The 70,137-nt window shown below is 42.1% G+C and overlaps 4 protein-coding genes across 9 annotated transcripts in view; 2 read left to right on the top strand and 2 right to left on the bottom strand.

The window, feature by feature from the left end:
* LOC111960641 (fibroblast growth factor 12) overlaps positions 1–15,775 on the bottom strand; it is a 103,425-nt gene extending 87,650 nt beyond the window's left edge. The window contains exons 1-2 of one of the 2 annotated variants that reach the window (XM_023982745.2): positions 15,706–15,775; positions 15,381–15,535 (exon numbers count right to left, since the gene is read on the bottom strand). In XM_023982745.2, the coding sequence (XP_023838513.1) occupies positions 15,381–15,420 (40 nt within the window). In that variant the 5' untranslated portion in view covers positions 15,421–15,535; positions 15,706–15,775. Of the gene's footprint in view, positions 1–15,380 lie in introns of both variants that reach the window. The other variant, XM_023982744.2, reaches the window with a different exon arrangement.
* Positions 15,776–23,838: 8,063 nt separating this feature from the next.
* Positions 23,839–35,651, bottom strand: LOC111960636 (nucleotidyltransferase MB21D2). Its single transcript, XM_023982734.2, has 3 exons — positions 34,342–35,651; positions 26,646–27,070; positions 23,839–26,567 (listed from the first exon to the last, which is right to left on the bottom strand). The coding sequence occupies exons 1-3, from the start codon at positions 34,595–34,597 to the stop codon at positions 25,728–25,730; spliced, it is 1,521 nt and encodes a 506-aa protein (XP_023838502.1). The 5' UTR covers positions 34,598–35,651; the 3' UTR covers positions 23,839–25,727.
* An 8,014-nt stretch (positions 35,652–43,665) lies between these two features.
* LOC111960639 (presenilin-associated rhomboid-like protein, mitochondrial) lies at positions 43,666–54,193 on the top strand. Its single transcript, XM_023982738.2, has 10 exons — positions 43,666–43,775; positions 44,626–44,845; positions 45,006–45,146; positions 45,473–45,521; positions 45,865–45,960; positions 47,047–47,196; positions 47,291–47,361; positions 47,438–47,539; positions 48,968–49,065; positions 51,052–54,193. Exons 1-10 carry the CDS (start codon positions 43,705–43,707, stop codon positions 51,173–51,175), a joined length of 1,122 nt encoding a protein of 373 aa, XP_023838506.1. The 5' UTR covers positions 43,666–43,704; the 3' UTR covers positions 51,176–54,193.
* A 1,200-nt stretch (positions 54,194–55,393) lies between these two features.
* Positions 55,394–69,239, top strand: LOC111960642 (claudin-19). 5 transcript variants are annotated; one of them, XM_070438585.1, is made up of 6 exons: positions 55,394–55,662; positions 61,347–61,614; positions 64,602–64,766; positions 64,901–64,982; positions 65,203–65,315; positions 65,644–65,878. In XM_070438585.1, the coding sequence occupies exons 2-6, from the start codon at positions 61,398–61,400 to the stop codon at positions 65,769–65,771; spliced, it is 705 nt and encodes a 234-aa protein (XP_070294686.1). In that variant the 5' UTR covers positions 55,394–55,662; positions 61,347–61,397; the 3' UTR covers positions 65,772–65,878. The 5 variants fall into 5 exon arrangements, with proteins under 5 accessions (XP_070294686.1, XP_023838515.1, XP_023838514.1 ...); XM_023982747.2 differs by having other exon boundaries at positions 55,395–55,666; positions 61,372–61,614; XM_023982746.2 differs by having other exon boundaries at positions 55,407–55,662; positions 61,372–61,614.
* Positions 69,240–70,137: the final 898 nt, after the last annotated feature.

The following is a 70,137-nucleotide window of genomic DNA, read 5'->3' as shown; positions in this document are numbered from 1 at the left end:
TCGACAGATATATGAAAAAGCATCCCAAATTGGGTCCTTATCTTTGTTGATCTTCCATCAGAATGTTCTCCAAGGGGTCCTTTGTTCAGAAATGTCTTTATTTCGATCCAGAACGAACAATTTCCCTCTTGAATTAGCAAGCACACTGGCAGTGCGACGCTAACCTCTCCATCTTGAAAAAATTATTGCGTCGCATCACGTCTAAAGTCCAGAATACATTTCAATAATATAATTAAACTATATTGAAATAACATACTTTAGGATGATATTGTGACATGTATCAAATAAAATCGAAGCCAGAGATCATATTCACCTTTACAGAGTGTTTTCCAGGAGCCGAGTCCAGATCCTACTTCGTGCCCAGAAAGAAAAATAAACTGCGCAACACTCACTCCAAGAGGTTGTGTTCAAACCCAGGACGAGATAATCAAGTGATTTCTTCTCTCACTTCCGCATGACACCCAGAGGAAGGCGTATGACGTGTTTCTACAGTCCTAAGTGACATGCCCTTTTATAGACAAGGGCTTGAAGAGYGACATCGATTTTGGAAATCTCACTTCCGGATAGGAAATGGKCTGTAAAAATWGTTYTGTTCCACTTAGAGAAATAATTAAAACGGTTTTAGAAACTAGAGACTGTTTTCTATCCAATAGTAATAATAATATGCATATTGTAAGAGCAAAAATTGATTAAGAGGCCGTTTGAAAATTTGCRCATATTTTCCAGTTTTTCAATACGCCCCCTGCAGCCATAACAGGTTTTAACCCACTGTTCTTAGGCCATCATTGAAAATAAGAATTTGTTCTTATCTGACTTGCCTAGTTAAATAAAGGTAAAATAAATAATATCCTGAATACAAAGTGTTATATTTGGGGCTCCCGAGTGGCGCAGCTGTCTAAGGCACTGCATCTCAGTGCAGTGCCTGGCTGTACCACATCCAGCTGTGATTGGGAGTCCCATAGGGCGGCGCACAACTGGCCCAGCGTCGTCCGGGTTTGGCCGGGGTAGGCCGTCATTGTAAATAAGAATTTGTTCTTAACTGACTTGCCTAGTTAAATAAAGGTCACATTGTCATCGGCAAGGACTAGGGAGTTTTGTAGGATAAAAGGAAACAGAATAGCGCAAAGCACAGGCAAAATCCTAGACAAAAACCTGGTCCAGTCTGCTTTCCAACAGACACTGGGAGACAAATTCCCCTTTCAGCAGAACAATAACCTAAAACACAAGGCCAAATATACACTGGAGTTGCTTACCAAGACGACATTGCAGTTTTGACTTCAATCAGCATTGAAAATCTATGGCAAGACTTGAAAATGGATGTCAAGCAATGATCAACAACCAACTTGACAGAGCTTGAAGAATTGAAGAATAATAATAATAATAATAAAAGAATAATGTGCAAATATTGTACAATCCAGGTGTGCAAAGCTTGTAGAGAGTTACCCAGAAAGACTCACAGCTGTAATCGCTGCCAAAGGTGATTCTAACATGTATTGACTCAGGGCCAGATGGCTCGATCATCACAAAAACCACTGATATTGCCAACTACTTTAATTATTTTTTCATTGGCAAGATTAGCATACTTAGGCTTGACATCAACAAACGCTGACACTACACATTCAAGTATATCTGACCAAATTTTGAAAGACAAGAATTGTCATTTTTCATTCCGTAAAGTGAGTGTGGAAAAAGTGAAAAATTATTGTTGTCTATGAACAATGACAAGCTCTGACAACTTGGATGGAAAATTACTGAGGATAATAGCGGACGAAATTGATACTCATATTTACCATACCTTCAATTTAAGCCTATTAAAAGTGTGTGCCCTCAGGCCTGGAGGGAAGCTAAAGTCATTCCGCTATCCAGAATAGTAAAGGCCCCTTTACTGGTGCAAATAGTTGACCAATCAGCCTGTTACCGTTTAGTAAACTTTTGAAAAAAAATGTGTTTGACTAGATACAATGCTATTTTACAGTAAACAAATTGACAGACTTTCAGCATGCTTATAGGTAAAGACCTATAAGCAAGCACAGCACTTACACAAATTACTGTTGATTGGCTGAGATAAATTGATGATCAAAAGATTGTAGGAGCTGTTTTGTTAGACTTCAGTGCAGCTTTTGACATTATCGATCATAGTCTGCTGATGGAAAAATGTGTTATGGCTTTACACCCCCTGCAATATTGTGGGTAAAGAGTCACACTGTTGAGTGTGAAAAACCCAACAGCATTGCAGTTCTTGACATAAACACCTGGCACCTACTACCATACCCATTCAAAAGCACTTCACTTTTCAAATTTTGTCTTGCCCATTCACCCTCTGAATGGCACACATACACAATCCATGTCTCAACTGTCTCAAGGCTTAAAAGTCACTATTTAACCTGTCTCCTCCCATTCATCTACACTGATTGAAGTGGATTTAACAAGTGACATCAATAAGGGATTCTAACTTTCACCTGGATTCACCTGGTCAGTCTATTTCATGGAAAGAGGGGTCCTTAATGTTTTGTATACTCAGTGTATGGAAAGAAACTCTTCATAAACGCAGCAAAAAAAAGAAACAGCCCTTTTTCAGCACAATGTCTTTCAAAGATAATTCGTAAAAATCCAAATAACTTCACAGATCTTAATTGTAGAGGGTTTAAACACTGTTTCCCATGCTTGTTCAATGAACCATAAAAAAGTAATGAACATGCACCTGTGGAATGGTCGTTAAGACACTAACAGCTTACAAACGGTAGGCAATTAAGGTCACAGTTATGAAAACTTAGAACACTAGAGAGGCCTTTCTACTGACTCTGAAATACACCAAAAGAAAGATTCCCAGGGTCCCTGCTCATCTGCGTGAGCGTGCCTTAGGCATGCTGCAAGGAGGCATGAGGACTGCAGATGTGGCCAGGGCAATAAATTGCGACAGCTGATCATCCTCACAGTGGCAGACCACGTGTAACAACACCTGCACAGTGTCATGACATGGCCCTCTTTGGGTATAGCGAGTGGCTTCCCCCTCCCTCCCTCCTACACCCAGGTTCTGTTATCTCAGGTCGTAAGTTCCTGGAGGAGAGAGTTTCACAGTAGAACAAAGGAACTTCTTCTACATCACAGAACTTGAGAACTGAACAATATTCATGTTTTTGAGAATGTGTAAACTGTCGGTGGAGAAGCCAGCTACGACCCGGTCCGTTTTGTTTCATGTTTGTGACCTCATGAAAGACAATACAGCCATATTACCATAACTCTGTTTATACAGGTGCCTCCGTTATGAGGTTTGCGTCTAATTATTGTATAAAATGAATGATTAAAGATTAAACTATTTGTGAAATGATGTAAGATGATGTTAACCCTTATAATGAAAGATAATTGTATTCCCTTTAAAGTTTAACCAAGTCATTGACCCGCCCCCGTGAGCACAGACATGATCTGGCGTCATGGGACAGCCCTTTTCTACTTTTATGAATAAAACCCCACCTGAAGAAATCCTCTTTACACCACGCGTACCTCGGTCAGCTGAGGGGGCGAAGGTTTGAGTAGAGACAACAAAAACCTCAGTATAAGCTAAGGTTGTAATGGTTGTTGAATTCCTAACCATACCACGTGGAGCATTGGCTACATGGGTGGAAATGGTTTAACTCTGAGACTATCGATACCGACAGAATAAGAGCAAATCTTCAATACTAATTACTAGTCTGCAGCTAGAAATTATGTCAACCTGACATGCGAAGACCGACAACTGCCGAAACACCTATTCTATAAGAACATCTCTGAATGGTACTCTGAAGTATCCATTCCAACCACGAAATACTCCAGGGAAGCAGAGAGATGCTTGGATGTAACAATATTCGTCGTCTGAAGAAGAGGAATCATCGGACCAAAGCGCAGCGTGGTAAATGTTCATGCTTGTTTTATTAAAACTGAACACTATAACAAAAATAACAAGAGAATAACCGAAACAGTCCTGTAAGGTGAAAACACTAAACAGAAATGAACTACCCACAAAAACCATATGGTAAAAAGCTACCTAAGTATGGTTCCCAATCAGAGACAACGATAGACAGCTGTCCCTGATTGAGAACCGTACCCGGCCAAAACAAAGAAATACAAAACATAGAAAAAAGAACATAGAATGTCCACCCAAATCACACCCTGACCAAACCAAAATAGAGACATAAAAAGCTCTCTACGGTCAGGGCGTGACATTGGATGAACTTTCCCACAGAAAGACAGACGATTCCAACAGAGATCACGATGACACATTGAGCGTAAATATATATTGATTGCAATTATTCTCGAATGAGTGAGCGTTCATGCGCAAAGGATTAGCATTTCAATGAATATAATTATCAACTGTGTAGTGACTCTTTTGTCTTTTGCGCCCTTCTCAGTCCACACCCACTTCCCTTTGTCCACCAAGCCGTCATATCGGCTTAGCCCACTAGTGAACCTCCCCTATCATTTCCTTGGAACCATATCTACTGTTTGTTTGTTTATGCATTTCTGTGATTATTTAGTTAGTTAGTAAATAAATGATTAAGACAATTGGTGTATGGATGATTCATAGTAAAGGCTGAGTTCGTGCAGATAACCAACAAATTACGACGTTTGGAATGAGACTAACGTGAGGTAAATAATAATAAATTAATTAGAAGACTAATTGATCAGATATTAAAATATCTGAAGAGTTATATTAGGAAAATTATAACTTTGTAATCTGAAGATTTCCCTTGGTGCCCCAACTTCCTAGTTATTCTACATGATTAGTTTAATCACGTAATAATAATTACAGAGAAATGATTTGATAAAATAACAGTCTTCACTTTAAAACTTCTTATGGCTTGGGGGCAGTATTTCGACGTCTGGATGAGAAGCATGCCCAAAGTAAACTGCCTGTTACTCAGGCCCAGAAGCTAGGATATGCCTAGATTTGGATAGAAAACACTCTAAAGTTTCCAAAACTGTTAAAATAATGTCTGTGAGTATAACAGAACTGAAATGGCAGGTGAAAACCTGAGGAAAATCCATCCAGGAAGTGGGATTTTTTGATGTGGGTAGGTTTCAATTGAATGCCTATAGAGTATCTAATGGGTTAGGACCCAGATTGCAGTTCCTATGGCTTCCACTAGATGTCAACAGTCTTTAGACATTGTTTCAGGCTTGTTTTCTGAAAAATTAAGAAGAATGAGACCTTTCTGTCAGTGGACTGTAGAATCATGCAGTGCTGGTTTGCACGTGTGACCGAATGCGCGCCCTTCGTTGTTTTTCCTTTCTATTGAATACGCTATTGTCCAGTTGAAATATTATCGATTATTTAGACAATTGACAACCTGAGGATGAATTATAAACATCGTTTGACATGTTTCGACGAACTTTACCGGTACTATTAGGATGTATTCGTCTGCATGTTTTGACCTCCTTTGAGCCAGTGGATATAAAGGGGGGCTTTATTGAAGAAGAAAAAAACATTTATTCTGTAGCTGGGAGTCTTGTGACTGCAATCAGATGAAGATCTTCAAAGGTAAGTGATTCGTTTTATTGCTATTTCTGACTTTCATGACTCCTCTACTTGGTTGGAAAATGTTTGTATGCTTTTGTAAGCGGGGCGCTGTCCTCAGATAATCGCATGGTATGCTTTCGCCGTAAAGCCTTTTTGAAATCTGACAAAGCGGCTGGATTAACAAGAAGTTCATCTATAAGCCGATGTATAACACTTATATTTTTATGAATGTTTATTATGACTATTTCTGTATTTTGAATTTGGCGCTCTGCAATTCCACCAGATGTTGTCGAGGTGGGTCGCTAGCGCAACGCCTGCGCCAGAAAGGTTAAAGACACGACAACAGGATCGGTACATCTGAACACCACACCTGCGGGACAGGTACAGGATGGCAACTGCCCGAGTTACACCAGGAACGCACAATCCCTCCATCAGTGCTCAGACTGTCCGCAATAGGCTGAGAGAGGCTGGACTGAGGGCTTGTAGGCCTGTTGTAAGGCAGGTCCTCACCAGACATCACCGGCAACAACGTTGTCTATGGACACAAACCCACCTTCGCTGGACCAGACAGAACTGGCAAAAAGTGCTCCTCACTGACGAGTGGCAGTTTTGTGTCACAGCGTCATCGGACTGTGCTTGTTGTCATTGCAGGCAATCTCAACGCTGTGCGTTACAGGGAAGACATCCTCCTGCCTCATGTGGTACCCTTCCTGCAAGCTCATCCTGAAATGACCCTCCAGCATGACAATGCCACCAGCCATACTGCTCATTCTGTGCGTGATTTCTGACAAGACAGGAATGTCAGTGTTCTGCCATGGCCAGCGAAGAGCCCGGATCTCAATCCCATTGAGCACGTCTGGGACCTGTTGGATCGGAGGGTGAGGGCTAGGGCCATTCCCCCCAGAAATGTCCRGGAACTTGCAGGTGCCTTGGTGGAAGTGTGGGGTAACATCTCACAGCAAGAACTAGCAAATCTGGTGCAGTCCATGAGGAGGAGATGCACTGCAGTACTTAATGCAGCTGGTGGCCACACCAGATACTGACTGTTACTTTTGATTTTGAACCCCCCTTTGTTCAGGGAGACATTATTCAATTTCTGTTAGTCACAGGTCTGTGGAACTTGTTCAGTTTATGTCTCAGTTGTTGAATCTTGTTGTGTTCATACAAATATTTACACATGTTAATTCAGTTTGCTGAAAATAAACACAGTTGACAGTGAGGAGGACGTTTCTTTTTTGCTGAGTTTATATCTCATTATCTGAGTAGAACTAACAAGGACTCAATTAGGGGGGTTGTGGAGGGGGTATAGAGAGAAGCAGGGGAGAGTGTTTGTGTGCTTTACGAGAGTGAGAGAGAGTGTTTGTGTAATGGTCTATGGAAGAATTCAACATTCACCCTCTGTTCTGCGGCCCAGGACTGAAAGCATGACCCAGTTTGAGGTGTCACAGAAGCAAGCATGACAAGATGGGCCTTGCCCATCATCCACTCCAATCTGCTTACCTCTTTGTGGGCCTATTGTGAAGATATGGATGACACTAATACGCTAGTCATATTCTACCGATGTTTTCCTAAATGTGCATGCAGATTTTTTTATTGTGAAGAAAGTATGAATAACAGACCTGGGGCTCTATTTTAGAACCTGAAATCTAAGCGCAGGCGGTAGCCCTATAGGTTCAGGGATGTGTCAGAAATATTTTAGCTATTTTCACAATCACAATTATTGGCGCACTTGCTGGCATTGGTGCGAAACGGCCGGGTTTTGATGAATAAACAAGTTGTGGGTGTGTCGAGGCTTGGCCCCTCACTGGCCAATCAGAACATGCGCAGTGGCGAAATATGTGGTTGCTTAAGGTTATGTATTTAAAGTCTTTTATGTATCTCCTTTGGAATCAACTCCAATGTTAGTCCGTTATACAGTGACTTCGGAAGGTATTCAGACCCCTTGATTCATTCAACATTTTGTAACATGACAGACCTTATTCTAAAATGTACTAAATAAAAAAAATCCTCAGCAATCTACACACAATACCCCATAATGACAAAGCAAAAACAGGTTTAGAAATTTTTGCTAATTTATTTAAAAAAACAAACAGAAATACCTTATTTACCTAAGAATTCAGAACCTTTGCTATGAGACTCGATATTGAGCTCAGGTGCATCCTGTTTCCATTGATAATCCTTGAGATGTTTCTACAACTTGATTGGAGTCCACCTGTGGTAAATTCAATTGATATGACATGATTTGGAAAGGCATACACCTGTCTATATAAGGACTCACAGTTGACAGTGCATGTCAAAGGAAAAAACAAGCCATGAGGTCGAAGGAATTGTCCGTAGAGCTCCTGTGAGAAAGACCCGATCACATGACTGAGAGCCATGTGAGTGAGAGGCGCTTCGAAGTGCCCAGCCAGGAGAAGGGAATTATAATTATTTTATTCAGCCCAAGGGTACAACTGCCACTGGCCGCAAAAGGCATGGATTTTTTGAGGGGGCATTATGGCCACACAAAGGGAATGCCGCCAGGAAATTTGAGGCATTATCAAGTGCTTGTCAAATTGTGAATGAGACTGATGAAGTGTGTACAGCCTGCGCAAAAAAAAACAAATCAGAGCTTTTCAAATCATCATTAGAGTCACATCATGCAGCCTTAGAATGTATTAAAAAMCAAAACATATAGCCCAACACTTGTATCACAACTAAAGTTCCATAAATAACTCTAAATTAAGCATATAGGAGTACCTGTTTCTTTGTTAACCGCTCAACACAGAATAGCTTAATGTGCACACTCCTTCAAATCATTTGGAGAAAATATCCTTTCTATTTTATTCAGCCATGTTCAATTGTATTCTTCATACTGTACAATAATATGAAATAATGCCACGGAATTCTAAGCAAATTTTGTCTGCTAATTGAAGTAATGGAACACAGCCATACGGCATGGGCCAAACTCAGAGTATGCTATTCTGTTCTTCTGAAACAGACTTACATTTTCTTCATATCATGTTTCTTTAGACGTGTATAAAATAAATAATGGATTTTTATTGTGATGGATTTATTWGACTTTTTAAAATGTAGATGTTCCAAAGGTCTGCATCAGTGGCTTGTAGGTTATGCGTGGAAGCCAGGAGATACTAAATGTGTTTCTGTTAATTAACGGTCAATTACCGTGAGACCAGCAGTTATTTGTTTGACAATCACGGTTGACAAAATGTTATGACCTCCACAGCCATAACCAACTGCGTTACCTCGAAAACCAGCTTTTGGTTGGTCTTAAATATCCCTTTCAGTGCTGCCTGAAATTAGCACTCTGGATCATATTAAGGACACACCTCAAATATTTCCACCCCGCCCATCTGTGCACAAGTGAGCTGATATAAGACGGGTACATTTCAGAACATGGCGTTACGGCTGGAAAACGCCATTGCGCCAGTTTTTACAATACAAAATTGCACACTAACGTGCGTTTGACACTAGCACCTCCTTAACGCCAGCCAAAAATAGAGCCCCTGGTTTCCAACGGTATCTTTAAAATACTTAAGCTTTGCATGATTGAGCTTTTACTCATACTACGTAAACCCAGGCCTGATGAATAATAAAGGTTCCCTCCCAAGACAGGGTGGTAGAGGTGGTGAGGGAAAGGGAAAAAAACATAACATCAGTCTAACATTCAGCTGACAAAGCAGCCACAACACTACTCTGCTTTGGGGGCCTGGGGACTTCCCACCTTTGGCAACCAAGGTTGTTTGGATTTTCTCTCCACTACATCTGGGCAATGTAACAGACAGACATTGATTGTGTAACCCAGCACCTTGTTTGACTGTGTGTGTCTGGGTTTTCCTGGCCTCTTAGCTAGCCGGCCAGCTGGTGGAGAGAGAGRGGGCGAGAGGGAACCCCTTTTGGCCCATCATCAGGGCCTCAAGTTACACTCCCAGCAGCAGAGGAGAACCTAAACACCCTCTCACAGACAGGGCTTGCCCCTATGTAAAACTGTAGGTGAGGGAGGGAGAGGTACTGTTGTGTGGTGGGACTGGGTACTGTGACAACAAAACTAACCATTTCTGTTGTCTGTGTAATGGATCAATAAAGATTTTATTTTTGTATGGAATTGTATTGATACTGCCTCAATGAAAATTATGTATGTGTCTGGAAGTTCTGAATTCTGAATTTATGTTTGTGATGCTGAGCTGAAACAAATTAATTGAGTGAGTAGACTTTATAGGCTGTTTTCCCAGACACATATTAAGCCTAATCCTGGACCAAGAAGCACTTTCAATAGATTCTCCGTTGAGCTTTGGCTTAGTTTCTTAACACACCTAGTAACTGACTGACTAGACATACCAACCTAGTCTCAGAGCATTTTGTATTAATCTGTACGTTAATCCAAGAGGCTCCATTTAGTATGATATGTTACGTTTCGTATGGTATCTATTAATTTGTGAATGTCCATCACCCATTTCGTATGATATGTTATGAATTACAATATGCATAATATGTTTCAAAATTGCAAAACATACAATATGTTTCGTGGCTAAGTGGCTAACAGTTAACTAACTGTCTAACGTTATCTATGCTAGGGGTTAGGGGTTAAGGTAAAGTTTAGGAGTTAGGTCAAAGGGTTAAGGTTTGGGTTAGGGGAAGGGTTAAGCAAATAGTCCAGGTAGCCAATGTGCGGGGGCACCGGGTTAGTCGGGCTAATTGAGGTAATATGTACATGAATGTATAGTTAAAGTGACTATGCGCAGATGATAAACAGAGGGGTAAAAGCTGTTGAGAAGCCTTTTGGTCCTAGACTTGGCTCTCCGGTACCGCTTGCCATGCGGTAGTAGAGAGAACAGTCTATGACTGGGGTGGCTGGGGTCTTTGACAATTTTTATGGCCTTGGATGTGCTCTCTTCACGACTGTCTTGGTGTGTTTGGACCATTCTAGTTTGTTGGTGATGTGGACACCAAGGAACTTGAAGCTCTCAACCTGCTCCACTACAGCGCTGTCGATGAAAATGGGGGTGTGTTCGGTCCTCCTCTTCCTGTGGTCCACAAATCATCTCCTTTGTCTTGATTACGTTGAGGGATAGGTTGTTATTCTGGCACCAACCGGCCAGGTTTTAATCTTTACTAACGACATGCCACTAGCTTTGAGTAAAGCCAGTGTGTCTATCTGTGCGGATGACAAACACTATAGACGTCAACCAGTACAGCAACTGAAATGACAGCAACACTTAACAAAGAGCTGCAGTTAGTTTAAGAATGGGTAGCAAGGAATAAGTTAGTCCTAAATATTTCCAAAACTAATAGCATATTTGGGACAAATCATTCACTAAACCCTAAACCTCGACTAAATATTGTAATGAATAATGTGGAAATTGAGCAAGTTGAGGTGACTAAACTGCCTGGAGTAACTCTGGATTTTAAACTGTCACGGTTAAAACATATTGATACAATAGTAGCTACAATGGGGAGAAGTAGGTTCATAATAAAGCGTTGCTCTGCCTTCTTAATTAACAACACTATCAACAAGGCAAGTCCTACAGGCCCTAGTTTTGTCACTTCTAGACTACTGTTCAGTAATGTGGTCCGGTGCCACAAAGAGGGACTTAGGAAAATTGTAGTTGGCTCACGGCTGGCCCTTAAAAGTACACAGAGAGCTAACCTTAATGACATGCATGTCAATCTCTCATGGCTCAAAGTGGAAGAGAGATTGACTTCCTCCCTACTTGTTTTTGTAAGAGGTGTTGACAAGCTGAATGTACCGGGCTGTCTGTTTAAAATACTTACACACAAACACACACACACACACTCACACACCTGAAATTTCCCTTTCCTTGTCTATATTCAAGTTATTTTTGCAAAGCTGTGTATGGAAGCATTTAGCATTTAGCATATAATGCAATCAAGTACTGACAAAGTCATAGCCAAGATTTTCCAATTGAATCACAATATGAATTGCAATTAAAAAAGAGAATGGAGCAGTTGCTTGCCTGAAATGGCAGGTAGCCTAGTGTTTAAGACTGTTGGGAAAGTAACCAAAAGGTCGCTGGTTCAAATCCCTGTGCTGACTAGGTGAAAAATCTGTCGATATGCCCTTGAGCAGGGCACTTAACTCGAATTGCTCCTGTAAGTTACTCTGGATAAGAGCGTCTGCTAAATTATTAAAACATTTCTGAAATGAAACAGCATGTTAGAAAGGGCTTAGTTCACCATGTGTCCATGTATGCTTCCAAAATAGCACTCTATTAGTTATAAACTGCACTACCAATGGGTCTAACGTTAGGCTCCGTGTTTTTAGTTTGCTAATTAGCTATATAAATAGATAAGCTAGCCCAACATTTCCCAAACTCAGTTACATTCGTCTGTTTTTGTCCAAATTATTGAGTCATTGAATCTGAAACAGCGCATCCCGAATGGGTGGAGGCAGCAAACAATGTACCAGGCCAGCTGTGATTTACAACCTGATAGCTATATGTTTTGGACTACCAAGAAATGTATTGGTGAATTATATTAATCATGCATTGAACTGCATCCATCTATTCTATTCTGCCAACAATGCCTTGCTGTACGTCATGGAATTTTGATTCAAATAGAACGCATTTTTAAAACCTTATGAAGTTGGTTTTGTAGCATAAACTGGAAATTGTATATGTTTGACTGATATTGTGATTGTCTGTTTGTTTCATATCTGCAAAGTAGTTAAAAGGCAGTCAGTTCCACTTTAACAATATACTTTTACTGCAGTGGGCTAAATCAGGATCACACAGTGTTTGGTAGTTGTAGGCCGTCATTGTAAATAAGAATTTCATCTTAACTGACTTGCCTAGATAATTAAAGGTTAAATAAAAAATAAAAAATATTTATTTATTTAAACAAATCTACTTTGAAACAAAAGTATACACCTCACAAACATGGTTATGGGCTTAAAAGAATAAGACACCTGTACCATGTCAGATATAGAGTTGAAATGCTTTCAATTTTCAGTTTGCATCCCAATATTACAATTTATATACATCACAGAAGCCTGAAATATAACAAAACCGTTTGACATAGAAACACCGGATTTTCAGCGGGTTTAAAAAAAGAAATGTATTAAAATATTTATAACATTCCACCCATGAGCCTCTAGGTCATTTGACTGCAGGAAAGGGCTACTTATTAGTTAAAACTGTAATTACCTAATAATTGCATAGTCATTTATTTTTTTWWTTTTTTTTTACTTATCTATTTTTTACTTAACACTTGTTTTTCTTAAAACTGCATTGTTGGTTAAGGGCTTGTAAGTAAGCATTTCACTGTAAGGTCTACACCTGTTGGGCTCGCTCCCGAGTGGCGCAGCGTTCTAAGACATTGCATCTCAGTGCTAGAGGCATCACTACAGACCCTGGTTCGATTCCAGGCTGTATCCCAACTGGACGTGATTGGGAGTCCCATAGGGCGGCGTACAATTGGCCCAGCGTCGTCCGGGCTAGGGTTTGGCCGGGGTAGACTGTCATCGTAAATACGAATTTGTTCTTAACTGACTTGCCTAGTTAAATAAAGGTTAAAAAAATTATTATAATAATAATAATTTAGGTGATAGTGTCAAACCCAGAAGCACACACACACACATACACATATTCACACACACACAACTGCTGCTACCAGACTCATAATACTTTTGCTAAATACTGAGCTCCCGGGTGGCGCAGAAGTCTAAGGAACTGCATCTCAGTGCTAGAGGCATCACTTCAGACACCCTGGTTTGATTCCAGGCTGTATCACAACTGGCCGTGATTGAGAGTCCCATTTGGAGGTGCACAATTGTCCCAGTGTCGTCCGGGATTGGCCGGTATAGGCCGTCATTATAAATAAGAATTTGTTCTCAACTGACTTGCCTAGTTAAGTAAAGATTAAAAAAGATCCTACTTATGCTAAAATGTTTATTCTCTTCTACTCCGTTTTCTTATCTTTTATCGTATTATTATACTTTATTATTTATTATTTTTGTTGCATTGTCGAGAAGGAACCTGCAAGTAAGAATTTTGTTGTGCAGTGTATACCATGTGTATCCTGTACATAAAACTTGTAAAATTGTATTAATAACTATGAAACAATATGGTAGCAATGGACAATAATCTACCTGGTACTGACTGCTATATATATTGATGCTTGTGGAATTTAATTTCAAAGAAACCAAAGCGTAATTATCAAATTAAATCCAATTTTATTCGTCACATGCGCCAAATACAATAAATTTTTTATTTAACCTTTATTTAACTAAGCAAGTCAGTCAATAACAAATTCTTATTTAAAATTATGGCCTACCCCGGCCAAACCCTAACTCGGACGATGCTGGGCCAATTGTGCGCCACCCTACGGAATGTTCCTGTAGAAAAGTTACTGTCTTAGCCATAAATTGCTCCACCATCTGTAAAAAAATATATTTTTTATATAAGATTAGGGCAGCTCTGTAAGGGAATTCCCATCCTATAACCAGTGCAAGATGTACGTCATGCTGATTTTAATACATGGAGAGGACACTATATCTATAGCTGTCCCATTAGAATTTTCAGGTAATCTTTTATGTGTATGGGGCATCGGTCATATAAGTTGGCAGGTGTAGGCATTCTTTGACTGAACCTAATTTTAATCTGATTATAAAAGACAGGTAAACTCAAAACACCCGTTTTATCAACCAATCAACCGATTTTCATCTACCTATTAAATACATGTGTTTCACGGGCCTTGGCACATGTTACCTGTCAATAGCCAATTCATGATGTTGTCTATTTGTGTGTGTGTGTGTGTGTGTGTGTGTGTGTGTGTGTGTGTGTGTGTGTGTGTGTGTGTGTNGTTTGTGTGTGTGTGTGTGTGTGTTTGTGTGTGTGTGTGTGTCTATGTGTGTGTGTGTGTCTGTGTGTGTGTGTGTCTATGTGTGTGTGTCTATGTGTGTGTGTGTGTGTGTGTGTGTGTGTGTGTGTGTGTGTGTGTGTGTGTGTGTGTGTGTGTGTGTGTGTGTGTGTGTGTGTGACCGATGCCCCATACACATAGAAGGTTACCTGAAAATTCGAATGGGACACCTATGGATATTATATTATATATATATTGATACTATTATATATTAATAGATATTATATATATATATTGGTGTCAAAGTAGGCTAGAACACAGGCTGCTACATGTGGAAAGATAATGCGTGTGGGCCTTCAGCCTTGCCCATAGTCAGAGAATTGAGAGAACCCACCCTTCCCCTCTTCCAGAAACCCTACGCAGCTGTACATTTGGCAGGTTGACGATTATTGTCATGAATCTTGACCTGCAGGCAGAACTAAGTGATTTCCGCTAGATGGGAAAATCAAAATTGGCTACATTAAATACACGAAAATCAAAATAGCTTTTTGGTCTTAATTGAATACTAGGGTTAGGCATTAAAGTTAGCATTGTGGTTAAGGTTAGCGTTAGGTTTAAAATCCGATGTTATGACTTTGTGTTTGTGCCAGCTGCCTCCAGAACACGATTCATTACAAAAAACGCTAACCTGCGTAAATTTGCTGCATCAGGGTTCTGTCAGCCATTCACTGAAAACAAAAGCAACGACGTAGCCTACAAGGGCAAGTCGTAGTAGGCTACGGATGCTCTACGCCCGAGGCAGCAGGAGACAGACACAGATGTTCGTAGCCAAATAAACCACACCTTGTAAATCCGCCACTGCAATTCTCATGTAGGCTAAGCGGCAAGGCGCCTGTCAAGTGTAGACGAGCACCAAGTACCGCAGTCTACAGATACAGAGGCGTGGGCCGGGCACCCCCGCTGACACGCCACCAGACCCACTGATTCAATACACAGAACACACACACACACGCTGCGATTATTTCACACCCACACAGTCTGTTATTAAATAAGTAAAGAAGTTGCTTACCGGGTGCTTTGTCTGCTTTATCTACTTTAATGATCTCCATCTCCCGTTGTGATTAGGTTGATCAGGGAGGGAAGTTAGAGACGCTTCGTTTCTGGGAGATGTCAGAGCTGTTCTGGTCGGGATGTGGTTCTTCTTCCCCGCTGGTTTGTCTGCCTCTGTAATCAACAAGCGTGACCGGTGAGAACAGCTGTTTTACCAATAGCCGGACTGTCCGTGAGTCAACTGATATTGTGTAGGGAAAAATGGCTAACTCGGAGATTTTGGGGTGATTTCCGACCAAGCAAATTATACGCTGTGTCTGTCCACGCGTGTGCATTAAGCCTACCAGTGTCCGCGCGCTGCTTATCGGGAGCTGTCCTCTCGCCTTGGTGCTGAAGTCTATGCTGCAGCTCGGGCTCCTATGAAATACAGAAGTGACGTCACGACAGACTCMTCTGCTGGAGTTTTAAGGTCACATGTTACACTTCCACTATCGAATTTGTGCATCCGACAACAAACACCTGTTATTGTGCACTACCTGCTATATATTTTTCTCGTCATCAAATAAAGCTTTTTTGCTCTTTTACATGGTCAAAAGTTTTAGAACACCTACTCATTCAAGGGTTCTTATGTATTTTTTTACTATTTCCTACATTGTAGAATAATAGTGAAGACATCAAAACTTTAAAATAACACACATAGAATCATGTAGTAACCAAAAAAGTGTTAAATAAATCAAAATATATTTTATATTTGAGATTCTTCAAATAGCCACCCCAAATAGCCATGATGACATCTTTGCACACTCTTGGCAGCGTTGACTATCACAAGATAGGGTGCATCCGATTCAGCCGAATAACATTTTCCTTGTCTTAGCCTACTCTTTTGCGATTTTTACATTGACTCATTTATGTTCAAAACATTCAGACGTTTGGTTCTCACATAATTTAGCTGAGCTCAGAAGTCCCTTTGATCCCATTTATATAGGCCTAAGATTTCTGCTGTCGTATGAGGCTGAAGATGTCTGGATACACACTAAACTACAAGTCCTGTTCTTTTCCAGATATAGTCTCAAGTGATGACTCAAATGGGTGCAGGTGTAGGCTGGAGGAATTTAAACATGTTTGCAGGATTTTTATCAAACGGGTTTAGTGTGTGAGTTTCCATGGTAACACAGGTTGGTACCCAAGTACAGTGATGTTACTTTTGTGTGACCTGTAGGCAGTAGGGGCTGAAGGGCTGCCTGGCTGTAAGTTGCTATGGAGACTGTAAGTGATGACATATTACATTTTAGTGGCTCCAAAAAAGATTGAAATTGAAAATATTATGGTCTTTGTGCCTAGTAGGGCTAGATGTAATGTATTGCAGATAATATAGGCCTATATGGTACTGGTTTATGGTTCTCAATATTTCTAAGGGTGTGTCCTAAATGGCACTCTATTCCCTATGTAGTGCAGTACTTTTTACCAAGACCCATATGGCCCTAGACAAAAGTAGTGCACTATACAGTCTTAGAATTAGGGGTGACTCAAGGAACCCTGGCGATTCTCAAAGAACCCTGGAGTTCCTCAAGGAACCGTTGCAGTCAGTGGGTTCATATTTACACAATTGGTTAGTTGAGGGGTTCTTGGAGGAACTTTTAATGTTTCAATGTTGCAAAGGCTTCTGGAGGAACCTTTTTGCTGGGGCTTGCAGAGCATATTGAATTTATTTCACAGTTGGATTTGTTGCGCTGCCGGACTCAAAAGCAGAGCTGACATTATGGGCAGGCCTTAGGGGGCCTGGCCCGCCGTACTTCCTTGCCTGTCCAAATACCAAATAACAAATATTGATAATTTATTTGACCGAGACGTGTGCCGACAGAAAGACGSATCAATCTCAGCTAAAGCATCCGAACGAGCAAAACAGAGTCCCTCTGTCTAAATATGTGTAGCCAATTTATCTGATGCTGTCTGGCCAAGAAGAGCATAAGACAGATGCTGTTTTGCTTGCTCGGATGCTTTCTCCAGTGAGATAGTTTCAGCCACTTGCAAATTTGAAGGAAAGTTGGTGGGTACACAGTGAACTGTTCGATTGCTGGAATTATTTTGGACGAATGTGCGAAGTTAATTAACCTACTTTTTGAAGTGATTTGTTTGACAATCAGATTAAAAAATCATGACTGGTTGTGTTCTTGCCATATTAAAAGGTAATAATTTTTTCCAGTTAAATTACATGTCATTACTATAAAACCAAAATAAATGAATTCACACATACATAGGAGGTCCCGTAAATCAAATGCCCGTCCAACTGATTCGTTCTGGTGCCGGCCCTGCTCAGAAGAAGATTAAAACGTGCTGTTTTTGGCGATAGCTTTATGGGATATCTAGCGACTTATAAACAATTATCCATTCCTATATAAGTACTATTTAAATAGCAATGTTGAATAATACAACATTGGATGTCAAGCCAATTATATTATAACTGTAGCCTTCCTGTTTTAATTCCAAAAGGTTTCTTGTGATGATAATGACATTTGTTTACGATGATAACCTTGCTTAAACTTTGATAAATCATGTGACTAAACTGAATAAAAAGAAGAAGAAACTACTCTATGAAACAAAGATAAACGACATAACAATGGTGGTAAAAAGCTTTGGAGCACCGTAAATGAGATTTTGGGCAAAAAGGCAAACTCCACTCCATCATGCATTGAAAAAGATGGCTCATTCATCACAAAACCAACTGATATTGCCAAGTACTTTTATGATTTTTTTAATTGCCAAGATTAGCAAACTTAGGCAGGACATGCCAGTAACAAATGCTGACACTACACATCCAAGTATATCTGACAAAGTTATGAAAGATAAGCATTGTACTTTTGAAGTCAGTAAAGTGAGTGTCTATCAACAATGACAAGCCACTGGAGTCTGAMAACTTGGATTGAAATTTATTGAGGATAATAGCGGACGATGTTGCCAATCCTATTTGCCACATCTTCAATCTAAGCCTACTAGAAAGTATGTGCCCTCAGGCCTGGAGGGAATTAAAACTAATTTCCCCTACCTAAGAATAGTAAAGCACCCTTTATTGGCTCAAATAGCTGACCAATCAGCCTGTTACCAACCCTTAATAAAATTTTGGAAAAAATGATGTTGACCAGATAGAATGCTATTTAACAGTAAACAATTGATAGACTTTCAGCACGCTTATAGCGAAGGACATTCAACAGGCACAGCACTTATACAAATGACTGATGATTGGCTGAGGGAAATTGATGATAAAATGATTGTGGGGGCATATTTTGTTAGACTTCAGTGAGGCTTTTGACATTATCGATCAAAGTTGGCTGCTGGAAAAACGTATGTGTTATGGCTTTAGACCCCCTGCTATATTGTGGATGAAGAGTTGCCAGTCTAACAGAACACAGCGGGTGTTCATTAATGGAAGCCTATCCAACATAATCGACATAGAATCATGAATTCCCCAGGGTAGCTGTCTAGGCCCCTTACATTTTCAATCTTGATTAACGACATGCCACTGGCTTTGAGTAAGGTCAGTGTGTCTATGTATGCGGATGACTCAACACTATACACGTCAGCTACTACAGCGACTGAAATGACTGCAACACTTAACAAAGAGCTGCAGTTAGTTTCAAAATGGGTGGCAAGGAATAATTTACTCATAAATAGTTCAAAAACTAAAAGCATTGTATTTGGGACAAATCATTCACTAAACCCTAAACCTCAACTAAATATTGTAATGTCTAATGTGGAAATTGAGCAGGTGAGGTCATGGTGAAAACTGTCATGGTGAAAACATGTTGATACAACAGTAGCTAAGATGGGGAGAAGTTTGTCCATAATAAAGCGCTGCTCTGCCTTAACAGCACTATCAACAAGGCAGGTCCCAAAGACCCTAGTTTTGTCGCACCTGGACTACTGTTCAGTTGTGTGGTCTGGTGCCAAAAAGAGGGATTTAGGAAAATTTCAGTTGGCTCAGAACAGAGCAGCACAGCTGGCCTTTAGATGTAGTACACATAGGGCTAACATTAATAATATGCATGTCAATCTCTCCTGGCTCAAAGTGGAGGAGAGATTGACTTCATCACTATTTGTGAGAGGTATTGACATGTTGAATATACCGAGCTGTCTGTTTGAACTACTGGCACACAGCTCAGACACCCATATATACCACACAAGACATGCCACAAGAGGTTTCTTCACTGTCCCCAAGTCCAGAACAAACTATGGGAGACGCACAGTACTACATAGAGCTATGTACATCAAGTAACTCATGCAAGCAGTAAAATTWGATGTAAAAAACTGATAAAAATACACCATATGGAACAGCGGGACTGTGAAGCAATACAAACGTAGGCACAGACACATGCATACAAACACACGATAACATATGCACTATACACACACGTACACATGGATTTTGTGTTGTAGATATGTAGTAACAGAGTAGGAGCCTGAGGGCACACACTTAATGTGTTGTGAAATCTGTTGTGAATGTATTGTAATGTTTTTAAAATTGTATAACTGCCTTCATTTTGCTGGACCACCGGAAGAGTATTTTAGGGGATCCATAATAAATACAAATACACTCTTAAAAATGCTTCTAACTGCTGGGTTGCAGGCATTGGGTCACTTAGTTGGAATGTTTTCTTTAAAAAGGGCCAGGTTGGGTTGTTGACGCTGGGTTATTGATGCTGGGTAATTAAAATATAACCCAGCGGGTCAGATGAGAAGACTCGGGGCGTGGCTTAGTAAAGGTGTCGCTTTCAGATAGTTATTCTTGGCCACCCGTGAGAGTGAACATAATTCCTGTATTTCGGTTCTGTTGTATTGTCATCACATGTTAAGGTTAAACACTGACAGTTTTGTAGCTTTAATAGGCTTATACATGTGTATGAGTTGCTCAAGTGCCTTCACAAATCCCAATGTTGGAATAGTTACCAATTTATTACTATATAAAGTGGTCATTGCATTCGGATGACTGTCATGGTTCTATATGTAATCAGCAATGTTAATATTATATTATAATGTTGCTACAATATATTATTAAAAAGGTTTAACATTTAACCCCTCCCATCACAAACAGGTTCCTGTTTGAACTTTTACACAGGCAGCCCAGTATCAGCATATAAACGTCAATCTGTGACAATTTTTCACAAATCTAGCATCATGTGACAGGGGATCCTCAAAGAACATTTTCAGAGGTGTTCCTCGATGTACCTTTGTGACCTGGAACGGTTCCCTGTGTGGCAATTTTTAGAACCCCAAAAGGTTATTCCAGGCTCCTTTACTTCTTGTAATTATTTGTAGGGAATAAGGGGCTATTTGGGACGAACCCTAAAACCACTGAGGGAGAGAAATTAACATAGTGAGATATGGAAAACTGATTTTTTTATGGTCTTTCCATCTTGCTGTGGGCTGTACATCACTATGTATTAATGTCTGTTAATGTCTACAAGGCTACTTTCTAAGGTTAGGATTGGGAGGTGGGGGAGCTCATCCTAGATCTGTACCAAGGGGAAACTTCACCCTTGAGCGTGTGCTTGCAGAGGTTGGGGCTGGAAAGAGAGGGGTGCGGCAGCACGGTTGAAGTCTAGGCCGCAGGTGTCCTGGCAGGTGCTGAGACAACAGGAAGCAAAAATAACCTGGCAGAGGTAGAGAGGTAGAGAGGTAGAGAGGTAGAGAGGTAGGGAGGAGAGGAGGCTGGTGGGGGTGTTCACAAAATAGAAATAGATTATCCCAACACATTTGAATGTTTTAGGCCAGAGCTGCCAGACTGTGAGGACAAATTCAGAGAACACAAATATAATCAGTATGAATTCAGATTATATATCATATGTGCCCCTAAATAACTGTAAATTTCATCAACCCCACCTTTCATAAGTGCTTTTTATTATTCTACAAAAGAAATGGAGGACCTATAAAGTAGGCTACAATACAAAAAACAGAGACTCATTTTCAGTCACAGTAAGCAATACATGAAGCCCTTAGTCAGTATGAAGGTGGAGTCGAAATTGATTTCCAAAGTCTCTTCAGAAGGGTGCAACGTTACCAAACGTTCAGATAGAAATGCTTTTTGTAGAACAGATCAGATTTTATGGCATGCATAATTGAGCATCATGTATTATATACATTCCATTTCTATCTGCAATGTTTCACCTCACTAAATACACCCCATTCCTACATGTCAGTCTCTCAGGACAATTCATTGTTGCACCCCACCAAATCATATCAGTCCCTGCGACCTGACTCATCCAACCATATTCACCATGCCATGCCCTCCCTGTTGTTACATCACATCTGGGGCCTGTTGGAATACCTCATTTCCACCTTCCTTGAGGTAATTAGTGATCTGACAAGGTTGGGTTGGTGAAAGCAACAGGGTGGTAAAACTGGCTTTCCCTTTTCCAATGACTTACAGATCAGGGTTTACCTACCAAAAGGGAGGTAGGACGCATGTATAAGTGTGTGCGAACAGTGCTGTTGTCTGTCTCTACCTTAACTACCAACATTAGCCGTAAGAGCAGTCTGGGAGCAGAAGGTTGTCAATATTTGTGATCGTATCTCCTCTCCTCAAGAGGAAGAATCCCAGGCAAGGGACCTCTATTTCGTGCTTTGGCCAAGACACTGTGACGGGCTGAATCTCAAATCTTTCCCTGTGTACTCACTCCTTGCCTCTTTCTCTCCTTGCCTCCAAGTGTGTGCTGTAAAATGTATTGGAGGAATAGTTCTATATCTACTCAGCCAAGTGGCTATATGGAGAGGCAGGGCGTCTGAGATGGCGAGATGCTGAGGCTTCGGTTCTCTCCTTGTCTGACTGACTGAATCCCCTGGCTGCTACCGTGATGTTTCCTTCCCTATGAGACCAACGATGCTCCCTCCACTCCAGTCATCACGAACTGCTTCAATCAACCCTTCAGCCATCACTCTACATTTTACCCGATCTAAATCAACTTTTGTATTTCTTTTTTCTCTTTGTTTCCCTTTTTTTCCAGTATATGGGATTCAGCTTTTAGCTGTGAACGTGTACAATATCAAAAAACCTTACTATATGGATTGGAGGATATGATCCAAGGTTCTGGATTATCTCTGACTTTCTCTCCTTCAATGCACTTTGAGAAGGATGTGAGGAGAGAGGACGAGTGGAATCGAGGAAAGACAATTGCGAAAGAGCCAAGTACTCAAAGGACAGCAGCTACCACGGCTTAAGACGGGTGAACACTACACTAACATCGCTGAGCCTCTCACAATCAACTCCTGATGTTTATTTTGTCTGGCCAACCTAGTGGTGCACACACTTAATGCTATGGCACAGACCGTTGTCACGCGCTACAAGATTCTTCACTTGGTCGTGAGGATTCTCGATACCACGCTGTCTCACGGAAATTATGTGATTAGATTTAACTTAGCTACAATGAGCTGTGGCTCAAAGCAGCCTCAAACGTTTTCCGTCAGACATTCCCGCTTGCCATATAGAGTTGAAATATCTAGCCAAAATTTTGAATTTTGCTTGTGAACTTTAGAGCTGTAACGATTTGACACTTTGGCTTTAGTTATAGGCAAATACATACTAGTACTAGTCTACACATTCTGGGTGATGCAACGTCATCATCTCACTGGCTTCTTCTCTGGCAACCTCTCATTGGCTATTGCTGACCAGCGTTCTCAAAACGTGTTTTTGCAAATCTCACACTAAAAGAGCATTGCAGATTTTGTGCAGATAAAATCAAACATGTTTGTAAATATCGGGACGTCTGGGACTGCTCAAAGAGAAGATCGGTAGCCCTCAGACTAAATTGTAGCCAAAATCGAGTAGTGTACACCCGGCCTTACATATCTGTGTCTACATGCACCTTATTCGGTCACATAAAGAAGCCAAAACCTATGTAATTACATTGCAGTTGAATACATAGCTACAACTTGTTCTACAACTGTAATACCTGTTTGTGTCATGTACAATTGCAAGGATTTGTACAATAACTCACAACGGAGACAATTTGCATTCTTCATGCTGAGTGCCAAGCAGAAAGGCATCAGATCCCATTTTTTTGAGTCTTTGGTAATGACTCGATCTGGGATCGAACCCCCAGCCTTCCCGTTTAGGACAGACACCAAGGCAACCGAGTTGGTGTTTAAAAATGTCAATGAGTGCACAAACTACAAATAGTTATACTGTAATGGCAGAACCTAGAACCATGCAAAGTGGGACCCATTTTTCATATCACAGTGAGATCGTGTAATGCACATGTCAAAGTCATTCCACGGAGGACCGAGTCTCTGCGGGTTTTCGCTCCTCCCTTGTACTTGATTGATGAAGTAAGACCACTAGTTAGTAAGGAACTCCCCTCACCTGGTTGTCTAGGTCTTAATTGAAAGGAAACAATCAAAGTCCAGCTGACACTAGACCCTCCATGGAATAATTTTGTCACCCCTGATGTAACTGATATAATTCGGATACAAAGAGCCAGACAACAGTGTAGGATCCTGTACATCTTTATTCATCACACAAATTGATATTGTTTGCAACATACTGTATCATTAATGTGCATCAGACAAGCAACTGTTAAATGTTATACAACATCGTTTTGTCAACTATTTCCGAGCAGTTTCTCTTTAGAGTCGTTGTTAAATATGTTTAATTACATTTTAGCTTGATTATAGTGTTACCATCTACACACAATTTGATTTGATCATTGGGGGGACTTGCTCTCCCTCTCATACAGTATGGTCACGTTTCAGGCTAACTACATTGCCGATATTGCATTGCATCAACCCATGGTCAATCGATTTGTACAGACAGGCATCAGATTGCGATGTCATATGATGTGATATGACATCTCATATGACGTGATATGACAGCTATCCAGGCGTTGTGAGATTTCGCAGGCGTCTGCAACGTAGTCAGCCCGGAATGCGGCCAGTATGCCTTTGGTAAGGCATAGAACACATTCTTCAGGCCACTCCAGTGATTAGTCTGAATTGATGGTAAGGCAGTGTGTTTTTTTATTTTATTATTTAACTAGGCAAGTCAGTTAAGAACAAATTCTTATTTACAATGACGGCCTACCCCGGCCAAACCCAGACGACGCTTGGCCAATTGTGCGCCGCCCTATGGGACTCCCAATCACGGCCGGATGTGATGCAGCCTGGATTCGAACCAGGGAGTGATGCTTCTTACAATGAGATGCAGTGCCTTAGACCGCTGCGCCACTCGTGAGCAAATGATCCCTGCCGATGGTGAGGTTGCTCATTTTGGTCCATGACAGGTTTGACTCAACAGGATTTGAAGAACCTCAGGCCACGCGATTCGTTGGTGCTGACAATGCCGCTGACCGATTGGTCCATACAAATGATACAGCCAGGTTCCCACTGCTGTTTTACAATATTATGTACACAGTAGCTACGCCCATGTCCAATTAAAATACATCATTGTGTGTTTGTTCACTTAATTTGCATAACCAGTCAATCATAAAACATCTTCATAAGGTCAGCAGCAATATGGAAAATAAGAATCACAGCCAAATGTTTCCGAGTTCCATATAACACAAACAAACAAAAGGACAAGGTCCCAGAGTTCTGGAATATCACAAATACGTAACAAATACACCACTTCACTGATCAGGAGTGTGTATGATGAGTGTTAGCACTTATATGTGTGGTGTGGTGTGTGTGTGTGTGTTTTTGTTTACTAATTGCACTTGAGGATGAAGATATGTGTATCACATTGCCAGTCAGATATCTGCAGGTTTTTGGCATATTCTGGATACATCTGGAACTGTTCACTGTACACATAGGACATGGACATGAATGCACAGAGAATGTAAAGTTAGAAACATTTTGTCATTGCGATACAGCTTATTGGAATAACAGCTCTAAACCAATAGAGGAAAAAAAGACAGTTGAAATTGCCTTCCTAAAAGATATGCAACATTTCAGACTTCACATCACAACTTCCACCATAACTGTGTGCCTGTACATTCTGTCCAAAATAATACCAATGTCCACACACACACATCCACTGAACTCTCTTTATGCACAGTTATGGCGTTAGTACCATCAGTTCCCCAACAGGGACTAAGCCATTCCTTAACTTTCCGAGGAAAGACGCAGTACCTCTTCTTCCACCTGTTTCATGTAGTCCTGTAAAGGACTTCTCAAGGTGACACGGGCACTGTAGGGTTGGTGGGGTGTGGGGACAGGTAAACAAAATGGGAAGACACCATTGCTCAAAAGCACCTCACAATGCTCTGTGGCGACCGTTACTTGGGAAACCGACTAATTTGACGACTCGACCGATCGATCTAGTCAAAGGGAGAATGGGTGATGTGGGGGGAGGAGAAGAATAGCTTTTTTCTATTTTGAAGTCTCAGAAGAACTTGTCGTCGATGCGGAAGTGCGGCCGCGTCACGTCATCGGGGTTGATGAACACCGAGATGGACTTTCCGGGGTTCTCCGTCACCAGCTGCTGCAGCTTCTTAGCCAAGCGGTCATCCGGCTGGTGCTCGCCGCCCGCGTCCGACTGTGGCGACGGCAGGTTTGAGGCACTGCCGCGCCAATGCAGTTCCAGGGTCAGTCGGTTGGCCGCCTTGGCGTGCTCAATGGTGGTGCGCAGGTGCTCGGCCGGGTCGGAGCGCACCGAGCTGAGCTTGCGGGCATGGAGCATGGCCATCTCGTCCGACAGGTGCTCCAGCATGTTGCACTGTGGGATGAAGTAGTTGGGGCACATCTTGTTGACCAGGCAGTTCTGCAGGTCATCGATGAGGCCTAGCAGGAAGTGGGCTGAGAAGTCTTCCTGGGACAGGTAGGTGGCGGGGAGCCGATCGCAGGCCCACAGCATCATGCTGCGCAGGTGGTAGGGGCTGATGGCCTTGGGCCTTGACAGCAGCTTGATAATGATGGCCTTGCAYGCCTGGTAGGCCTGCATCAGGYTGGCCGAGATGCACTTCTTGAGCTGCACTTCRCTGCGGGCRAAMGACAGGCGCCACTCATTCTCCTTACGGCCCTTGTGGGAGCAGGCAGGCACCAGGTAGAAGCCGCTGATCACCTCCTCCTCTGTGATYTTGCCRTCCCAGAAGTGGTTCTCCATCAGCCAGCTCTGGGCCACCGCYGGCCATCCCTTGAAGGAGACCACAGGCAMGATGTCATAGAGCATRCGGCTGCTGCCCACGCCCAGGATGACGGAGATGATKGTGCCGTTCCGCTCCACCTTCTCCACGCGGGGCATGCCGCGCTGGGGCTTCTTCTGGATCTCCACCAGGACCACGCTGATGGACTCGTANTCCACCTTCTCCACGCGGGGCATGCCGCGCTGGGGCTTCTTCTGGATCTCCACCAGGACCACGCTGATGGACTCGTAGAACCAGTCAGCCACCAGTGTGGGTGAGAAGAAGTAGTTGGTGGCGCCATTGATGTGGTCTACCACTGTGCAGCAGTCCTTCCACTTGTTGATGGTGCCCTCGTCGAAGAGGCGCAGGCTCAGCCACGAGTGGCACAGGGCTGAGTGGCGCATGTCCAGAGTGACCGGCTGGTTGCGGTCGTGCAGCTTGAGCGCAGGCACGAGGAGGGTAAAGTCCATGTCATAGTCGGTGCCGCGGGCGTAAACACTCAGCTCGTCTAGGTCCATGTCGACCACGCCCTCCCGCACACCACCTGACAGCAGCAGGTACTCGTTGGCCACAGGGAGCTTCTGGTCCAGTTTCTGCACCATACCTGATGGGAGAAGAATAAAGGGGGATTAATAGTGGCCTGTGTGGTCCAGCGGTTAGAGTTGGCATGGGTTCGAATCCGGCCCACTGCCCTTTGACTCAACCTCCTACCTTTCCTGTCTTTCCTTGCCTGTCCTATCTGTTCAATAAAAAGGACAAAAATACAAAAGGAGTGAGACTGTCCCACTCCTTAAAAAATATGGGGATGAATAGACAGCATATAGCTAGCCTATGATTAGGTTTTCACAGTACAAATTCTCTGTAATAAGGTAGCCTATGCCATTCCAAAGGAATGAGCATTACACAGAGGCCTGTACTCTGGAGCGGGATCGATTTGGAGGTGGAGGGTCCGTCATGGTCTGGGGCGGTGTGTCACAGCATCATCGGACTGAGCTTGTTGTCCGTACAGGCAATCTCAACGCTGTGCGTTACAGGGAAGACATCCTCCTCCCTCATGTGGTACCCTTCCTGCAGGCTCATCCTGACATGACCTTCCAGCATGACAATGCCACCAGCCATACTGCTTGTTCTGTGTGTGATTTCCTGCAAGACAGGAATGTCAGTGTTCTGCCATGGTCAGTGAAGAGCCCTTATCTCAATCCCATTGAGCACGTCTGGGACCGATACTGACTGTTACTTTTGATTTTGACCCCCCCTTTGTTCAGGGACACATTATTCCATTTCTATTAGTCACTCAATTAGAGCAGATTGAGCAGCTTGTTGTGGAACGGGTAAGACAGCTGGTTACATTTTTGATTCATCAACTAAGTGCAGTCGCGAGATGTGACTGATATTTCACAGGTGGGGAGAGAGCGGTGGACATGGAGGGGGCTTGRCTTGAGTCATGACATTTGTATTTGTAACTAAACATAACATCATTAACCAGTTCTCAAGATTTGAAAAAAAAAGGTCCTGTCCCGGGAACACTAGAGATCACTTTTGTGTCCGGGTTTTGGTTTCGTTCTTCAAAATGTTTTGTTATTTTTCTGTTCTGTTCCCTGAACCGGTTCCAACCCGATACATTTACATGAAATAATATTAACACAGGCTAAATAAATCTCCCCTGTCATAGTCATCCTACCATCCCATAACATTTCAGATGTGAAAAAATGACTTGCCATTATCTTATGCATCGTTGGCTTCTGGGTTCTGTGTGCACTGCACTGGACTGAGCTAGCCTAGCATGCTCCGTTAGCATTGGCTGAGTTTATTTAAGTGGACTGCAGTGCTCTGTCTCTTTTTTCTCTCTTCCTCTTCAATGATTCCAGGCAGTGTCTGTTCCCTCTCAGCAGCCATAACCCCCAACATAAGAGACGGGCCCGAGTGGCTCAGCGCTGTGGTCTACTGTCACTGTTTGTTTGAGACACTGTGACTTTGAGACACTAAGCGCAAGAAGCTTAAGTGTGTAGGCCTACAGTGCAAGTGTGTGTGTGTGTGTGTGTGGGCTTGTATTACTGTCCTTGAGGGTACCGGAAATCCCTAAAAGTCCCCACAAGGATAGTAAAACCAGGAAAATTCTCCCTCGTGGGGGCCATTTCCCAGGTCTCCACGAGGACGAATACTATTTTAAGTTTAGGGGTTAGCTTTAGGTTTAAAGTTACAATTAGAGTGAGGGTTAAGAGTTTGGGTGAGGATTAAGTTTAGGGAAAATAGGATTTTGAATGGAAATAAATGTTAGGTCCTCACAAGGACAGTAAAACATATGCTGTGTGTGCGTGTGTGTGTGTGTGTGAGAGAGAGAGCGAGAGAGAGAAAGAGAGAGACAGTGCAAATGTGAGTCTGTGTGTGTGTGAGACTGTGTGTGTCGGTCTGCTACTCTTTTTGTATCTTTTGCACACGTCATCTGAGTGAGTTTTCATGGTGTCCAGTTTTCTGCACTGCTGCTGAACCAGTACACCACCACAACAGTTCGCCTAATATGCCAGTCAAATCAAAGTTATTCAAGTTAGTGCAGTGATATTCAAACTCTTTCAGCGGGGACCCTATTTCTTCCTGCAAAGATTTTGATTTTTATATCAACAAAAAAACTTAAATTCATTACATTTTACTGAAACCAATAAATACATTCTCAAAAAATATATATTTTTCATCTTTCTCTTTCATCTTTCATCTTTCCATACAATGATCTGTCATCTTAATTTTTTTAAATAAAAAAATGGTGACACCCCTGTAGTTCCCCCGCGACCCCACTAGGGGTCATGACCAGACTTTGAATGCCACCGAGTTAGTGGGCACGTTAGAGTGATAATGCCAAAGCAACCGACGAAACGAATGCCGAGGAGTGAAGTCAGGGGAGGTTCAACCGTGATAGCCGAACACTAACGTGGTTTTCCAACAGCAAGGCTCAGATCAACATGGCAGTGTTGACATTGTTTATAAAAGTTTTTCTTGTCGAAATAAATATGTCACCAACCACCATATCACACACTCACAAATGGAAATATGTGTGTGTTCATTGTACAATGAATTATTGAGAGAGAATCAAATATCACATTCATTTGTATATCCACTGCTATATATGAAACGCGGCAAAGTTAGTTCCTGTTTCAGCCATGTCATAGGGTGGCGCACAATTGGCCCAGCGTCGTCATGGTTAAGGGAGGGTTTGGCCGGGGGGGCTTTACTTGGCTCATCACGCTCTAGCACCTCCTTGTGGCGGGTCGGGCGACTGCAGGCTGACCCTGGTTGACAGTCGAAAGGTGTTTCCTCCGACACATTGGTGCGGCTGGCTTCGGGGTTAAGCGGGCAGGTGTTAAGAAGCGCGGTTTGGCAGGTCWTGTTTTGGAGGACACATGACTCGACCTTCGAGCCCATTGGGAAGTTGCAGCGCTGAGACAAGATCRAAATTGGGGAGAAAAGGGGGGTTAAAAAATATGACATCTTATTCTGGTACCTCTATCTGACCACCTCGTCATAATTCTGACCTCTAAATTGAATTATAAACGCAGCAAAAAAATAAAACGGCCCTTTTTCAGGACCCTGTCTTTCAAAGATAATTCGTAAAAATCAAAATAACTTCACAGATCTTCATTGTAAAGGGTTTAAACACTGTTTCCCATGCTTGTTCAATGAACCATAAACAATTAATGAACATGCACCTGTGGAACGGTCATTAAGACACTAACAGCTTACAGACGGTAGGCAATTATGGTCACAGTTATGAAAACTTAGGACACGACAGAGGCCTATCTACTGACTCTGAAAAACATAAAAAGAAAGATGCCCAGTGTCCCTGCTCATCTGCGTGAACGTGCCTTAGGCATGCTGCAAGGAGGCATGAGGACTGCAGATGTGGCCAGAGCAATAAATTGCAATGTCTGTACTGTGAGACGCCTAAAACAGCGCAACAAGGAGACAGAACGGACAACTGATCGTCCTCGCAGTGGCAGACCACGTGTAACAACACCTGCACAGGATCGGTACATCCGAACATCACACCTGCGGGACAGGTACAGGTTGGCAACAACAACTGCCCGAGTTACAACAGGAAAGCAAATCCCTCCATCAGCGCTCAGACTGTCCGCAATAGGCTGAGAGAGGATGGACTGAGGGCTTGTAGGCCTGTTGTAAGGCAGGTCCTCACCAGACATCACCGGCAACAATGTCACCTATGTCACAAACCCACCGTCGCTGGACCAGACAGGACTGGCAAAAAGTGCTCTTCACTGACGAGTCGCGGTTTTGTCTCACCAGTGGTGATGGTCGGATTCGCGTTTATCGTCGAATGAATGAGCATTACACAGAGGCCTGTACTCTGGAGCGGGATCAATTTGGAGGTGGAGGGTACGTCATTGTCTGGGGCGGTGTTTCACAGCATCATCGGACTGAGCTTGTTGTCATTGCAGGCAATCTCAACGCTGTGCGTTACAGGGAAGACATCCTCCTCCCTCATGGGGTTCTCTTCCTGCAGGCTCATCCTGACATGACCCTCCAGCATGACAATGCCACCAGCCATACTGCTTGTTCTGTGTGTGATTTACTGCAAGACAAGAATGTCAGTGTTCTGTCATGGTCAGTGAAGAGCCCTTATCTCAATCCTATTGAGCACATCTGGGACCTATTGGATTGGAGGGTGAGGGCTAGGGCCATTCCCCCCAGAAATGTCCGGGAACTTGCAGGTGCCTTGGTGGAAGTGTGGGGTAACATCTCACAGCAAGAACTAGCAAATCTGGTGCAGTCCAAGAGGAGGAGATGCACTGCAGTACTTAATGCAGCTGGTGGCCACAACAGATACTGACTGTTACTTTTGATTTTGACCCCCCTTTGTTCAGGGACACATTATTCAATTTTTGTTAGTCACATGTCTGTGGAACTTGTTCAGTTCATGTCTCAGTTGTTGAATCTTGTTATGTTCATACAMATATTTACACATGTTAAGTTTGCTGAAAATAAAAGCAGTTGACAGTGAGAGGACGTTTATTTTTTTGCTGAGTTTATTATGTAGGCTACAGGTCATAGTTAAGACCTCATCACAACCTGATAATAACCACCTGACTACAGCTTATTACCTACTGTAAAAAGGATTGCAAAGGATAAAGTTGGATATTGAAAACCTTGTTCATTACATTTCTATTTGTTTCCATAGGCACCATTTAAAGTTTCAATCTGCATATTCTTACATTTAAAATTGATCAAGCAATGGAAAAAAACTATCTACATCACAATTCTTTGCACATCTGCACAGTAATTGTTTCATAATTAACCCACAGACATTACATGCATAGAAAGACTGGGACAGAGTATATAAATGCACATTGGGATTTTTATTCATGCCTAATAAGAGTGGTGTAATCGGGTAGATCTTCATCGAGGACTGCAGAGCAGAGAAGGCGATTTGGAGCATAGTGGCCCTCTTGAATAGTGGTGTGATKGGTCAGATCTGCAGTGAAGAGAATCAGCGCATTACAACTTTATMMATTTGAGATTTTAAAAGAAAACTAGAAAAAGGATTTTCCTGAAAAAACTTTGTGGACTCAGCTGGCTAAAAGTATTTATGTGGTACTAGTTGAAGAAGTCTGTTACAGTTATAGCTTAGAGAGGTCTTCAAAAAAGAGCAACTTGCTCATATACATACTTTGCATCCTCCTCCACCACAGCGGTCTGGGACATATTTTAGGTCCAGGCTTTTCATGACACTTACTGTAAGCATTTTGCACACGTTTTCTAAAGTTATTGTGATCATCATCACTCTGTCCGTCTCTCCCACACACATACACAGACAGCAACACACACACATACACAGACAGAGAGAGACAGAGACAGACAGCAACACCATCATTAGCTAAACAGATTTAAAAATGTAAAAATGTTAGCTAGCTGCAGGAGGTAAAAATGTTAACTTACCATGTCCATAGAAGATTAGCTAGAGAGCTAATGTTAGCTAGCTAAAATTAGCCAGCTAGCAAAACTTTCCTTGAAGGTCTTCTCCCCAACAAACCGCCGCCTTACTTACAAAAGTAAAACAAGAATGCAGGAGAATGTTATCGAAGTTTTTGTGCACATTTCGAAGCCGTCATTGTTTTCCAGCTGTGTTGTTGGGTAACCTACAGGGCGCTCTGTCCCAATGACGCATGAGCAATGCGCTTGATCGCTCAAGCTGCCTGCACCGCGCACGGAGATCTATTGCTGCTAGCACCGATTCCAATACAAATTTTAGTTGGAACAGATATGCCTACCTCCTCATTTAGCTACTGACATTAAAATAACAATGCATGCAGTAATTTGAATTGCTCAAAAGCTTTAAGGGACAATATAATTGTCAGGGTCAAATTCAGGTGCAATAATGTTTGACTATTGAAATAAATTGAATAAATATAGGGGTTTGTAAATCCTGGTGGATTGTAGTAGGATATTGAAATAAAATACATAGGCCTACGTGTTTTTTTGTTAAATTCTGAAAACTAATTTAGTTACTCTATAAAATCGAAATTGCATTCAGTGGAACAGAAGAAAATGCACAGCACAATAAACAATCGGTTACCATTAAAAGCCACACACAGCAAGCTACCAGATATTATTCATTTAAAAAACATTATTTCATTGTACTGAAGTTTTACTGTATTTTAACGGCAGTACATTTTTGTAAGGGTAGGCATATACTATATTATAGTGCATGCTCATCTTACATGCTGGTAGCCTATAACAAATATTATGGAAGTGAATGTGCAGTTTTCAATTCGGTGGACTGCAACTACGAAAAGCATTGCCATAGCCTGTACTAAAATCAAAAGCATTTAAAGCATAGATCCTCTAAATTAGGAACCATCTCTGATAGCTATAGGGCCGCAGAGACTGTCACACATTTTAGCTTGCTAATGACCTAGCAAATTCGATGCATTGGAGGTGAAATATAACACATTTTTTAACTGGTATTTCATCACCTGCCGGATAAAAACGTAAAATGGCCCTACTCCTGAAAAAGTTAATCGGACCGGAAAAACTGATGAGGACTCCGCCCGAGTACCATTAGCCTTAGCCCAAGGTAATATGATTATATCGGAATCGGGAAGAGCTCCGCCCGCATGAAGCCCCCTGAGTCCGAGTCTCAAACGGAATAGGCCCAGCTCCTTGACTGGGTCCATGAGACCCTAACCCGCTTTGGTGCGCTCTGCCAGCTGTTATTTGCCAACTGTTCTAAACGGAATCATGCAAACCCTTCTGAAAAAGAACATTACTCCAATTTGTATAATTGTAATGGTTCCAATGTCATATATTCAATGGGTGCATGGCCCACAAACACTATGCACATGTTTATTAATTGAGTAGCATTTAAATAACTGGTCAGTAGTTCGATCAGATTAATACATATTTTTCATGACATCATGAAAAAAAACGTATTTTGCATGAAATCTGGTTGTCATATGGGTATAAAACCTCCCGACCAGATTTCAACCACGCCGTATGCCCTCGAGCAATGGCAATCACAGACAGTTTGCAGGCAGTGCAGCCCTATGAATGATGTAAGACTAAAATAATGAATTATTATATTGTTCAATTTATCTAGGACCGGACAATGATGGGTCAGAGATTAGATAGATATTCGGGATTTATAGTCAGCCTCTTGATTTGATCTCTTGATCTACACTGATAGATTTGAAAGATTTGAATGGATGCTTTTATTATCGCATCCATTCACCGCTGATCAAGCTAGCGGACTGTAGTTGTTATTGAGAATTGTCATAAATACGTTTCGCATAATATTTTTTTTTTATCTGCCTCATTCTAGGTTAAAATGTCAGCTAAACAGACGTGATTTTCCCACCCACAATCTCTTACCGAGCATGGAGAAAATGAAATCCTTGGCGGTGTGAATCTCGAGCGCTCGCTGGTCGTCATATTCTCGCTGATCGTGTTTACTAAATTCCAGAATCAATCGGTTCAAATCCTCGATTCTGGCCCCGGACCTGAAATCGAGCTCGGGGTAGTTTGGGATGATCTTGTTGTTATTGTTCGTGGAGCTGGGAGTCGCAGTGGGGCTGTTTCCCAAGCTATTTACGGACCCAGCCCGGCTGGTTAGCGCAGGGGCCGCCATGTTTGCAAGAAAAAAACAGAAATGTGAACGCAGGCGTCCCAAGGCCCCACACAGGCTACCTCGGCTTCAGTTCAGAACATCGGCCACTGCTTGCACCAAACAAATCGGAGGTCCTTTAAATTTTATGCGGGGTGTGCAAAGTGCTCTCATCAGCGTGGCTGTGGTTCAATGACTGTTGGGGATGGCTGTCGAATCGTAGGCAAAGTCATTGTCATAGCTAGTGTGAGAGTGATGAAGTCAAGTCGATGATGGTGCTGATGATGACGCTAGCCGAATCAGCTCCTCCAGAGCGACGAAGGAATTGCGCTGGCGCACGTATGTAGCTGATACGTTGCCCAACCTATTATCTGACATCTGTTTGGAAGACCTTCTTCTTTAAAATGTTATGGCAGACTACACCTTTTGGTGTATTGCCGCCAACTACTACACGGGGTATTGAAACAAAACAAAAATACTATTCCATTGATGGTTGTTTGAATACATAAAACTACCATCCCACTCCTTCAGTCACATTCAAATAACGTCCTTACAGAAGCTCAGGTGCCCGTGAGGACGGAGCATTAATCGAAAGGATTCCTTGTAACGCTCATCCGCACTCACAATGATGCCTATTTTCTCCGATTTCCTCTCCTTTTGCGCTGTGCAGTTCATAACCAAATTAAAAGTCCAGGTTCTTAACATGCAACATGTCACCGAGGTAAAGACAGTTTCAAGTTGGATATTCGCGCTTTCAAACCTCAATAGCTTTCAAATCACTTGAGCCACAGACTCCAAATAAGTGTCATGATGTTGGAAAAATTGCACACAACATTGCACAGGTCTTATTTTCACGATTTGGACATTCATTCGCTTTCCAAAGCTAATAAACATGTGGAAATGTAAGCAGCATTTTTTATTCCTAGTTGAAATAGTTAGGGAGCGTAAACATTTACATTTACATTTAAGTCATTTAGCAGACGCTCTTATCCAGAGCGACTTACAAATTGGAAAGTTCATACATATTCATCCTGGTCCCCCGTGGGGAATGAACCCACAACCCTGGCGTTGCAAGCGCCATGCTCTACCAACTGAGCCACACGGACCACAAAGTAAAAAACTTTTTTTACATTCGAATTTCAATAGCTCCTTGGTCATGTGACCTACTTGACTCAAACAAGGTTCAGAATGTCCACTGACTACCCTTCTATATTGCACACCCTTTAGTTGTCCATTTTCATCTCACATGATTTTACATACATTTTTCAAAATTATAAATGTCAATAGCTCCTTGGTCATGTGACCTAATGACTTCAAATAAGTTTCAGAATGTCCACTGACTACCCTTCTATATTTCACACCCTTTAGTTTGTGCATTTTCATCTCACATGATTTGACATACATTTTTACAATTTTTAAATTTCAATAGCTCCTTGGTCATGTGACCTAATGACTTCAAACAAGGTTCAAGAATGTACACTCAGTGGGCCTACACATTGCACACTCTTTAGTTTGTCCATTTTCATCTCACATGATTTTACATGATTTTTCTAAATTTAGAGTTTCAATAGCTCCTTGGCATGTGACCTAGTGACTTCAAAAAGGTTCAGAATGTCCACTCGTGGGCCTACACATTGCACACCCTTTAGTTTGTCCATTTTCATCTCACATGATTTTACATGATTTTTCTAAATTAAAAATTTCAATAGCTCCTTGGTAATGTGACCTAATGACTTCAAATCAAACAAATCAAATCAAATTTTATTTGTCACATTACACATGGTTAGCAGATGTTAATGCGAGTGTAGCGAATGCTTGTGCTTCTAGTTCGACAATGCAGTAATAACCAACAAGTAATCTAACCTAACAATTCCACAACTACTACCTTATACACACAAGTGTAAAGGGATAAAGAATATGTACATAAAGATATATGAATGAGTGATGGTACAGAACGGCTAGGCAAGATGTAGTAGATGGTATAGAGTACAGTATATACATATGAGATGAGTAATGTAGGGTATATAAACATAAAGTGGCATAGTTTAAAGTGGCTAGTGATACATGTATTACATAAAGATGGCAAGATGCAGTAGATGATATAGAGTACAGTATATACATATACATATTAGATGAGTAGTGTAGGGTATGTAAACATTATATTAAGTGGCATTGTTTAAAGTGGCTAGTGATACATTTTTACATAATTTCCATCAATTCCCATTATTAAGTGGCTGGAGTTGAGTCAGTATGTTGGCAGTGGCCACTAAATGTTAGTGGTGGCTGTTTAACAGTCTGATGGCCTTGAGATAGAAGCTGTTTTTCAGTCTCTCGGTCCCTGCTTTGATGCACCTGTACTGACCTCGCCTTCTGGATGATAGCGGGGTGAACAGGCAGTGGCTCGGGTGGTTGTTGTCCTTGATGATCTTTATGGCCTTCCTGTGACATCGGGTGGTGTAGGTGTCCTGGAGGGCAGGTAGTTTGCCCCCGGTGATGCGTTGTGCAGACCCTCACTACCCTCTGGAGAGCCTTACGGTTGTGGCGGAGCAGTTGCCGTACCAGGCGGTGATACAGCCCGACAGGATGCTCTCGATTGTGCATCTGTAGAAGTTGTGAGTGCTTTTGGTGACAAGCCAAATTTCTTCAGCTCCTGAGGTTGAAGAGGCGCTGCTGCGCCTTCTTCACAACGCTGTCTGTGTGGGTGGACCAATTCAGTTTGTCCGTGATGTGTACACCGAGGAACTTAAAACTTTCCACCTTCTCCACTACTGTCCCGTCGATGTGATAGGGGGGTGCTCCCTCTGCTGTTTCCTGAAGTTCACAATCATCTCCTTTGTTTTGTTGACGTTGAGTGTGAGGTTATTTTCCTGACACCACACTCCGAGGGCCTCACCTCCTCCCTGTAGGCCGTCTCGTCGTTGTTGGTAATCAAGCCTACCACTGTAGTGTCGTCCGCAAACTTGATGATTGAGTTGGAGGCGTGCATGGCCACGCAGTCGTGGGTGAACAGGAGTACAGGAGAGGGTCTAGAACGCACCCTTGTGGGGCCCCAGTGTTGAGGATCAGCGGGGTGGAGATGTTGTTACCTACCCTCACCACCTGGGGGCGGCCCGTCAGGAAGTCCAGGGACCCAGTTGCACAGGGCGGGGTCAAGACCCAGGGTCTCGAGCTTGATGACGAGTTTGGAGGGTACTATGGTGTTAAATGCTGAGCTGTAGTCGATGAACAGCATTCTCACATAGGTATTCCTCTTGTCCAGATGGGTTAGGGCAGTGTGCAGTGTGGTTGCGATTGCGTTGTCTGTGGACCTATTGGGTCGGTAAGCAAATTGGAGTGGGTCTAGTGTGTCAGGTAGGGTGGAGGTGATATGGTCCTTAACTAGTCTCTCAAAGTACTTCATGATGACGGAAGTGATTGCTACGGGGCGGATGTCCACTGACTACCCTTCTATATTGCACACCCTTTACTTTGTCAATTTTCATCTCACACGTTTTTACATAAAGTTTTCCAAATTTAGAATTTCAATAGCTACTTGGTCATGTGACGTAGTGACCTCAAACAAGGGTCAGAATGTCCACTGACAATGCCTTTGTCACGTTCTGACCTTAGTTCCTTTTTTATGTCTTTATTTTAGTTTGGTCAGGGCGTGAGTTGGGGTGGGCATTCTATGTTGTTTTTCTATGTTTTGTTCTATGGTTATATTTCTATGTGTTTGGCCTAGTATGGTTCCCAATCAGAGGCAGGTGTCAGTCGTTGTCTCTGATTGGGAGCCATATTTAGGTAGCCTGTTTTTCATTGTTTTTTGTGGGTGGTTGTATCCTGTGTTAGTGTTTTCACCATACGGGACTGTTTCGGTTGTTTGTATTTTTGTTATTTTGTTCAGTGTTCGGTTGGTTTATTAAATTATATCATTATGGACACTTACCACGCTGCACATTGGTCTGATCCTTGCTACTCCTCCTCAGAAGAAGAGGAATTCCGTTACAGCCTTCATATCTCACTCTGATGTTTGTTTGTCATTTTTCAAAATGTAGAATTTCAATAGCTCCTTGGTCATGTGACCTAGTGACCTCAAACAAGGTTCAGAATGTCCACTGACTATACCTTCATATTGCACACTCTGATGTTTGTCTACTTTCATCTCATGCTATTAGACTTAAATCTGTAAGCCTTGCAGGCCATCTACACCAAAAAATAAAATAGAGTTTTCGACCTAATTGTCACATAACAGCTAACCATTCATTATTGAAAATATAACTATCAAACCTGCATTACAAAGACCCCGCAGCTGAAGGTCTCCTGCTATATGGTGTGTTATTTCACCTCCTTTCCACTTTATTTTTTTATTTTTATTTTACCAGGTAAGTTGACTGAGAACACGTTCTCATTTGCAGCAACGACCTGGGGAATAGTTACAGGGGAGAGGAGGGGGATGAATGAGCCAATTGTAAACTGGGGAGTATTAGGTGACCGTGATGGTTGAGGGCCAGATTGGGAATTTAGCCAGGACACCGGGGTTAACACCCCTACTCTTACAATAAGTGCCATGGGATCTTTAATGGCCTCAGAGAGTCAGGACACCCGTTTAACGTCCCATCCGAAAGACAGCACCCTACACAGAGCAGTGTCCCCAATCACTGCCCTGGGGAATTGGGATCTTTGTTTAGACCAGAGGAAAGAGTGCCTCCTACTGGCCCTCCAACACCACTTCCAGCAGCACCTGGTCTCCCATCCAGGGACTGACCAGGACCAACCCTGCTTAGCTTCAGAAGCAAGCCAGCAGTGGTATGCAGGGTGGTATGTCCACCCAGTCATCTTTTCCATGGCAGGATCTTCTCATTTTGAAGTACTCTCTTTTTTTATGTAAACATAATTGAATTCTGATTAGTTATAGGCAAATGAATACACAGGCAAAATTGCTGTTTTCCTTATCACTATAATCTAGTAGTAATTTAGTAGTAGAGGTGATTTCCTTAATGCCCCATTCTACACACAGCCTAAATTATAGGCACTGAACCATTTACAGGACAATAATAAAAGTAGCATATAGGATCCAACCCTATCACAGAGTGAATAAATGTAGAGCGTTTGTAGACTTTAAGAAAAAAATATGAAGTGACAGTTTCATTAGTACGTGCTTAAAGAAAGTCATATCACAAAGATCACAGATGACAGTGCCCACCAAATCTATGACAATAGAGAATGAATTGTAAGCACCAAAGTGTGTTTGTCAAAATAATATCTGAAAATGTCAGTTGTTGAACATAATACTTCTATTTGCAATAGCAATTTATGATATATGCAGTTGAGTAATATTCCATGTACCAACACAACATGAAGGACGGACATAAGACATTCCCACCTATAGTATTGACAACTTGACAACAAGTTCTCATTTACAACTGCGAACTGGCCAAGATAAAGCAAAGCAGTGTGACACAAACAACAACACAGAGTTACACATGGAACAATTTCACAAATAAACACTGTAGTGATAGATGTGCAGAAGATGAATGTGCAAGTAGAGATACTGTGGTGCAAAGGAGCAAAAACAAAATATATATAAATAAAATAAATAACACTATGGGGATGAGGTGGATGGGCTATTTACAGATGGGCTGTGTACAGGTTCAATGATCTGTACGCTGCTCTGATAGCTGATTCTTTTTTTTAATTCTTTTTTTTTTACCCCCTTTTCTCCCCAATTTTCGTGGTATCCAATCACTAGTAATTACTATCTTATCTCATCGCTACAACTCCCGTACGGGCTCTGGAGAGACGAAGGTCGAAAGCCATGCGTCCTCCGAAGCACAACCCAACCAAGCCGCACTGCTTCTTAACACAGCGCGCCTCCAACCCGGAAGCCAGCCGCACCAATGTGTCGGAGGAAACACCGTGCACCTGGCCCCCTTGGTTAGCGCGCACTGCGCCCGGACCGCCACAGGAGTCGCTGGTGCGCGATGAGACAAGGATATCCCTACCGGCCAAACCCTCCCTAACCCGGACGACGCTAGGCCAATTGTGCGTCGCCCCACGGACCTCCCGGTCGGCTGCGACAGAGCCTGGGCGTGAACCCAGAGTCTCTGGTGGCACAACTAGCGCTGCGATGCAGTGCCCTGCGCCACCCGGGAGGCCCCGATAGCTGATTCTTAAAGATAGTGAGGGAGATATGAGTCTCCCGCTTCAGTGATTTTTGCAATTTGTTCTAGTCATTGGCAGCAGAGAACTGGAAGGAAAGGCGGCCAAAGGAGGAATTGGCTTTGGGGGTGACCAGTGAAATATACCTGCTGGAGCGCGTGCTACGGGTGGGTGCTGCTATGGTGACCAGTGAGCTGAGATAAGGCCTAGCAAGGACTTATATATGACCTGGAGCCAGTGGGTTTGGCGACGAATATGAAGCGAGGGCCAGCCAACGAGAGCATACAGGTCGCAGTGGTGGGTAGTATATGGGGCTTTGGTGACAAAACGGATGGCACTGTGATAGACTACATCCAATTTGCTGAGTAGAGTGTTGGAGGCTATTTTGTAAATGACATCGCCGAAGTCAAGGATCGGTAGAATAGTCAGTTTTACGAGGGTATGTTTGGCAGCATGAGTGAAGGATGCTTTGTTGCGAAATAGGAAGCCGATTCTAGATTTAATTTTGGATTGGAGATGCTTAAATGTGGGTCTGGAAGGAGAGTTTACAGTCTAACCAGACACCTAGGTATTTGTAGTTGTCCACATATTCTAAGTCAGAACCGTCCAGAGTAGTGATGCTGGACGGGCGGGCAGGTGCGGTCAGCGATCGGTTGAAGCGCTTGCATTTAGTTTTACTTGCATTTACGAGTTGTATGGCATTGAAGCTAGTCTGGAGGTTAGTTAACACAGTGTCCAGATTGTCTAGCCCGGCTGATTTGTAGGGGTCCAGATTTTGCAGCTCTTTCAGAACATCAGCTATCTGGATTTGGGTGAAGGAGTAATGGGACGAGCTTGGGCAAGTTTCTGCAGGGGGTGCAGAGCTGTTGGCCGGGGTAGGGGTAGCCAGATGGAAAGCATGGCCAGCCGTAGAAAAATGCTTTTTGAAATTATCGATTATCGTAGATTTATCGGTGGTGACAGTGTTTCCTAGCCTCAGTGCAGTGGGCAGCTGGGAGGAGGTACTCTTATTCTCCATGGACTTTACAGTGTGCCACATTTTTGGGGAATTAGTGCTACAGGATGCAAATTTCTGTTTGAAAAAGATAGCCTTAGCTTTCCTAACTGACTGTGTATATTGGTTTCTGACTTCCCTGAAAAGTTGCAAATCGTGGGGTCTATTCGATGCTAATGCAGTATGTCACAGGATGTTTTTGTGTTGGTCAAGGGCAGTCAAGTCTGGGCTATATCTGTTCTTAGTTCTACATTTTTTGAATGAGGCATGCTTATTTAAAATGGTGAGGAAAGCACTTTTAAAGAGCAACCAGGCATCCTTTACTGACGGGATGAAGTTAATATCCTTCCAGGATACCCGTGCCAGGTTGATTAGAAAGGCCTGCTAGCTGAAGTGTTTAAAGGAGCGTTTGACAGTGATGAGGGGTGGTCGTTTGACCACGGACCCATTACGGATGCAGGCAATGAGGCAGTGTTCGCTGAGATCCTGGTTGAAGACAGCAGAGGTGTATTTAGAGGGAAAGTTGGTCAGGGTGATATCTATGAGGGTGCCCATGGTTTCGGATTTAGGGTTGTACCTGGTAGGTTCCATGATAATTTATGTGAGATTGAGGGCATCTAGTTTAGATTGTAGGACGGCCGGGGTGTTAAGCATATCCCAGTTTAGGTCACCTAACATTACGAGCTCTGAAGATAGATGGGGGGCAATCAATTCACATATGGTGTCCAGGGCACAGCTGGGGGCTGAGGGGGGTCTATAACAAGCGTAAGCGGTGAGAGACTTATTTCTGGAAAGGTGGATTTTTAAAAGCAGAAGCTCAAATTGTTTGGGCACAGACCTGGTTAGTATGACATAACTCTGCAGGCTCTCTCTGCAGTAGATTGCAACTCCGCCCCCTTTGGCAGTTCTTTGGTGTTAAACGAATGGGGGCAAGAAATGTGAATTGTTTCGCTCTCAAGAAAAGGGTGCCATTGAAAGGAGTGATTTCTGGGGTAGCAGTAAATGTAAAAGTTGACCAACTGAAGGGGAAGATTCCAGTGTTTGTGATGCTCGTCGTTTGGTGTGACAGACAGGGTGGCGAGAGTGGTGAAACAGAAGTCATTGTCTGTTCTTTTGAGTTTTGATGTTGAGTCTGTCCGACAAAGTGATGTTAGGATATATAAGTTATCCTGTACAAACTTTTGTACAGAAAAACATTATGCTGTTACAGGTGTCAAGCTTATAGGCATGTGGCAGCAGTGTGTAGGAGGGAGGTTCCTAGGTGTGAGAAGTGTGCAGAAGGGCATGAGACAAAGGAATGTGTTGCATTGGGGAAGGTAGTGGTGTGTTAATTGTTGGGGTGCCCATGGGGCTGGGGATCAGAAATGTCCCGTGCGAGAGGGGCAGGTTGAGGTTACCAGGGTTAGAGCAGTGCAGAAGTTGTCATATGCTGAGGCAGTGGAGAAAGAGAGGAGTGGTGTGAGTAATAGATATGTACTAGTACAGAGGAATAGGCCAACAAGTGATATATGTTTCAGTTAGATTGGATTTTTGGCATTTATAGCAATGGTTATCAACTGTACCGCAGGGATGGAATGTAAGTCGCAAAAAAATTGAGGTTTTGGTGGAAGCTGCAGATAAGTTTTTGTGTGTGCGAGACTTGACATCAGAAGAGTTACAGGGTGTGTTAAGTGGTGATGTCCCATCCTTTCAGGTTGTTGGCATGAGGTAGGATTACATATATTTAAATAGTTAAGTAGGGTGGTATTAATATATATTATTATGATTATATATATATATTTTGTGAGTGTAGCGTTAGATGGTAGGGTATTTGTTTATTTATTTTTTCAAGCAAAGTATACGGGAGTTGTCCTCCAGTCTAGTATGTGGCGGTAATGCAATATATTGGATGCCAACCCGCCGTTAAATCTCATCGAAGAAGCCATGACTCACTTCTGTTTAGCCGTTTAAGAGTGTTGACCCGGTAGCGAATGTAGGAGGGGTCATTCGGGTCACAAGCATGTCGTGGAGGGGATGTATTTTAAGATTGGCTAGGGATGACATTATTTGTATGGCAAAGAGAGGAAACAGGTATGGTGTAGTACAATATGCATTTTGACCATGGCTGAGCTCTTCAACAACCTTGACCACTGATATATGTATTGTCAGTCGTGAAAAGATAGCTAAAACTCAGCTAGCGGCTGCCAGAGCTAGCAGGTTAGCTTGACGATGAACAGCTCATCCCTTTGATATATGTTGCTAGTGGCGCCAGGGTCCATGGTTGTAGTACTATTTGGGGTTGCTTGTTACTTCAGTCTTCCCACTTAATTATTGTTTGAGTTGGCTATTCTTCTGTGCCATGTAGCTAGCTATTTTTTGGGGAGCGCCCAAAAGTCCTTTGTTGTTGTTTACGAATTCTGCCATGTAAATATGAAATAATTACCAGCTGCCTTACCTGTGTTCATTCACTGTTAGCACAGTATTTCTTAATCCTAGTCCTGGGGTCGCAAAGGGCTGCACATTTTGTTTTTGCCCTAGCGCTACACACTTGGGGTGTATTCATTAGCAACAACTGTAGCAAAACGTTTTGCAAAGGAAAATGTTTCGTCATGAAAACTAGATACTATCAGTTTGGTTCCTAGTGAATACAACCCAGATTCCACTTATTGCTCATCATCAAACATTTGATTAGTGGAATCAGGTAGTGCTATGGCAATAACAATAACTCCACTCCCTAGGAACAGCATAAAAAAAACACTGATTTAAGCAGACACTCTTTTCCAGAGCTACTTAGTCAGTGAGTAAGTTCCTCCCTTTTACTTTCAAAATGACTTCTCTTTTCTCTAGAAAGAGGATTCAAACCATTTCTCCTTTTACTCTGATGTTATTATAGCTAACTAATTGACCAATCATCTGTCTCTTACTGTTCATGTTTTCCTAGAATCACCCTCAACACTCAACAGAGATGTGGCTTCAAGAAAGCAGTGAAGGAGACAAAGACCAAGAAGGGGGTCATAGAGGAGACGGGGCCCTCACACACAGAGCCCAGTGAAGGGCTCATCCACAAGAGGGGTGCGTCTCCCCTCGTGGAGCCCTCAGTGGCATACACACACTCCAGGAGCTTTGGCAGACTGGTCAAGCCCCTGGTGTTCACAATAGGGGTAGGTTTTTAGGTCTTTCTTTTACTTAACAGACACTACTCAATATAACTGTATTTCTTGTTACACACTTTTACTGTTTCAAACACACATACCTCTATAGGTCTATTGCCAGATTCAGCAAAGCATTGACAGGGAATAAAGGGGATTAACACCATGTTAGTTTACAGGCTGTTCATTTGGCACAGCGGCCATCTGGCAGTATGAGTCACTGAAGTCCCGGGTCCAGAGCTACTTTGACGAGGTCCGGGCCGAATGGTTGGAGAAACTACGGCCGCAGAAACAGGGGGATCTTCGCAAATGGGTGAGGATTTCAGAGGAGGGGGTGTGGACTTTGCCACTCGCACTAGGTCAAATATGTCAAGGCTCCCCCTTTCTCTTCTTGCTGAACTGTTCACGTTGATGTCTTAGCGAGTTGATTCCCTATGCTGGGTCGTGTTTATTACTACACGCAACAGAATAAAACATTTTTTTTAAACATTTTGCAACAGAAAACTAAAATGTATGTTTATTATTGGACCAGGTTGTCCTTCCCAGTTTCAGTCAGTTTTATTCTGTTTGGTGCCTAATGAACACGACCCAGGTTTCACTACATTGTGTGGGCGTTTTGTCAAACTGTTTCTGTTACAGATCAACCAGTGGTGGAACAGCTTGAGTGAGGGCCAACGTACTGTTGCAGGTTAGTCTGTACTGAAGCCCATAGATTTTGTTGTCCTCTCAATAGTAACTAGTTGATACAGATAATGATTGTCACTTTCACTACTACCCTCTATCTCAAGATAATGTATACTTTTTGTCTGTATGAGAGAGAAATTTGTCCTGCTTTATACCCAACCACTTTGATACAAAAACACATTAGATTGGAGCAGACTGCAGTCGCAGTGCAGTGCCCAATGAGCAGTTTAGGTTCCTTGCTCAAGGGAACATCCCGCCATCTTTTACCACCCTTCAGCACCTCCCCTCACCTCTTTCATTATCCACTAATCTCTCATTAATTCAGTATTTTTCTACTCCTCTCTCAGGGATCATAGCTGCTAATGCTGTGGTGTTTTGCTGTTGGAGAGTGCCATCCCTCCAGCGCTCTATGATCAAATACTTCACATCCAACCCTGCCTCCAGTGAGTAGGGGAGACTGTCCTATCCTATGGCAAATACGCTTAACTTGATCTCTGCCTCAGGAAGTGTTCATTGTTACGTTCCGCAGCAAGAAACATAAGGGGGAACAAACCGAGTCACTGACAACAACCAAAATGAAACAGGTGGGGTTTTAGGAGGCGGTCTGAAGGGGGCGGTCTGCGCATGGGGGTGTCCACTGAAAGTTGACTAGCAACAACATTTGGAATCTAAAAAAACACCCAGCATGAGTGCCCACTAAATTTGCCCAAGAACACGCAAAAACATTTTAAACCCACACCAAACTTAAAGACAGGAAGCAAAACAAAAACAGGGAAGATCAGATAAAGGATTTAGTCTAGAAATCAAAATAGGGAGAGCCAACTAAAGTTCTTAACCCTCCACATAACTGGAGCACTGGGCCAGCCACTCTTAAATATCATCTGGTGAAGCACCTTCCGACTAACAAGATGGACAAGCCAGCGTAGGTGTAACGTATACTGACCAACGAGGTGACCCCAATCGGCGCGCCCAACGTGCGAAAGTGCTATACGTACGAAAGTCCAACCTCAAAACTTAAATGGAAAAAACCTGTAACCGTAATCGAGTGTCAGGATTAGGGCCATGAGTTTTTCTTCGCCACGCACCAGGAAGAGCAGCTAATGGGGATCCATAATAAATACAAATATGTGACCGGACCAGGAACGTCTCAGGAGCCCTTGTTCTAGGCTATAGTTTTAACTGGTCGTGTCAATCAAGACATTTTATTGCTAGTAACACTGACAGAGGCAGAGATCCAGTTTATTTGACATATGTCATAGATTTTGTAATATTAATTAAACTCACCTGAACTCTTACAGTAAAAACAGCATAAAAAATAACAAATATACAGCTTTTACAGCCCAAATATAATCTGAAAAAGACTTGTCCAATAAGAAATAGTGCGGACAGTAGCAAACCCTAGCAAAACATTTAGCAATTAAAATATTTCTTATCGAACAAATTCAGGTAAATCGCTCCCCGTTTTGACCTGTTTAGTTCCTAATGAACACTTCCCTGATCATCTCCTCCTGTCTGTACCCTACCCACAGAAACCCTGTGTTTCCCCATGCTCCTGTCCACGTTCAGCCACTACTCCTTCTTCCACATGGCGGCCAACATGTACGTCCTCTGGAGCTTCTCCTCCAGCATCGTCTCCATGCTAGGCAGGGAGCAGTTCATGGCCGTTTACATGTCTGCAGGTACCAGCGCACGTGTGTATGTGATAGACAGATTACTAGTCCTGAAGTACAGACTTATTTTCAGATAAATAATCAATCATCTCCTCATTGCCAGGTGTTATCTCTACGATGTTCAGCTATGTATGTAAGACAGCCAGTGGGCGCTTAGGTCCCTCTCTTGGAGCGGTAAGCACCAACATTTTCGACTTCCTGCGGAATTTCCCTTTACTTCCTGTCTCTGACATCACTTTCTGTCCTCCAGTCAGGAGCCATCATGACAGTCTTGGCTGCCGTCTGTACCAAAATGCCAGAGGCTAAGCTGGCAATCATCTTCCTCCCGATGTATGCTTTCTCTGCAGGCAATGTGAGTGAACAACCCTTACAGCACACTTAACCACACAGAGGCTACCTTCCAATTTTCTATCCATGGAAAATGGCGCATTTCTATGTTTTGTAGTACAAAAGATAGAGGAAGGTAAGTGTTTCCAATGATGTCATCAACCAATGAGGAGGCAATGCCTACTCACAATTGGTCAAAATCACACTGTTTTTCCAATGACATAATTTGTACATTCCTCAATTTTTTCCCCTACAAAACATTAACACCATTTTCACCTACTGTATGTTGATGTTGGGGTAGTGCTGGAAATTATTAATACAATTGTGAAGTTTCCCTTTAAAAGTATTGGATTGATGCAAGCATAGATGGAAGTTTTCACCATATTCCTCATACCCATGAGGGGGAGTGTACTAAGGCTGGGAATTGCCAGGCACCTCACAATACAATATTATCACGATACTTAGGTGCCGATACGATATGCATTGCGATTCCTCCGATGTCTATATGTATTGATTCAATACTGGGATTTTATTGCGTTTCGATGTTCCAAACAAATTGCTGCTGTAGAGGGACAAGAGAGCCATGAGAAAACGAGTTTTGATCAGTCACGGAAATAAAAGTGCTGATAACAAATTGGTTCCCTATTTAAAAAGAAAATGGAGAACAAGTTATGAAGGAAAAATAGCTAACGCAAAAATCGTATTGCGATATTGTCAAAATGATACGATATACTGTCAAATAAAATCCCGATATTTTACTATCTATTATTTAATTTTTTCCCCATCGCTATAGCGTACATGTGTACAGTTCAGGAGGAGGGTACAGAATCGCAATGTCGTCATAAACAAAGCATTTTGGACCCGTTGTTATGCTACTTGGGGATTTAGTGTTGTTGATATTTTGAGGTTTTTGTTATGTGTTTTGACAATTATATGATTTGACTTATTGTGGCTGTGTGAAATGTTTTAGTAGGGTGTCTTACGTGACCTGCTGTGCACACTTACTTAGATAATCAGTAACCTAGCAACCATCATTTTCAAGGAAAGGAGGAGACACATCGAGCTAGTGACCAGAGTTCAAACATTTCCCAAGTTTATGCAAATTTCAGCAACTGCCTGACAGCCAATCTGGAAAGGGCAGCTCTTGCTAGCAAGCTTTGACATTAACTAACAATATAATTGCCATCATGCATGCTGTTTTAAGGATACCCACCATGGGAGATCTCAACGACTTAAATAATCCCTAAGTACCCCCCTTACTAGATCTGACTTTGCTGAAAGCTACTTTATTGAGGAAAATGTACTTGTCCTTCCTAGCTATCTTAAGATGAATGCACTAACTGTAAGTCGCTCTGGATAAGAGCGTCTCAACGGCTAAAATGTAAGTGTGAGTCCAGGAATTTCTTTGTTGTCCTATTTATTTACACCATCCGTTTTCTCTTCTCCTGTCCAGGCATTGAAAGCCATAGTAGTCATGGACACAGCTGGCCTAGTTTTAGGATGGCGGTTCTTCGACCACGCGGCCCATCTAGGCGGAGCTCTTTTTGGCATGTAAGTCAGCTTCAAGTCCATCTGTCTGTCTGCTCTCACACACTCATCCACGTTCAAACTGGCTGTTGCACAGGGCAGCAACAAAACATCTCAACATCTAGGTCAAGCTAGCTGTCTTTGACATCTTCTCCATTATACCCTGGCTTTGCTGATTTTGTTTGGGAGGCACCCCCCCCCCCCCCAACTGCTCAGGTGCGCCACTCTTCTTACCCAATGTTGCTCCCAACCTATCGTGTACATGTGTGGTATTGGGTCAGGTACTTCGACAGGTGACAATTTATGAATTAAGATCTATTATTTTAGTCTCGTTTGAGCTCTGTCCGTTCTACCTCTCTTCCTATCTCTATACAGTGCATTTGGAAAGTTTTCAGACCCATTGACTTTTACCACATTTTGTTAATTTTATTTTAGAATTGATGAGTAAAATGTTTATTTAATCCATCTACACGCAATACCCCATAATGTCAAAGTGAAAACAGGTTATTTAAATTTTTTGCAAATGTATTAAAAAATGTAAACTGAATACCTTATTCACATAAGTATTCAGACCCTTTGCTATGAGACTCGAAATTGAGCTCAGGTGCATCCTGTTTCCATTGATCATCCTTGAGGCGTTTCTTCAACTTGATTGGAGCCCACCTGTGGTAAATTCAATAGATTGGACATGATTTGGAAAGGCACACACCTGTCTATATAAGGACCCACAGTTAAGAGTGCATGTCGGAGCAGAAACCAAGCCATGAGGTCGAAGGAATTGACCGTAGAGCTCCGAGACACAGATCGAGGCACAGATCTGGGGAAGGGTACTAAACATTTATTCAGCATTAAAGGTCCCCAAGAACACAATGGCCTCCATCATTATTTAATGGAATAAGTTTGGAATCCCCAAGACTCTTCCCAGAGCTGCCGCCCAGCCAAACTGAGCAATTGGGGGAGAAGAGCCTTGGTCAGGGAGGTGACAAAGAACCCGATGGTAACTCTGACAGAGCTGCAGAGTTCCTCTGTGGTGATGGGAGAACCTTCCAGAAGGACAACCATCTCTGCCGCATTCCACCAATCAGGCCTTTATGGTAGAGTTGCCAGACGGAAGCCACTCGTCAGCAAAAGGCACATGACAGCCCGCTTGGAGTTTGCCAAAAGGCACCTAAAGGACTCAAACCATGAGAAACAAAATTCTCTGGTCTGATGAAAACAAGATTGATTTATTTGGCCTGAATGCCTAGAGTCAAGTATGGAGGAAATGGCACAATTCCTACGGTGAAGCATGGTGGTGGCAGCATCATGCTGTGGGGAGGTTTTTCAGCGGCAGAGACTAGGAGACTATTGAGTGCAATAGTCAATAGTCAATTGAGGATTGAGGGAAAGATGAACGGAACAAAGTACAGAGAGATCCTTGATGAAAACCTGCTCCAGAGTGCTCAGGACCTCCGACAGGGGCAAAGGTTCACCTTCCAGCAGGACAACAACTCTTACCACACAGCCAAAACAACGCAGGATGGCTTCGGGACAAGTCTCTGAATGTCCTTGAGTTGCCCGGACTTGAACCCGATCAACATCTCTGGAGAGACCTGAAAATAGCAGTGCAGCGACGCTCCCCATCCAACGTGACAGAGCTTGAGAGGATCTGCAGAGAAGACTGGGAGAAACTCCCCAAATACAGGTGTGCCAAGCTTTTAGCATCATACCCAAGACAGCTCGATGCTGTGATCGCTGGCAAAAGTTCAACAAAGTACTGAGTAAAGGGTCTGAATACTTATGTATATGTGATATTTGAGGATATGTTTTATTTATTTTTTTGCAAAACATTCTAAAAAAATGTTTTTGCTTTGTCATTATGGGGTATTGTGTGTAGATTATTGAGGGGGGGAAACTATTTAATCAATTTTAGAATAAGGCTGTAACATAACAAAATGGAAAAAGTCAGTGGGTCTGAATACTTTCCGAATCCACTGTGTTCCTCACCTATTTTCTCCTTTTTTTTAACAGCTGGTACATCATGTATGGCCACGAGCTGATATGGAAGAACCGCGAGACCCTAGTGAAGGTGTGGCACGACCTTAGGACAAAGGGTCCTAGTGGGGGAGGAAACGGTGGCAGCGGCCCCCAGTAGAGCGCACTGGACTGGGTGAATGCATGTGGATGGACTGGCCTTGGCTGATGTGTAAATTACCAGATTACAGAAGAGTGTCAATAGCATCAACAGCCTTGCTGGCCACACAAACCGAAGCCCAACTCTCCATTTACCCCCCACACACAAGCTCTGTTTGTCTCTCACTCTCTGTCTCTCATAAAAATCCCATTTGCATTCAGTGCTCTCTCGCTTTCTCTCTCACACACACACTACATAATAATGCAGGGATTTTGTGTGTTTTTGAGAGAAGAGGAGAGGACACACTGTTGAGTTACACTGGCCTGTATTCACAGTGTTGATCTAGGATTAGATGAGCCTTTTAGATCATAATAATTATAGGTGAATACGGACCCGGGAGTCTACAGGTCACCATTATCTCCCCAAATGCTGAGGTGGACGACTAAACCCTAAGATACGAAAACCATACGATCACGAAACCCCTCCCACTGTCAGTACAGGGGATTGCTAGAGAGCTACATTGCATTCGGAAAGTATTCAGACCCCTTGACTTTTTTCACGTTTTGTTACGTTACAGCCTTATTCTAAAATTGATTAAATCGTTTTTTTTTCTCGTCAATCTACACACACAATACGCCATAATGACAGAGCAAAAAGTTTGTTTAAAAAAACAACATTTATGCAAATATATTGGAAGTAAAAAAAAATAAATAAAAAAAAAATTAAATCACATTTACATAGGTATGCAGACCCTTTACTCAGAACTTTGTTGACACAGTTTTGGCAGCGATTATAGCCTCGAGTCTACTTGGGTATGACGTTAGAAGCTTGGCACACCTGTATTTGGGGAGTTTCTCCCGTTCTCTGCACATCCTCTCAATCTCTGTCAGAGTGGATGGGGAGCGTTACTGCACATCTATTTTCAGTTCTCTACAGAGTTGTTCGATCAGGTTCAAGTCCGGGCTCTTGCTGGGCCACTCAAGGACATTCAGCGACTTGTCCCGAAGCCACTCCTGTGTTTTCTTGGCTGTGTGCTTAGGGTTGTTGTCCTGATGGAAAGTGAACCTAAGCCCCCAGTCTGAGGTCCTGAGCACTCTGGAGCAGGTTTTCATCAAGGATCTCTCTGTACTTTGCTCCGTTCATCTTTCCCTTGATCCTGACTAGTCTCCTAGTCCTTGCCGCTTTAAAACATCCCCACAGTATGATGCTGCCAACCCACAATGCTTCAGGTGCCAGGTTTCCTCCAGGCGTGACAAGGCCAAAGAGTTAAATCTTGGTTTCATCAGACCAGAGGATATTGTTTCTCATGGTCTGAGAGTGATTTAGGTTTCTTTTGGCAAACTCCAAGTGGGCTATCATGTGGCTTCCATCTGGCCACTCTACCATAAAGGCCTGATTGGTGGAATGCTCTAGAGATGGTTGTCTCTCCCTTCTCCACAGAGGAGCTCCAATCAGGTTCTTGGTCACCTCCCTGACCAAGGCCCTTCTCCCCCGATTGCTCAGTTTGGCCGGGGGGCCAGCTCTAAGAAGAGTCTTGGTGGTTCCAAATTTCTTCCACTTAAGAATGATGGAAGCCACTGTGTTATTGGGTACCTTCAATGCTGCAGAAATGTTTTGGTACCCTTCCCCACATCTGAGACTCAACACAATCCTGTCTCGGAGCTCTACGGACAATTCCTTCGAACTCATGGCTTGGTTTTTCCTTTGACATGCACTCTCAACTGTGGGACCTTTTTTTTATAGACAGGTGTTCCTTTCCCAATCAATTGAATTTACTACAATTTGAATTTGCCTCCAATCAAGTTGTAGAAACATCTCAAGGATGATCAATGGAAACAGGATGCATCTGAGCTCAATTTCGAGTTTCATAGCAAAGGGTCTGAATACTTATGTAAGTATGGCATTTGTTTTTTAAAATTTGTAATACATTTGCAAAAATGTCTTGGCCTATTTTTTTCTTTGTCATTATGGGGTATTGTGTTTATTAGTTTTATTTTTTTACTTTTAACTAAGGATGTCAGTTAAGAACAAATTCTTATTTTCATTGACGGCCTAGGAACAATGGGTTAACTGCCTTGTTCAGGGGCAGAACGACAGATTTGTACCTTGTCAGCATGGGGATTTGAACTTGCAATCTTTCGGTTACTAGTCCGTGTGTAGATTGATTGGGGGGGGGGGTTATTTAATCCATTTTAGAATAAGGCTGTAACAAAATGTGGAAAAGGTGAAGGAGTCTGAATACTTTACAAATGCACTGTACAGTGTCAAAACCAATGACGTCACATCTACATTTGTTTTATATGATACACGTGTATATGATGTCTACAGTCAAGACTCATTATTCTCTGACCTCTGCACACCCCAAATGTTTTTATTTTTGCGTGTGAAATGATGGTGTTTGTTTCGCACCTCTTGTTTATAATTTCATCCAGCTATGAAAATGGAAGATAATGGACTTAAACACTGAGTATACAAACCATTAACAACCTCCCACACCCTTTACCCTCAGAACAGTCTCAATTTGTCGGGCATGGACTCTGCAAGGTGTTGAGAGCGTACCACAGAAATGCTGGCCACAGTTGTCAAGTTGTCTGGATGTCCTTTGGGTGGTGGACCATTCTTGATACACACGGGAAACTGTTGAGCGTGAAAAACCCAGCAGCATTACAGTTCTTGACACAAACCATGGTGCCTGGCACCTACTACCATACCCCGTTTTAAAGGCACTTAAATCTTTTGCTTGCCCATTCACCCTCTGAATGGCACACACACACAATCCATGTCTCAATTGTCTCGAGGCTTAAAAAGTATTATTTAACCTCCCCTTCATCTACACCGATTTGAAGTGGATTTAACAAGTGACATGAAGGGATCATGGCTTTCACCTGGTCAGTCTGTCATGGAAAGAGCAGTTCTTTAATGTTTTGTAGATTCAGTGTATGCACAGGAATATTTGTTTTTGATTTAATCATTTTTGTTTGTTATTGGAACCAAATAAAAGGTTTATTTAAAAAAATTAAAAATGCGTCTTGTGTTCCAGGCTATGGCTCTACTGTGATCTGTCCATTTCTACTGTATTTACCATGGTAGGATTGCATTTCTATTTACTATTTCACTAAAAGTGCCGCATGTTTATCAAACTGAGAAAGGTGATGGACTTTGCTCCCTCTTCAGTCCTTCCCCCACCAGTAAGCCATTAACTAAGCCATAAAGCTTTTCAGTAGCAGGAATTACAGATACAGTTGGGCAGGCTTTGTACTGCTGAATCACTGTCATCTGGATACAGGAGGGAAGTTACTCATGCTTTTATCAGAAGTCATGTGCCTTTTTGGTGTTTCATGATGTCATATTAATTGGAAATTGGCATAAACAGGCATTTGAATTTAGCTTTTTAAGCATTTTGGGCTTAAATGGTCATCTGGGATTCACTGTAGCTTTGGTGCTGGTGGGTTAGGATATTGATGTAACATAAAAAAAAGAAAATGACCAAAGTCCACAAACGGTCATTGGGGAAAAAGCCAGAGACACTGTGTCTGTTAAGGTTTATAGATGAGGAGAGGAAGTCTTCTCTCATTTCTTCTTCCTCTAGACTCACTTTAACCCCATTTTGTGATACTTGTAAAAATGGATGAGAATGGCCAATGTTTATGCTGCCGTCAGTGTCAAAACAGTATTTAGCAAATTATCACCGCTGTCTTTTGCTCAGAAGGAGATTCTCCTTTAAAAGTGCTTCCCAAATAGCACCCTGTTCCCTTTATAGGGGACTACTTTAGACCAGGGCGCATAGGACTCTGGTCAAAAGTAGTGCACTATACATGTATAGGGAATAGGTTGCCATTTGGGATGAACCCTTAGTCATTTTGACCGTAACTCTGTATCATTGTGCCCTTAACTGTGTATCACAGGGTTTGGTTCAATTCCATTTAAATTCATTCAAAAGTCAAGAATTAAAAAGGTGCCGTTTTATTTTTGTTGTGAATTTCACTTCACAAAGTTTAAATGGGAATTGACCCTGGTGTATAATGCGATTGTGTGTTTGAGAAAGTGAACAGTAGTTTCTCTGAGTTTTAGATGTTTCTTCTCAGTGTGTTCGTGCGTAAGGTTCTTGAGGTTTGGACCAAAGTAGTGCAAGATATAGGGAATGAGGTGCCATTTGGGACGCAACCCATTAAACCCACAGTGCAGCTCTGGGGGAGAGTAGTAGGCCACGTGCAGAGGTGAGCATGTGTGCTCATAGTGGGAGTTCGTTTTGAAGGGTCATTGATCCACCCGATACCCAAATATCGCCTCAGTGGGACCACAGCCTCTGTTCCAAAAAATACCCTTCACTTTCTCTTCCTCCATCTTACCTATTCCATAGCCAACCATGGAAACAGACAACTGATTTTAAACACGTGGATAGAAACACAAACTAGACTCGAACAACAGAGGATACAAAATACCACTCAACAGCACAGTAGACACCGCAACAAAGACCGAAAGTTCAAGTCATTCTCATCACAGAAACAGTAGGTACATTGGTTTAATTTTCCATTTCTTTGTTTGAGATTGGTTTATACAGGATGGTGTAAGTCTTAGCAAATAATTCAATTCCTTGCTATTAGATTTCTCTAAACATTTTAGATGGATTGAGTTTAAATTGATCAATGTTATACACAATTGGACATTTTGAATTGAACTGTTTGATTTGCTAAAGTGAAAACTTTCAATGTTCCTTCCATTCGATCACTTTACTAAAGATAGATTTAGTTCGTGACTTAATAATATATTTCCCCTGAAGCACTGATAGGTTCACACTACCAAGCTGGGGGAAAATGGTGAACCATGTCCCCATTACATGCTTTTGTGTTTGTAAACTGGTTTTCTGGTTGAGAAGACATATAATCAGTTTACAACCATCTGATGTCTGTTACAACCAGGTAAAGATGCCTTTTTCATGCCTTCAGAAAGTATTCATACCCCTTGACTTATTCCACATTTTGTTGTATCAAAATTGATTAAATATGTTTTTTCTCTCACATTGACATACAATATCCCATAATGACAAAGTGAAAACATGTTTTTAACATTTTTAGAAATACAAAAATATCCAATTTACATAAATATTCACATCCCTTTGAACTTGGGTACATCCAATTTGCTTTGATCATCCTTGATGTCACTACAACTTGGAGTCCACCTGTGGCCAATTCAATTGTTTGGACATGATTTAGAAAGAAACACACCTGTCTGTATAAGTTCTGACAGTGCATGTCAGAACAGGAACTATACCATGAACCCCAAGGAACTGCCCGTAGATCTACGAGAGAGAATTGTGATGAGACATAAAATACAGTTGAAGTCAGAAGTTTACATACACTTAGGTTGGACTCATTAAAACTTGTTTTTCAACCACTCCACAAATTTCTTGTTAACAAACTATAGTTTTGGCAAGTCGGTTAGGACATCTACTTTGTGCATGACAAGTCATTTTTCCAACAATTGTTTACAGACCAATTATTTCACTTATAATTCACTGTATCACAATTCCAGTGGGTCAGAAGTTTACATACATTAAGTTAACTGTGCCTTTAAACAGCTTGGAACATTCCAGAAAATTATGTCATGGCTTTAGAAGCTTCTGATAGGCTAATTGACATCATTTGAGTCAATTGGAGGTGTACCTGTGGATGTATTTCAGGGCCTACCTTCAAACTCAGTGACTCTGCTTGACATCATGGGAAAATCAAAAGAAATCAGCCAAGACCTCAGAAAACAAATTGTAGACCTCCACAATTCTGGTTCATCCTTGGGAGCAATTTCCAAACGCCTGAAGGTGCCATGTTTATCTGTACAAACAATAGTACAAAAGTATAAACACCATGGGACCACGCAGCCGTCATACCGCTCAGGAAGGAGACGCGTTCTGTCTCCTAGAGATTAACGTACTTTGGTGTGAAAAGTGCAAATCAATCCCAGAACAACAGCAAAGCACCATGTGAAGATGCTGGAGGAAAAAGGTATAAAAGTATCTATATCCACGGTAAAACAAGTCCTATATCGACATAACCTGAAAGGTCGCTCAGCAAGGAAGAAGCCACTGCTCCAAAACTGCCATAAAAAAGCCAGACTATGGTTTGCAACTGCACATGGGGACAAAGATCATACTTTTTGGAGAAATGTCCTCTGGTCTGATGAAACAAAAATAGAACTGTTTGGCAATAATGACCATCGTTATCTTTGGAGGAAAAAGGGGAATGCTTGCAAGCCGAAGAACACCATCCCAACCGTGAAGCACGGGGATGGAAGCATCATGTTGTGGGGGTGCTTTGCTGCAGGAGGGACTGGTGCACTTCGCAAAATAGATGGCATCATGAGGCAAGAAAATTATGTGGATATATTGAAGCAACATCTTAAGACATCAGTCAGGAAGTTAAAGCTTGGTCACAAATGGGTCTTCCAAATGGACAATGACCCCAAGCATACTTCCAAAGTTGTGGCAAAATGGCTTGATGACAACAAAGTCAAGGTATTGCAGTGGCCTCCCCAAAGCCCTGACCTCAAACCTATAGAAAATGTGTGGGCAGAACTGAAAAAGCGTATGCGAGCAAGGAGGCCTACAAACCGGACTCAGTTACACCAGCTCTGTCAGGAGGAATGGGCCAAAATTCACCCAACTTATTGTTGGAAGGTTGTGGAAGGCTACCCGAAACATTTGACCCAAGTTAAACAATTTAAAGGCAATGCTACCAAATACTAATTGAGTGTATGTAAACTTCTGACCCACAGGGAATGTGATGAAAGAAATAAAAGCTGAAATAAATCATTCGCTCTACTATTATTCTGACATTTCACATTCTTAAAATAAAGTGGTGATCCTAACTGACCTTAGACAGGGAATTTTTACTAGGATTAAATGTCAGGAATTTTGAAAAACTGAGTTTAAATGTATTTGGCTAAGGTGTATGTAAACTTCCGACTTGAATTGTATATCTGGGGACAGGTGTAAAACTATTTCTAGTGTTGAAAGTTTCCAAGAGCACACAGTGGTCTCCATCATTGGGAAATGGGAAAAATATGGACTCTGCCTAGAGCTGGGCAAGAAGGACCTTGGTTAGGGAGGTGACCAAGAACCCAATGACCACTCTAGAGTTCCTTGGCTGAGATGGGAGAACCTGCCAGAAGGACAACAGTCTCTACAGCACTTCACCAATCTGGGCTTTATGTGAGAGTGGCCAGACGGACGCTACTCCTGCGAAAAAAGGCACAAGATTGCTCGCCTGGTGTCTGCAAAAAGGCATGTGAAAGACTGAGATCATAAGGAAAAAGATGAGACAAAAATGTAACTCTTTGGCCTGAATGCAAAGCGCTATGTCTGGAGAAAACCAGGCACAGCTCATCACTCGTCTAACACCATCTCTACCATGAAGCATGGTGGTGGCAGCATCATGCTATGGGGATGCTTTTCACCAGCAGGGATTGGGAGACTGGTAAGGATAGATGGGAACAATGAATGGGGCCAAATACAGGCAAATCCTTGATGAGAACCTGCTTCAGAGTGCAAACAACCTTTGCCTGGGGGGCAAGGTTTACGTTCCAACAGGACAATGACCCCAAGCATACAGCAAAATCAATGCTGGAATGGCTTCCAAACAATAATGTGAAAGTTCTTGAGTGGCCCAGTCAAAGCCCATACTTGAATCCCATTGAAAATCTGTCGAAAGACTTGAATGTAATTGTTCACCGCCACTCCCCACTCCCCAGAAAAACTGCAAGGAAGAATGGGAGAAAATCCCCAAATCCAAATGTACTAAGCTGATACAGACATACCCAAGACGACTCAAAGCTGTAATCACCATCAAAGGTGCTTCTGCAAAGTATTAACTCAGGGGTGTGAATACTTATGGAAATGTAATATTTCATTTTCAATAAATTTGCTAACAATATTTAAAACATATTTTAACTTTGTCATTATGGGGTATAGTGTGTAGATGGGTGAGAAAAAATAAATATTTAATCTGTTTTGAATTCAGGCTGTAAATCAAGGGGTATAAATATTTGCTGAAGGCAAATGGTTGGTGGTTCAGATAACGTGGTTTTAGCAACCAGGAAAATACTTGATCAAAACCCCCCTTTTTTTAAATATGTTTTTATAGGACATATAAAGAAATACAAATTACAAATTGAACAGATACATCCTTTTATCCCCCTATACTTATTGAAACAACTCCCTCCCTTTAACAAATAAAAGCAGCATGCATACAAAAATATAACAAATGTACGATTGGAAATAATAATATATAAATATGCACACAAGTACACATACACACATATACAAACACAAAAATAAAAAATATCACAACATGCTATCCCTTCCTACCCACACCCTCCCGTATCCCGTTGGCCAAAATTCTTACTCCTGATCAATAGAAGGAAACTGATCAATAGAAGGAAATTAAAGGCTGCCATCTCAGGAAAAGGTTATCAGTACATCTTCTCAGAGTGTATATCATTTGTTCTAAGTGTAGAAAAGACAGATCTTTCAACCAGGATGATGCATTGGGAGGTTTGAAGGATTTCCAGTTAAGCAAGATCTGCTGGAGGGCTATAAGGGAGGCAAACGCTACAACGTCCGCTTTACTTTTAGTGAGACTAGGCAACAAAGATGGAACTCCAAATATAGCTATTAGAGGACGAGGCTGCAGGTCAATATCTAGAATTTTCGAGAGAGTATTTTTAAAAGGATGACCAATACTCAGACAGCTTAGAAGACAAATAAAACATATGGGTGTAGTCTGCAGGAGTGAATGAACATCTATCACGTGTCATTCGTGTCTGGGAGGAGTTTACTTCGTTTTTCTTTGATGTAGTGAATTCTGTGCAAGACTTCGAACTGAATGAAACTTAACCCGAGCACATGAAGATGTGGAGTTAACCCTTAGAAGAGCCTCCTCCCACCAGTCATCTGCAAGGTCAAGTTCAAGTTCACTACCCCAGTCTGTCTTGATTTTGTTTATTTGAGAGGGTTCAGGGGACAGCATAATGTCATATAATCTAGAAATCCGACTTTGCCGATTCCACGGGATGGATAAAATCTCCTCTAGCAACGTCTTGGGAGGTAGTTGAGGAAAGGTGGGAAAATGAGAGCGAACAAAGTTATGGGTTTGAAAATAGCGGAAAAGATTAGAATGAGCAAGATTAGATTTAGCTACGAGATCATTAAAACTGACAAACTTCCCATCTAAAAATACATCTTCGAAACAAACCAAACCTCTCTCACGCCACAAAACGCCTGGTGCGGTAGAGATACTCTTAATGATCGGCTATGAAAAGCCAACTGACATTTACTCCTGAGGTGCTGATTTGCTGCACCCTCGACAACTACTGTGATTATTATTATTTGACCATGCTTGTCACTTATGAACATTTTGAACATCTTGGCATAGTTCTGTTATAATCTCCACCCGGCACAGCCAGAAGAGGACTGGCCACCCCTCATAGCCTGGTTCCTCTCTAGGTTTCTTCCTAGGTTTTGGCCTTTCTAGGGAGTTTTTCCTAGCCACCGTGCTTCTACACCTGCATTGCTTGCTGTTTGGGGTTTTAGGCTGGGTTTCTGTACAGCACTTTGAGATATCAGCTGATGTAAGAAGGGCTATATAAATACATTTGATTTGATTTTGATTTGATTTTGTGTTTGGAGGGTATAAATAGGTGGTTGATACAGATAGGGTTTAGAAGAGAAGGAGCAGAAGTCTAAAATGTTGACGAAATTGTCTCCAGATCTTCAAAGTAGAGTGCACAATGGGGTTTCCCGTATACTTTGAAGGACACAGGGACAGTGGGGCACAAGCAAGAGCAGAAAGGGAGGATGATTGGCAGGAGTGTGCCTCTAATGAGCACCAGTTGGTACCTAGAGCATTACACCAGACCATAATCTTTTGAATATTGCCTGCCCAATAGTAAAGCAGTAAATTTGGAAGTGCCAATCCTCCATCTTGTCTCCTTCTTTGAAGTATTGCTCTACGTATCCTAGATGATTTGCCTGCCCAGATAAAATGACTGATGAGCCTATCCAAATGAACAAAACTTCCTTATACAACTGTCATACAACCTGACCATGATGACATACAATATATCATATTGAAGACAGTGCAACCAGTTTTGCCTACTGGAATATAGTTAACACTACATAACTAATACAAAACAAAAATAGTTTGTTGTGGCTTCTCTCTTCCCAGTAAATCAGCCGGCAGGACGGACCACCATGCTTTTAGCCTTCCAGGTCCTGGGTCTGTCTTTAGGGGTGATTGGCTGGTGTCTGGAGAACAGCTGCACTAATTCCCATTCCTGGAGGGTACGCAGCCATTCTGGGGCTGTCACAACCAGCAACTGGCAGTTCGAGGGCTTGTGGATGTCCTGCGCAGCCACGTCCCTGGGCTCTGTGCAGTGCCAGAGGTACAAGACTGTACTGGGGCTACCAGGTGAGAGACACATGCAGGGCTCAGTGCAATACTCACATGCAGTATTAAGGGCAATCTGTAGTTTAAACAACAGCTAAAATGGTATTGATAAACAGCTGAGGAATGGTGTTAGAGAAATGTAACCACTTTCAAATTCAAAGACAGAGCTGTGGATTCAAGGACTGACCATCCAAACTATAGTTTTAACCATGTTTTGAGGCTATATAGTCTTTGTTTGCAATTACATTGTTTAAAAAAACATATTTTGGGTTCTGATGGAGTACGACAGTTGAACTAAGCTCATGAGGCATTTATAATTTGTAGTCTTCAAAAAATCTATGGGTTTATGTTATTCATTTAAAAGTAAAAAATTAGCTTACAGATTGCCCTGCCAGGATTTATTTTTCTATGATCAAATACAAATCTTTGAATGTTGTAAACATCTACTTCGGTTATCACATAAACATACTGGTAGATGCCGTCAAGTTCCAAAATGAGTAGTATGTATGCACGGACAGTAGTTTGTGGGCAAAAGCACTGTGTAAACATTGCAATGGTGGTTTTCGATTCAATTCCAGCCAAGAGTGACCCAGCAGTTAGATATTGGCTGCTGATTAAAATACTTGATGTAGTTTTACCCTTGTCTAAAGTGACTGTGCTGTTTTGATAATTGTCCATACAACACAAATTCATTAAGAAACTGAGAAAAGATCTGAAGTATTTACATAACAAAAGTATTGTGTAGATGAGACTGACATAGAGTATCTGTGAAATCAATTATAGTAGGCCTGTAGTACAGTGTCCATATTAGGACAGCCAAAGTCTAAGCAGGACTTTTTGAAGCTGTTCTCATATTGACAACGTAGTACGGTAGTATTTTTTACTTCCTTACCTACGTGACTGTCACTTTCAACTGTCGACCACCACACTGAGGTATGCAGGCCATATGGTCTTAGTTTCAGGCCATGAAGGTAATAGGGGTTGTAAATCGCACAAGTATCATTGTATCATCGCTCGGTCAATCATTGACAGTCACACTGACCTTGGTTTCCTTTCATTGTGTGTGTGTGTGTCAAATCAAATCAAATGTTATTGGTCACATACACATGGTTAGCAGATGTTAATGTGAGCGTAGCGAAATGCTTGTGCTTCTAGTTCCAACAGTGCAGTAATATCTAACAAATAATCTAACAATTCCCAACAACTACCTAATACACACAAATCTAAAGGGGTGAATGAGAATATGTACATATAAATATATGGATGAGCGATGGCCATAGGCAAGGTGCAGTAGATTATATAAAATACAGTATATACATGTGATATGAGTAATGTAAGATATGTAAACATTACTAAAGTGGCATTATTTAAAGTGGCAATGTTTAAAGTGACTAGTGATCCATTTATTAAAGTGTCCAGTGATTGGGTCTCAATACAGTATATACATGTGATATGAGTAATGTAAGATATGTAGACATTATGTGTATGCCTCTATGACACTGCAACAGACTCCTAGATAACCACACATTCATAAGAATGAAGAACTGTAGTCAGAACCATAGTCACCCCACCACCAAAGGTCAGAGTGCTTTCATTGTTACAGAGAGAGATATTAAAAGAGTATTGTCTAACCTGAATATTCTAAGGAGACACCAATGGCAAACACCAATGGCAGGTACTGTATCTATTGTGAAACTCCTGATTTAATAGTTGAGAAAGTCAAACAGTGGGTCAGGGTGGGTGTCATCGCTTTCGATGAACCAATCTAAACCAATTTCGATGAACCAATCTGTCATATTGTTTATCTCCTTAGACCACACCTAAGCCCTAAACCCTGGTCACCGTCACCTTATAGGTGAAGCCTCTCTGGTTTTTACACGCCTCTCATTGCTTTACAACCCCTGTGCATAGACTAAAGTTCTCTGCATTTGAAACAAGACAACAGACATCCAGCACATTGGAGACCGAGCAAGGACATAGAATAACTCGCATATCTCGTGAGGCCATTTTCAATCATCCTGTGTGACTGAGGGTTTCAACCTCAAGAGTTTAGAAGCCTTTTCCCACACCTGTGTGTGTGTGCTCTGGGTGATCATGTCGACGGCAGTGGAACTAACTGGGTTTTTGTTGTGCGTGGCAAGCTGGCTGCTCACCGGCTCCTCACTAGCCAATGACTACTGGAAGTTGTCCTCGGTGTCTGGCAGTGTCATCATATCCACACGCCAGTTCCAGAATCTATTTCACTCGTGTGCCGAGAACAGCGCCGGCATTAGGAACTGCAAAGACTTTGAGTCTCTGCTCGCTCTGCCTGGTAGGTACTGGACTGACTACTACTTCCAAACTGGACCAATAGATAATCTCCAAAACCTGTCCCAAACAATATCGGCAAATTAGATTGACATCCCTGGTCAAAGGGAACTCTAAAGGGAAACGTTTCCTGCTTTTCTAGGTCACTGGCCAACTCAAATGGTTAATGTTATGTGATGCGGTTTTTCTGTGTAAAGGTCAATCAATTACATACAACAGCCTTAAATAGTCCGTTTTGTTAGATTCCTGATGTTGCCAAATGTTTTAAGAATTAGAGGAACACAATGTCTTCATATTTTCAATTGAGTGTCTCTTCAGCAAACATGAATGATCCATGTATTGGTACAGTTATGTCTCTTAGACCCATGCTACATCAGAGTTAAAGCCTCCATTTGTCTGTTTTGTAGGCGACATACAGGAAGTTGATATCAGCCTTTAGCAGTGTCTAACAATTAAAAAAGGCCACCAGCACTCGCTTGATAGCAGCAATTGAAGTCTGTTTATTTTCTTTAGGCAACATGTCCCACTAGTACACCCTGCAAACGTTTCTGCTATGCCTTCTTCAGTGCGTGTGTGTTGTTAGACAAGCAAGAGGATAGAGTTGAGCACATTTCCCTCCCTCTCGAAGTCTCAGTCTACTCAGGCTCTCTATCGATCCAATGTCTGTCGTTGACTGGAACTCTGTCGCTTCCTGTGTTCAGGCTACATACAGGCATGTCGAGCCCTGATGATCATCGCTCTGCTCCTGGGTCTAGCGTCCATCATTGTCTCAGTGCTGGGGCTGAAATGCACAAAGATCGGCAGCACTTCTCAACAGGTCAAGGGCAAAATCACTCTGACCGGCGGCAGCTTGTTCATCTTATCAGGTGTGTCCCCAACTGCCAGCATCCTCACCTGAGTACCAATCTCTCTCTCTCTTGCTCTCCCGCCCCTCTCCCTCACCCCACCGTCTCTCTTTCTTCTGCCGTTTATCAACCATTTCAATTTCCCTCTCCTACAGGTCTTTCCACCTTGACTGCTGTGTCATGGTACACTGCACGGGTGGTGCAGGAGTTCCATGATCCATTTTTTGCAGGAGTAAGGTGAATACACATCCCAAAAGCTGAAGGTACTGCCTGGGAATTGGCATTCTAATTAGAGCCAGGACTTTTTTCCGGTCAGGTCACATCACTCAACCAATCAATTAAAACCTTGTTCATAAAAACCTTTTATTGAAGGAATCATTCTGATTTGGGTGCACGCACGCACGCGCACACATACACACACACACACGTAAAGTTGATTCATTCTCTGTCCTTGTAGGTTTGAGCTGGGTACAGGTCTATACATGGGCTGGGGAGCTGCCTGTCTGGCCATTCTAGGTGGGGTCATGCTCTGCTGTTATGGAAGAGAGGTCCATCAGCACCACCAACAGGGTGAGTAATTGCGCCCACAAAGTTGTCCCAAATTGCACATTAATCCCTATATAGTGCAGTATAGGGCTCTGATCAAAAGTGGTGCACTATATAGCCATTTGGGATGCAACCAAAGACACTTCCTACTCCCAAAGCTTAACGCGCAAGCTAACCATTATCCTACCAAAACCATGGTCTTGGTTGGGCAAAGAGAGGACAACGCTATCTCAGGTCTCCAGGCAGGCGATGGGCTAGCCAACACTAGTTAGTGAACGATTTCCCATCTGTTACATGAACTAGTCAAAGAAATCATTGTTGTCCAATCTATTGTACCCTGCTTGTCTTACAGGGGATATTCATACAACTACTCCAAAACAAGCCGTGTACAACAGATCTACAGGGAAGCACCTGTGTCAGAGTCTGGGAATTCAAAAGCTTATGTTTAAAGCAGTTTCAAATGTTTTTTGTTTTTTTTAAATCTCAATGTTTGTTTGTCTGTTTCCATTTGTTACTTCGGTAAAGTGTAATTTTACTGGTTTGCATTTGCTGTTATATTTTTGTTGTTTTGTTTTTGTTGTCTTCTTGAGTTGCGCGAGTCACTGAATATTCATGTAATGTTTATTACTTTGAAATGTATTGAAAATAAAACTATTTCTCTATTGATGATTATTGTTCTATTGATATTGGATATCCAAATGAATAGAAAATACAAGCTACGCCACAACTCCAAATTAATGGACAAGATACCCACTGGCCACAGACTTCTAATTCACATTGGTTCAACGTAATTTCATTGAAATGACGTGGAAACAACATTGATTCAATCGGTGTGTGCCCAGTGGGTAAGTAGTGAATCCTTTGATTCTAAACTGACTATAGCCATATGTTCAAGTAATGTCTTGTGATTGCTCAGCTCCATGCTTGACATTTAATGCGTTTTTGGGGGGATATTCTGATCTTTAACATTTCATCTGATATGTCTACAATGTGACTAATTTAGATACTTTGGTCAGAATCTGTTGTACAAATCTACGGTTGGACTACTTCAAACAGGGCAAAATACAGTAATTGGTTCATATAACCGGCGTCACTTTGCTAGATTATTTGTTTCACTTTCTCCCTCCACTTGCCACTGACTGGGCTAGAACCACACACTTAGAAAAAAAAGGTTCTTTAGGTTTCTATATAGAACTTTGAGTATTTGGTCAAAAGGTTAACTTTTTTTAGAAAAATGTTCAATCCTCTGAAGCTAGAAAGTCAGCCTGAATGGTGTTTCCTCCGATACATTGGTGCGGCTGGCTTCCAGGTTAAGCGAGCAGTGTGTCAAGAAGAAGTGCGCCTTGGCAGGGTCGTGTTTCAGAGGACTCATGGCTCTCAACCTTCGCCTCTCTCGAGTCCCTAGCGGAGTTACAGCGATGGGACAAGACTGTAAAACAACCAAATCAAAAAAAAGAATAGATAAGGTTCTTCCAGAATTTGAGTACTAAGCTACTGTTTTTAGCTAGCTAGCTAGGCCTAGGAAAAAGCCACTTAGAGACTTTACAAGCTAGTTAATAAACGTTCATTTTAATTATTGGCTAAATAGGCTGCATTTAGACAGGAAGCCCAATTCTGTCTTTTGACCAATCAGATCAGCTCTGACAATGATCTGATGGGAATTGGGCTGCCTGTCTAAATGTAGCCTTAGAGCTACAGACCCAGCCTGACATTGGCAATTAGCGAATTGTTATTGCAGTGTGGAGTCAGATGGGGGACTATGTTACATGACGGTGTAAGAAGAGGGAACTGAGTGCTGATAACCTCTGTTGAATGCGCATGATGGGCTACCAGAGGTAATAACCTCTCCCTCAATGTTAACAAAATGAAAGAGCTGATCGTGGACTTCAGGAGACAGTAGAGGGAGCACGCCATCCACATCGATGGGGCTGCAGTGGAGAAGGTATAAAGCTTAAAGTTCCTCGGCGTACACATCACTGACAATCTGAAATGATCCACCCACACAGACAGTGTAGCGAAGAAGGCGCGATAGCGCCTCTTCAACGTCAGGAAACTGAAGAAATTCAGCTTGACCCCTAAGGCCAAAAGATCATCAAGGACCTCAGCCACCCGACCCCCGGTCTGTTCACCCCATTACCATCCAGAAGGCAAGGTCAGTACAGGTGCATTAAAGCTGGGACTGAGAGACTGAAAAACAGCTTCTATCTCAAGGCCATCAGACTGTTAAAGAGTCACCACAAATCGGTCTCCGCCCACTACGTCTCCCTGAACTTTAGTCACTAGCCGGCTACCACCCGGTTACTCAACCCTGCACCTTAGATGCTGCTACCTATGTACATAGACATGGAACACTGTAATTTGGAACACTGTCACTTTAAAAATGTTTACATACTGTTTTACCCACTTCATATGTACAGTTGGAGTCAGAAGTTTACATACACTTAGGTTGGAGTCATTAAAACTCATTTTTCAACCACTCCACACATTTTTTGTTATTACACTATAGCTTTGGCAAGTCGGTTAGTACATCTACTTTGTGTATGACACAAGAAATTTTTCCAACAATTGTTTACAGACAGATTATTTCACTTATAATACCCTGCATCACAATTCCAGTGGGTCAGAAGTGTACATACTGTAACGGTCGTCTGTTGAAGGTGACCAAAGCACAGCGTGGTAAGTGTTCATGATTTATTAATAATACTGAACACTGAATAACAAAACCAACAAAGAGCACGACAGAAACAGTTCTGTCTGGTGCAGGCACAAAGAACAGAAAACAACTACCCACAAAACACAGGTGGGAAAAGGCTACCTAAGTATGGTTCTCAATCAGAGACAACGATAGACAGCTGCCTCTGATTGAGAACAACACCCGGCCAAACACACAGAAATAGAAAACATAGAACACAAAACATAGAATGCCCACCCCAACTCACGCCCTGACCAAACCAAAATAGAGACATAAAAAGGANACCATCTCAATCTGCTTCTCCTGCAGGTCTTTCCACCTTGACTGCTGTGTCATGGTACACTGCACGGGTGGTGCAGGAGTTCCATGATCCATTCTTTGCAGGAGTAAGGTGAATACACATCCCAAAAGCTGAAAGTACTGCCTGCAAATTGGCGTTCAAATTAGGGCCAAGAGTTTTTCCCGGTCAGGTCACATCAATCAATTAATACCTATTTCACAAAAACCTTTTAATTCTCTGTCCATTAGGTTTGAACTGGGTGCAGGTCTATACATGGGTTGGGGAGCTGCCTGTTTGGCCATTCTAGGTGGGGTCATGCTCTGCTGTTCCTGTAAGAGGGGTCCACCAGGACCAACCACAGGGTGAGTAATTGCATTCACAAAGTTGAGTCCCAAATTGCACCCTAATCCCTATATAGTGCACTATAGGGCTCTGGTCCATTTGGGATGCACCCAAAGACACTTCCTACTCCCAAAGTTATTGGCAAGCTAACCATTATCCTACCAAAACCATGGTCTTGGTTGTAAAAAGTGAGGACAACACTATCTCAGGTCTCAAGGCAGGTGATAGGCTAGCCAACACTAGTCAGCTAGCGATTTCCCATCTGTTACATGAGCTAGTCAAAGAAATGATTGTTGTCCAATCTATTGTACCCTGCTTGTCTTACAGGGGATATTCATACAACTACTCCAAAACAAGTGGTGGACAACAGATCTACAGGGCAGCACCTGTGTCAGAGTCTGGGAGTTCAAAAGCTTATGTTTAAAGCAGTTTAAAATGTTGTTGTTTTTTTCAATGTAATTGTTTGTTTGTCTGTTTCCATTTGTTTCTTCACCGAAGTGTGAATTTACTGGTTTGAATGTGCCATTATATATTTTTGTTTGTTTTGTTTTTGTTGTCTTGAGTTGAGTCACTGTGAATATTAATGCAATGTTTATTACTTTCCAATGTATTGAAATAAAAACATTGTTCTGTTGATGATTATTGTTTTATTGATATTGGATATCCAAATGAATGGAAAAGATAAGCTATGCCACAACTCCAAATGAATGGATAAGATACCCACTGGGCACTGACGTCTAATCCACATTGGTTCAACGTAATTTCATTGAAATGACGTGGAAACAACGTTGATTCAACCAGTGTGTCGCCAGTGGGTAAGCATCAAATACAGTACTTACCTGAATTTTATAGTCAATCCTGTGATTCGAAACTGACTACAGCCATATGTTCAAGTAATGTCTTGTGATCGCTCAGCTTCCTGCTGGACATTTAAATAAATACTCCACTCAAAATAAAAACAATTATATTCTGTTATTTACTATTTAACATTTCATCTGATATGTGTCTAACCCAGATACTTGGGTCAGAATCTGTTGTACAAATCTACAGTTGGACTACTTCAGACAAGGTAAAATAATTGATTAATGTAACCCGTGTCACTGTGCTAAATGACCTGTTTCACTTCCTTCCTCAACTTGCCTCTGACTGGGCTTGAACCACACTCTTAGAGAGGTTATTTAGAGTTCTAGATAGAACCTTTTGGTTATTTGGTAAAAATGAAAGAACCCTTTTCAGAAAAAGGTTCAATCCTTAAGGTTCTATAATAAAAACATGTTTGAACATCACTGTCCATCAACTGCCATTTAACCAGCATGACCACTGTCTGGTTTCAGAAGACTGTTGTTGAAAATACCAATAAGCATTCCAATTTTTTTAATGCAAAGTAGATTTTTTAATTGAAATATATGAAGTCAATCATTTGATAATCTATAGGCTAGAATAAATAAGGTCAAACGACCAGTGGAAAAAATATCAGAATTGGGATGCCTGACTAAATGCAGCCATAGAGCTACATACCCAGCCTGACATTG

This window comes from Salvelinus sp. IW2-2015, linkage group LG4p, assembly GCF_002910315.2.
Source record: "Salvelinus sp. IW2-2015 linkage group LG4p, ASM291031v2, whole genome shotgun sequence".
NCBI classification, from domain to species: domain Eukaryota; kingdom Metazoa; phylum Chordata; class Actinopteri; order Salmoniformes; family Salmonidae; genus Salvelinus; species Salvelinus sp. IW2-2015.
Note: the sequence above shows the minus strand (reverse complement) of the source record. Positions and strands in the feature narration are given on the sequence as shown.

Bases quoted from the DNA above. Each gene is read 5' to 3' on its own strand.
- LOC111960642 (XM_070438585.1), top strand. From the start codon at position 61,398: ATGCTTTTAGCCTTCCAGGTCCTGGGTCTGTCTTTAGGGGTGATTGGC. The intron at 61,615-64,601 runs GTGAGAGACACA...TCCTGTGTTCAG, and splicing joins GACTGTACTGGGGCTACCAG to GCTACATACAGGCATGTCGA. The intron at 64,767-64,900 runs GTGTGTCCCCAA...CCTCTCCTACAG, and splicing joins CAGCTTGTTCATCTTATCAG to GTCTTTCCACCTTGACTGCT.
- LOC111960639 (XM_023982738.2), top strand. From the start codon at position 43,705: ATGTCGTGGAGGGGATGTATTTTAAGATTGGCTAGGGATGACATTATT. The intron at 45,961-47,046 runs GTGAGTAGGGGA...CCCTACCCACAG, and splicing joins CACATCCAACCCTGCCTCCA to AAACCCTGTGTTTCCCCATG. The intron at 47,197-47,290 runs GTACCAGCGCAC...CCTCATTGCCAG, and splicing joins GGCCGTTTACATGTCTGCAG to GTGTTATCTCTACGATGTTC.